General features: G+C 31.3%; 2 protein-coding genes and 1 long non-coding RNA gene across 9 annotated transcripts; 2 read left to right on the top strand and 1 right to left on the bottom strand.

The window, feature by feature from the left end:
* Window positions 1-27,646: 27,646 nt before the first annotated feature.
* On the top strand, window positions 27,647-33,503 carry LOC132804970 (uncharacterized). 2 transcript variants are annotated; one of them, XM_060819526.1, is made up of 4 exons: window positions 27,647-29,437; window positions 30,984-31,423; window positions 31,559-32,928; window positions 33,413-33,494. In XM_060819526.1, exons 1-4 carry the CDS (start codon window positions 27,962-27,964, stop codon window positions 33,415-33,417), a joined length of 3,291 nt encoding a protein of 1,096 aa, XP_060675509.1. In that variant the 5' UTR covers window positions 27,647-27,961; the 3' UTR covers window positions 33,418-33,494. The 2 variants fall into 2 exon arrangements, with proteins under 2 accessions (XP_060675509.1, XP_060675508.1); XM_060819525.1 differs by having other exon boundaries at window positions 27,648-29,437; window positions 31,559-33,503.
* Window positions 33,504-33,748: 245 nt separating this feature from the next.
* LOC132804971 (E3 ubiquitin-protein ligase MPSR1-like) lies at window positions 33,749-34,914 on the bottom strand. The gene has a single exon (XM_060819527.1). It carries the CDS (start codon window positions 34,646-34,648, stop codon window positions 33,899-33,901), a length of 750 nt encoding a protein of 249 aa, XP_060675510.1. The 5' UTR covers window positions 34,649-34,914; the 3' UTR covers window positions 33,749-33,898.
* A 15,153-nt stretch (window positions 34,915-50,067) lies between these two features.
* Window positions 50,068-58,655, top strand: LOC132804972 (uncharacterized). Of its 6 annotated transcripts, XR_009640359.1 has the most exons (6): window positions 50,068-50,393; window positions 50,924-51,018; window positions 54,524-55,642; window positions 55,826-55,908; window positions 56,087-57,946; window positions 58,442-58,655. It is a non-coding gene; the product is annotated as an uncharacterized LOC132804972 (long non-coding RNA). The 6 variants fall into 6 exon arrangements; XR_009640358.1 differs by having other exon boundaries at window positions 54,524-54,843; window positions 54,948-57,946; XR_009640356.1 differs by having other exon boundaries at window positions 50,069-50,393; window positions 55,826-57,946.
* The last annotated feature ends 13,434 nt before the right edge of the window (window positions 58,656-72,089 follow it).

Raw genomic sequence — 72,089 nt, 5'->3', positions numbered from 1 at the left:
ACATCAATTTTGATATACTTGGTCCTTTGATGATAGGCACTGTAGGTAATTAAACCATTAGTTCATGATACAAAAATTAAAGTCAAATAATTTCAATAGCACCATTGGCAATGGATCTATACCAAGATTTTGTGCTCCATCAAGCAACCACATTTTATTTTTTAGAGGACCAAGAACAAACAATAACCACTTGTAGACTGGCATTCATCCACATCAGAAGCCTAATCAGCATCAGTGTATCCTACCAATTAATCTAGAAAAGATGAACTTTTTTATATACCAAAAGTTCTTGTTCCTTTAAATAAATGTTGGATTTGTTTTACAAACTGTCCAGTGTATTTCGGTGGGCTGATGCATGAATTGGCTAAAACTATTGACAATAAAAGCAAGTTCATGGCTTGTGATAGTAATGTACTATAAGGCGCCAATTGTGCTATAATAAAGAAGAACAGTTTTGAATAAATTACCAGCTGATTGGCTAAGTTGGATACTAGTACTAGTTGAAGAAAGACTTATGCCGTAAGCAGCCATTTCTGTCTGATACAACAAATCCTCAATATACAATGATACGAACCTAGGACGACCTGCTCCTAAACCCGTATTATATTAGCCCGGATCTTTAATTAAGTTCAAGTTCTAATGGAATTGAACTCAACCCCTAACCAACCTGTGGTTAGAAACCTTGGTATAATGTAGACGCCTATTGATAAGTCAAGCTAAAACAACCAATTCTCTAATGGTGTTTTAGGTGTTCTCAAAGAACAAAGAGATAATTAATCTCACAAGTATTTTTTCAATCAAATCAAAGTTGTAAAGTTTTAAAGTTATATTATTAATGAAAAATAAGCCTTTAAATAGGCTTTGAAAGAAACAAAATAAACCCTAAAAACCCTAGGAAAAACCGGCCACTCAATGAAGAATTCTACCTTGGCTGAAACTTTCCTTTTCCTAATCTAATTTGGATTAATTAATTCCTTTATTTTGAATTAGGAATTAATTAATTTACAAAGAAAATAATAAAATAATAACTTTCCTAATCTTATTTGTCCAGAAAATAAATAAATAGAAACTAAAAATAATGGTAGTTTCCTAAAACAAAAAGTAGAATAAAATTAGGAAACTAAAATACTAGCTTTTTGACTACATTGACTTTGACCAATTCTTTGACCCAAGTGAGCTCCAAATCAGCTTCAATATGCTTTGTAGGATGCCAAATAAGCTTATTGTGAAGTTCCTCACGTTGCCCTTGCTTGGAAGTAAGAGAAAAGGCTAATACAGTAAAATACAGTAAAGCCCGCGAAGAATACAGCAAATCCGGCCTTTCCTTCTCCTTGTGCGCAAACCTCCTTGTTGGTCGGCTTTGAAGCTGCTTTGGCTGGTTTCTATGACTCATCCTCCATATAAATTAAACCCATAAAGATGGGGTTCCAATTCATACAACCCGGCCTCTTTATTGTTACCAAAAACGTCACCCGACCCCGTTTTGGCTTCTATTGCTTGTATGAGTAAAACAGGCCTTTGTTTTTTAGATATGGCCAACCCCTCTTGACTATGACTTATTCCTTGTATGAAGACAGCAAGATTGTCCTTGAACTTCTTGGCTTGGGCCCTAGTGATCGGCCCCACCTTCATTTGTAATGGGTCAGCACCCCAGCAGGTTGTTGGTCGAGCTGTCTCGGGTGGATTCGCATCATTCCCCTCCTCTTGAAAAGGATTTGTCCTCAAATCGAAATCATCACCTGCAGCAAAAGGAGATAAATCAGCAACATTAAAGGAAGCACTAACATTATACTCACCCGGTAGATCAAGCTTGTAAGCATTGTCGTTTATCCTCTCCAAAACTTGAAAAGGTCCATCACCCCTCGGCATGAGTTTTGATTTCCTTTGTTCGGGGAATCTTTCTTTCCTTAAATGCAGCCACACCCAATCTCTAGGTTCAAACACTATTACAACAAAATCTAGAAATACATGCTCATTATGGTAAATATTACACTTTTTAAAGTTAGCAAACAATATTTCCCAAATTTTCAAATTACCACTAAGTAAAGCTTTCAACAATGTAGATAAAGTTCTATGCAATAAAGATATCTTTAAATAAGTATCTTTAAAATTCATGGTCATCAATGATTTCTTATTCATAATTACTTTATTAACATCACCAAAGCTAAGATAAAAATTTATATTTTTTCTTTCTTGTCTTCCTTTTCCTTTCTCACTCATGGGCATCTCACCTTCCTCACTCTCGGCTTTTGCACCAAATTTCTCACTCTTGGTTTTAATAAAATTTTTCCACACAACCTGAGTATTAGAAGACTTACCTTGGACAGCAAGCTCACCTTTTCCCTCTTGATTGGATGGTAGTCCAATTGGAATTTTATTTGGGAAGACATCTCCAAATTCCTTCAAAAGAGAATTTATTGAACTTGGCAATTCAAGTTCTTCAAAGTTAGTTTGATCATTAAAATAATATTCTTTATAAACTACGACCAGCAAAGGTTTCTTACACTCAATAACCTTATTAGTATCCCCTAAACTCAAATAAAAAATCTGGTTTTTCCTCTCTTTTCTTTCTCTTCTTTTTCCTTCCTCGGTTTGGCTCTCATTGGCGGAAATTTCCAGTTTTTTTATGCTCTCGGGTTTGCTCTCTTTTCTCACCTCTCTCTCGGCTTTTTCTTGGTCTTTCCACTCAATATGAACCTTAGAACCCTTACCTTGGTCAGCAACCTCAATCTTACCTTCTTGAATGGATGGTGAAGCCGTTGGTGCCATGCTTGCTTTTTCCTTGAGCTTTTCGGCTTCTCTCCTTTGTTGCATTTGTAATTGGTCTTTGTAAACCTCTTTAGGAGATAATGGTTCCAGCTTGACCTTCTTCCCTTTAAACCTGAAAACAATACTATTTTCTCGACCAAAATGAGTAGCATCTTTATCAAATTGCCATGGTCTACCTAATAGTATATGTCCAGCAATCATGGGTACAATATCACATAAAACTACATCCTCATATCTACCTATATTAAATTTTACTTTGGCTTGTTTGTTTACTTTCATCTCACCACTATCATTAAGCCATTGTAATCTATAAGGTTCTGGATGTTTAATTGTTTTCAAACCTAATTTATCAACTACAAGATTACTTATCACATTAGTACAACTCCCACTATCTATAATCATGCTACAAATTTTACCTTGTATTTCGCAGCGAGTGTGGAAGATGTTTTCTCTTTGTATCTGCTCTTCATCTTTGTAGACAGCAAGTACTCTCCTTGAAACCAAGCTCAACTCGGCATTAGATGTATCTACAGGTTCGGCTTCATCTTCATTATATTCCTCCTCTTGCTCGGTTTCAGCGCCACTTTCTTCACTTGCGGATTCCAGCTCACCATCACCCTTTAATACCATGATTCTTCTATTTGGGCATTGGCTGGATATGTGTCCTCTTCCTTGGCACTTAAAACAAATTATTTCTCTAGATTTTTGAGGTTTAGGATCAGATTTTATCTCACCTCTAAGTGCTTGGACAGATTCGGTCTTGACCTCCCTTCTTGGCCGGTTGGTTGATTCTTCTCATAATTTCGGCCTCAACTTGTTTTCATAAGTGGAATTGTTTTTCCAGCCACTTGAACTTGTCCTTCCACTGCTAGAAACTCCTCCAAACCGTGTACTAACACCCCTCCTCTTGAATTGGTTCTCAAGTTTAATGGCTACATGCAACATCTCCTCCAATTCCAAGTATTGTTGTAATTCAAGTTGGTTGGCAATGTCACGGTTTAACCCTCCAAGAAATCTTGCCATTGTTGCCTCTCTATCCTCCCTCATGTTTAGCCTCATCATTAACATCTCCATCTCTTTGTAATAATCCTCCACGGACCTACTTCCTTGAGACAAAGATTGAAGCCTTTGATGCAGCAACCTTTGGTAATGGGATGGCACAAACCGCTTCCTCATGACTCCTTTCATTTGTCGCCATGTTGTAATTAAGTCTTCACCAACCCTCCTTCGGGTGCTTTGTTCATTTATCCACCATTGGAGTGCATAATGGCCAAACTCCATTGCTGCCATCTTCACCTTCTTACCTTCCGAATAGTTGTGGCAGTCAAAAATCATCTCCATTTTCTCTTCCCACTCCAAATAAGCTTCAGGATCACTTTTACCCATAAAAGGTGGGATATTAACCTTGATATTTCCCAAATCTTCATCTGTATCCTCCCTCCTATATCTCCCACGGCCAGCTCTATCTTGGACAGCAAAGGTTTCGTCCATACCTTCCTCAAAGTCACCGTCCAATGGCTCCTCATCAAATTCCTCTCTCGGCCTCTCGCGACCTCCTCGTCCTCGGCCTCGTCCTCCATGGAATTCTTGCCTATTTCTTGTATTCGGCCTTCCTTGTGAGGCTTCTAATCTTCCCACTCTTTGGTTTACATGCTCAAATTGAGCACTCATCCGCTGTATTGATTCCAAAATAGTTCTCAAGTCCACTTGATCTCCACTTTCGGTAGCTCGGTCATCGCCATGAAATGCTACGGACTCTTCCTCCTTGATCCTCAAGGGTGGATCCCCTCTTCTTATTCTAGAATCTGCCATGTTAGTAAAATACTGCAAAAATAAAATAAATCCTCACAATATTCACTCCCTCACGTGTTTCACTCAAACAAGGTCTCGACACTCGTGTTTGCACACTAGTTTCGGCTTTTACCCTCTTTTAAGCTTACACACTCTTGCCTTTTTCCACTCAATGAATTATCTCAAAGTTCTAATTAAAACACCCACAAAACAGCAATTAGATCACTAGTATGTTTTAATTAAACTTACCAACAAAGCAGTAGCAAAAAGTAGGCAATACCGAAAGAATCCAACAAATCCTAATTTTTTCGGCTTTCTAGACAAGAAAACACAAAATAATGGGAAAACGTTGGAATTTTTGAAAACTGCACCAGATGGTAGTAGATTATGAGTTCAAGAATAAAATTCCAGAAAAAGAAATTCAAATACGAACAAGAATCAAAGAGAACAAAATTATAGAAAAATGTTGGTTGTTGTTCTTGTAATTCAAGTTTTGTATCAATTCCTTTATCTAATTTTAATCCAAATAATTTAAGCACCCAAAATCCAAATATCCAGCAGCAAAAATAATTCTCCAGCAACTCAAATATTGAATAAATAATAAAAAACCAGCAGCTCCAACAAATTTCCAGCAAACAAATCAAACTCCAACAAACCGAAATATTTTTTTCTTCTTTTTTTTTTTTTTTTTTTTTTATATTCGGCTTTACCTCTTTTTTTTTTTTTTTTTTCACTCACAGAACATAAACAACTGCAGTAGCAAGAATAATTACCAAAATTGCAATTCCAACTCCAAAACAAACACCAAACCCGTGACCTCCAAATAAACACAAATGTGCAGTTTTTTTTTTTTTTTTTAAATGTTGCTGCAAACTCTTTTTTTTTTTTTTTTTTTTTTTGAATATATGAATGCAAATATATAAGACTAAAACAGCAAAGAAAAATCAACAAAAACCAAATTAACAAGAACAATGATAAAAGACAACCAACAAACTAGGAAACAAAAATACGATAAAACTAGGAAATCCTAATTCAACTAGGAATGAATTTTTTTTTTTTTTTTTAAGATGCTGAACGTGTATAGGATGGATGCAACCTTAACCTAATGCTAAAATTGCAGAATAACACAAAACAAATAAAGCAAAATAAAGATAGATCAAACCTGAACAAAATTTAGCTCTGATACCAAATGATACGAACCTAGGACGACCTACTCCTAAACCCGTATTATATTAGCCCGGATCTTTAATTAAGTTCAAGTTCTAATGGAATTGACCTCAACCCCTAACCAACCTGTGGTTAGAAACCTTGGTATAATGTAGACGCCACAATAGGGGATGGAAGACCTATTGATAAGTCAAGCTAAAACAACCAATTCTCTAATGGTGTTTTAGGTGTTCTCAAAGAACAAAGAGATAATTAATCTCACAAGTATTTTCTCAATCAAATCAAAGTTGTAAAGTTTTAAAGTTATATTATTAATGAAAAATAAGCCTTTAAATAGGCTTTGAAAGAAACAAAATAAACCCTAAAAACCCTAGGAAAAACCGGCCACTCAATGAAGAATTCTACCTTGGCTGAAACTTTCCTTTTCCTAATCTAATTTGGATTAATTAATTCCTTTATTTTGAATTAGGAATTAATTAATTTACAAAGAAAATAATAAAATAATAACTTTCCTAATCTTATTTGTCCAGAAAATAAATAAATAGAAACTAAAAATAATGGTAGTTTCCTAAAACAAAAAGTAGAATAAAATTAGGAAACTAAAATACTAGCTTTTTGACTACATTGACTTTGACCAATTCTTTGACCCAAGTGAGCTCCAAATCAGCTTCAATATGCTTTGTAGGATGCCAAATAAGCTTATTGTGAAGTTCCTCACGTTGCCCTTGCTTGGAAGTAAGAGAAAAGGCTAATACAGTAAAATACAGTAAAGCCCGCGAAGAATACAGCAAATCCGGCCTTTCCTTCTCCTTGTGCGCAAACCTCCTTGTTGGTCGGCTTTGAAGCTGCTTTGGCTGGTTTCTATGACTCATCCTCCATATAAATTAAACCCATAAAGATGGGGTTCCAATTCATACAACCCGGCCTCTTTATTGTTACCAAAAACGTCACCCGACCCCGTTTTGGCTTCTATTGCTTGTATGAGTAAAACAGGCCTTTGTTTTTTAGATATGGCCAACCCCTCTTGACTATGACTTATTCCTTGTATGAAGACAGCAAGATTGTCCTTGAACTTCTTGGCTTGGGCCCTAGTGATCGGCCCCACCTTCATTTGTAATGGGTCAGCACCCCAGCGGGTTGTTGGTCGAGCTGTCTCGGGTGGATTCGCATCACTTTGTTTGGGATAATTGAAGACCATCATGATTTCGAAGCACTTCAATTCCTAGAAAGTAAGTTAGCAAGCCCAAGTCTTTGAGTGAGAAATCTTTATCAAGTTTTGGCACGAACTGATTAACAAGAAAGGAATTCAAATTAGTTATAAGGATATCATCAACATAGATAAATACCCAAATAGAGCCAAGGCTACTGTCAAGTAGAAAAAGAGATGTATCCATATGCGAATTGTGAAAACCCTATTGAAGAAGTGTGGTTTTTAATTTTTCAAACCATGCATGTGGTACTTGTTTCAAGCCATAGAGTAATTTTTGGAGTTTACAAATATGATCTGGGTGATCTCATCTTCAAATATTTCCCTTTGTCTCATGTATACAATCTTAAGTAAAACACCATGAAGAAAAGTGTTATTAATGTCTATTTGTCTCATAGGCCATCCTTTGGATACTATAATAGATAGAACAACATATATTGTTGTAGGTTTTATTATGGGGTTGAAGGTCTTTTTGAAGTCTATCCCTGTAGTCTGATGATATCCTTATGCAACGAGACACTCTTTGTAGTGCTGTATGGACCCCTTTGGATTTTTTTTTATGCGAAACACCCATGTAATTCTGAGTATATTCATCTAAGGCTGGTAGGAGACAAGGAATCAGGTGTTATTTCTTTTAAGAGTACTAATTTCTTCTTGCATAGCCTTTGTCTAGTGAAGAGATGTGAATGCTTGCTTGGCGCTAATGGGTTCTTAGTTATGAAAAAGATCAGCAGTGGATACCATGGCCTACTTTTTCTCAGAGATACCTGGTTTCAACTGTGTTATCATTAGATGTGTGTTGGTAGATAGAATTGGTTGTATGGTAAACAACTGAATGCTCTCATGTCTAGATATAGGATCAGCTTGCTATTTTGGATAGGGAGTCGAAGTTTTAGGTATAAGAATTTAAGTAAGTGGAGCTGACTTTCTGGTAGAGGAAGGGAAACATCTATTATAGGTTTTTAGAAAAGTAGACGTGTCTGAAAGAAGTCTTTAAGAAGCATTATGATCATCAAATAAAAATAGTGAAGAGAGATCACTTACGTTAGGTGGAGCCGATTGATTCGGTTGTGAAGTTTGATCTATGCATGGATGGCTTAAAGGTGGTCTACTGGACTGAGAGTTGTGTTGCATCAAAACACTGAAAGGAGAAAATGTAGGGTTAGGTTTATCTTATATATTGGACCTATCATGTATTATCCAAAAACAAAAGTATGACTCATTAAAAATCACATTAGGTGCAATATAAACTTTTCATGTAGAAATGCTTTTACATTTATACCCTTTGTGATTTGGATTGTAACCTAAGAAAATACATTTTTTAGAATGGTAGGAAAACTTATCTTTGTGATAAGGCCAGATGAATGGATAGCATTCATAGCCAAAAAAAATTTAAAAATTAAAATCAAAATTTTTTTTTTGAAAAGTATCTGAGAGGGTGACTTAAAATTAAGTATCTTTGTTGACAGTCTATGTATGAGGTAAGTAGCTATAGCACATGCGTCCCATCATTATGAACGAGGTAATGAGCTATGAACCATTAAAGAAAGAACGGTTTTAGTAATATAGCAATGTTTCCTTTCAACTCTGCCATTTTAGTTATGTGTATGAGGGCAAGGATGTCAAAAATTTATTCCATAATTGGCCAACATTATTTGTAAAGGTTTAAACTTACCACCCCAGTTAGATTGAACATTTTTAATTATTGTTTGAAAAATATTTTCTACCATTATTTTAAACTGCAAAAACAAATTAATTGCATTGGGTAAATCTAGGAATATTTTAAAAAATCATCTTGAAATAAGACATAATATCGGTAACCTTCATTTGCCAATACAAGAGTCGAGCCCCACACATAAAAAAGGATAATATCAAAAGGTGCTATGCTTTTGGATTGTGATAAGGGTGCATGTAAGTGATGCATTTTTCCTACACCAAGAGTTACAAAAATCTTTATCGTTTGACATAGATAGAGTTCCAGACTAATTTTAAAATAGAAAAGAAAGGATGACCTAATCTAAAATGCCAAAGCTTATTTGGGGATAAACTTGAAGAATAACAACTGAATGAAGTAACATTATTTTGTCCTAAAAAATATGAATTATTGATTCTTAAATATGTGGACTTTTGCTGTTAAATGCTAGGAAGTGATTTTTGATACAGACCCTCCCTAAGCATTCTTTGCAAGAGGACCATCTTTATAACCTAATCCTTTACAAACACATAACAAAAGTTAAACTTTTACATTATTATCAGACGTTAAATGAGCAATGCTTAATAAATTTCTTTTAATTTATGGCACATGTAATATGTCTTTCAAAATTAATTTTGCAAGAGACTAAATAAGAGACGAGCTAGTGCTTTGTATGGGTAAATCTTATCCATTTCCAACCACTAATTTCTCTATTCCTCCATATTTTGACCTATTTTGAATATTTGTTGGATCAGCAGTAGTGTGGTTTGTTGCTCCACTATCTAATAGCCAATCGGGAATGGCTACAACATATGGAGATGTTTAATAAGCATTGTTATTATTATTTTGGGGAGGCTGAAAATTTTTGTCAAACTTATGCCAACATTCAATTACTATATGAATAGGTTTTTTACATAACTGACATAAAACTCAGGAGCTGTTGCTATTTCTGCCTCCATTGTTTGTGCCACCACCACAGCCTCTCCCATGGTCACCACGTCCTCACTGCACTTATCCTTGGCCTCCAGATTGATCAATCTAGTTGTTTCCACGATTCCCTTATCGATCAAAATAAACTATTGTTCTTTCCTTTTTGGTGATCTGGAATGTTTGCAAATGGAACAATTTTAGAGGTATTTTGTTGCTAGGTATGAATTTTTTGACTTAATAACAAAGCTGAATATCTTCAACATCAACAGGTTTGTAGGAAGAGTTAACACTAGTAATAATTGGGTCATATCCAATCGGTAAGCCTTGTAAAATATACATCACAAGATCTTCATCAGAAATGATATAACTTGCCATGGCTAGATTATCTGAGATTTCTTTCATTTTTGAGATATATGAATTCATAGTTAAAGATCCCTTCTTTGTAGATTGAATTTGAGGCTTCAATTGCATTAATTTTACTCTAGACAAAGAGTTTTTCAATAAAGTTCCAAAGTTGAAAGGAAGTTCTTAGTTTTCTAATTTGCATATGTACCTCTTTTAAGATAAAGGAAAGCATCCAACCTAGAGCTTGATCCAAAATTCTCCACGACAAGTAATCAGGGTTAATCTTTATTTTTGAACCGCTGCCTTCTTTTATAGCAATTTCCATCTGTGATTCCTAAAAGAAACCATTTATAAAACCTTCAAGATGGCTACCTATGATTGCTGGCTGCATTTGAGTTTTCCATAAAATATAATTATTAGTTTGGAGCTGAAAAGTAAAATTATAATTAGGTAAAGTGATTTCGCTCAAGGATGGGAATTTTGATAAATAAACAATAATCTGAGATATTTTGGAAATTTTCATGGGCTCTGATACCATGAAAGAATGAACATAGAGTATAGAGCTGAATAATGTGATCTATTTATTAAGTATATTTAAGGCAATTTATAGAGGCATTTTTGACTTTAGAAGATAAGCTACACTTAGTAAACTTTACATATCTGACATATATTAGCGAGATATACAAAACTATAGAAACATGTCAACAATATTACTTTATCACAACCTATCACAACTGTGTATAGCTACTTATCTCTATTAGAAATATACAGCTTGATGGTTCTCTCCCTTTTCCTTTTTCTCTTTCTTTTTCTTTACCTTTTCTTCCTTTTGTCTTGATTTTCTTGCATTCTCTTTGCAACCAAACAATTCTAACAATAATACTAGTGTTGCTGGCTAGACTTGGTGGTGTAAGATTTGAAGTTTTAAATTACCAAACACGATTAAATCATTTTTATGGAGGGTTTGTTCTCAAGTTTTACCTTGTGTAGCTTTCCTTCTTCAAAAGAAGATTTCAAATATAGGAGTGTGTGTTTTATATGGTTGTGCGGATGGGAGTATCTTACATGCTTTATAGAACTATACTAACACAAAGCATATTTGGAAGCAAGTTGAATTTATGGATGCTTTACATAGGGATTGTTTTTCATCTTTTGCTATGTTATGTTGTGAAGTTTTAGCACTTCTCAATAGGTGGTTTATGGAGCATCAGGCATATCTATGCTAGGTGTCATGGTCCCACTCCTTCAAGTAGGCAAAGTGCACTGTGCAGTGCTTACTAGCCCTTCGTCGGTAGTAAGCCAACTATTAGTGCCCCTTGTAAGCAAATAACCTACATGATATAATATTGTGCAAGCACTAAGCAAGCAGTAAAGCATATAACAACAATCGTTAGCAAAAAGGGCAAGCAAACAAGGCTAGAACACAATTGAATAAAATGTGTTTGTTTTATTGGGTCTAGTTAGAGAGAATAGTAGAGAGGTTTACAAGCACGCTATTAAAAGTTCTCACTAGCCCAATAATTTGCTAACTAGCCACCCCCTTTAAAGAGCTTATTTAGCCATTTTCATCTTGGCAGGGATATACATTGAAATATGTGAGAAATCATAATGACACTAATTCATAAAATGCAAACTATAAATCAAAGCAAGTGACCATGGGTTTGACTAATGACCCTGGATGAACTTAGCTTAGTGATTACAACCAAAATGCAAAGGTACGTGTGACTCTCACACCCTCCCCCATCTATTTTTTCGGCATCGGGTACTTTGAATTCTTCGATCATCTGCTTGTAGGATGTCAAGTTGGTGGTCTTTTCGTCTCCTAACCCCTTCCACTTGATGAGGTACTCATGCACTGGTTTTCGATGGACGTGTCTGATTCTTTCAGCTAAGATCTCTTTCACTTCCTTCGCTATCTTCGACAGCTTGATGTTGACGTTGGTTCTTGCTGGGTTGTTACATGTTGGATCTTCCTTGTCTGGATGGTATGGCTTAAGGTTGCTGACATGAAGTACTGGGTGCACCTTCATTCATTATGGGGTTACTACCTTATACGAGGCTTTCTAGACCTTAGCGATGATTGGCATTGATCCTTCGTACTTTCTCATCAATCTAGGATCCCTATTCGAAGCCAGCAAAATTGTTCTCATGTTAATTTCACCATCACCATATCTTTCACGTTGAACTCTAAAGGTCTCCACTCTTTGTCTGACCATTTCTTCATTTGATCGGCCACCTTCTGTAAGTAGACTTTGGCTATCTCCATGTGGCTATTCCATTTCTTGGTGAAGTTGAAAGCCCTTGGGTTCTTACCCTGGTATTCACTAACAGTATGTAGTAATAAGGGCTTTTGATTATAAACTATTTCGAACGAGCATTTGCTCATGGTGGACCCCTTTTATGCATTCAAGCATAATTGGGCTACATCAAGAAGTTGTGTCCATTTCTTCTGGTTGGCACTTACGAAGTGCTACAGGTATTCCTCCAACATGCCATTGAATCTTTCAGCCAACCATCTATTTATGGATGATAGCTAGATGTGATGTTAAGTTAGGACCCAAGATGCTTAAATAGCTTTGTCCAGAAAGACTCCGTGAATTTCGCATCTCTATTACTGACAATATATAGAGGCATGCCCCAGTACTTTACAATAAAGGATGAAGGTGACATATTTTGAGAATCTATCCACAACCATTAAAATACTTGTTAGATTCCCAATCTTTGGAAGGTTGGTGATGAAATCAAACGGCACGCTTTCCCATGGATGGGTTGGTACAAGGAGTGGTTCTAACAACCCTAAAGATTTCTGTCTCTCCATTTTATCTTGTTGGCACACAAGATAGGTTTGAGTGTACTACATAATATCGTCATGCATCTGCAGCCAATAGTATCCTTATTTGATCAACGCATAGTCCTTTGTCATCTTGGGTGTCCAGCCCATAGGGTATCATGGCACTCTTGCAACAGTATCTTCCTTAGATCCCTAGATCTTAGGATGAAAAATCTATCCCTTTTTGTCTACAGTATGCCATCTTCTTCCCAAAATTGGTGTGTTTTCCCTTCCTTGCACAATTTAAGGATATTATGCGTGCACGGATCTCCCCTTAAGTGCTGCTTTATAAGTTCTCGGATCAAAGTGACCATAGTACTCACCGCCACATTAATTAGCATCCTTAACGCTGTGAGTTCCATCTTATGACTCAAGGCATCAACAGCCTGGTTCTTGGTCCCCACTTTATGTTCGAAGTGAAGGTCAAACTCCATAACAAACTCATGCCAACGGGCCTGTTTCATGGTTAGTTTTGGTTGCATGAGGAAGTGACTGACCGCCGAGTTATCGGTCTTCATGATAAATCTTGAACCTAATAAGTAGTGTCTCCATGTCCTTAAGCAGTGAATCACAGCAAACATCTTTTTCTCTTGGACGATGTAATTCCTTTTAACCTTCGACAGTTTCCTACTTTCATAGGCGATGGGACAGTCGTCCTGAAGCAACACTCCACCCAAAGCAAAGTCTAATGCATTAACTTGTACCTCAAAGGGTTTTATGACATCCAAAAACACTAAAATTGGGTCATTCATCATAGGTTTTTTAAACTTTTTGAATGTCATTTGGCATTTATGGTTCCATTCCCATGGTACATCCTTTTTTAATAATTTTGTTAAGGGGTTTACCTTTTTGGAGTATTTTGTTAAGGGGTTTACCTGTAAAGGATCTAAGCTCTTTAACATCGATGAGAGTTTTCCATTCCTAGATGGCCTTCACCTTTTCAATGTCTAAGCGAATTTTCCCCTCCTTAACAATATGGCCTAAAATTTTGATTCGTCTTTTAGCAAAAGCACATTTCTCCCTTTTTACAAACAATTGGTTTTCTTAAAGTCTTTGGAGCACCAACCGGATGTGCTCAACATGTTCTTTGAGGGTAGAACTGAAGCTCACAATATTGTCTAGATACACTACCATGAATTTGCCAAGAAAGTCCCTGAACGCTTGGTTCATAAGGGTACAAAATGTTTCCATTGCATTGATTAGCCCAAATGGCATGACAAGAACTTAAAAGACTCATATTATGTGATACAGGTAGTCTTTTCTTCATCTCCTTCGGCGATTCTCACTTGGTAGTATCCCAATCTCAAGTCTAACTTAATGAAGAATTTGGAACCACTAAGTTGGTCGAACAAGTCCGAAATTCAAGGGATTGGATATTTGTTCTGCATGGTGACCTTGTTCAATGCTCTGTAGTCCACACACAGGTGTAGACTTCCATCTTTCTTCTTTTGAAACAATATTGGGGCGCTATATGGTGCTTTCAAGGGTTTAATGAACCCTGATTCCAAAAGTTCCATCAATTGCTTCTACAGTTTAGCTAGCTCTGGAGGAACCATTCTATATGTTGCCTTTGTTGGGGGTTTCACTCCTAGTATTAGTTCAATTTTGTGATCACATCACGTCGAGCATCACATCGTTGAAGGATTTCAAAGTTCTATCACGATGGGACGGGTTGGTTTATCATACTTGCCTTCTTTTGCCACTACTAATGCTACATAAGAAGGTTCTTTGTGTCTCAACCCTTTTTTAAACTAGAGTGCTGATAAGAACTTAGAGTCACTCAGTTGCTTCTTCTGTGTTGGGATCACTCCAGTTTATTCTTGCATCATCAACAAGCTATTGGTGATGGGAATGACGATCTCTTTCTTCTCCACTAAAAGGTCCATGCCTACAATGACATTAAAATCATCCATCGGGACCACAATTAAGTCCACATGGTCCTCCCAAGATCCCAACTTGAGAAGTATTTGTTTTGCCAAACCCACCGTGGGTAAGGCTTTAGAGTTCATAACCTTCATATGACCTGCATCCCTGTGCAGGCTTAAGCTAAATCTCCTAGCTTCATTTTTTAGGCAGAAGTTATGGGTGGTGCTCATGTCCACCATAATGCTCTTCGCAGCCTTCCCATTAGTCACTACATCCACGAACATGAAACCTCTCCCTTGGTCTTCTTGGCTTGAACAACCTGTCTATTGAGGGCATTCAAAAATCTTAGCGCCAATACTTGGGCACTGTCTTTTCTTTATTCTATCATCTCCTCTCGTGCTTCCACATGCTCTTGAGAGTGAATGGAAGCTTGTATTACATTGAGGGCAGTTTTGTGAGGACATTCGGCTACTCTATGTGGGCCGTTTCACAAGAAGCATGCCATCGATCTGGATTTGGTCCCGAATGCATTGAAAGTCTGGGGCAGAGGGTCTCTTATATTCGAAGGTTTCTTGTTGTCGCCTTCCCCAAGTTTTGTGAGATTGGTGGGATAAAGAACATACCACCACTGCTATTTGATGGAGTAGGTTGGTTCTCCTGTTGCTGGGGCTTTCAGATGAGTAATCCATTAGGCATTCTGTTGCCCCTAATACCCAGGTTAGATCCTACACCCTTTATCGTTGAAGCTCTGTCCTAGCCCATGGCTTCAAACATTCTAGGAAGCAAAAGAGCTTATCATTTTCTGACATATCATGGATATCTAGCATGAGTGCCGAGAATGCCTTCATATAATCTCTCACATCGCCAATTTGTTTCAGCTATCTCAGGTGTCACTGGGCAATGTAACCTACATTCTCATAAAGGAATTGGTTCTTGAGTTCCTTCTGCAATTGGTCCCATATGTTAATAACGCATCTGTTGTTCTTAATTTCCTCATATTTGGAGCGCCATCACAGTTTCTTGTCGTTGGTTAGGTACAATATGGCCATTTTCACCTTCATTTTCTCCGAATTGGGTCTCATTGCGTGAAAGTATTATTCCATGTCAAACAGAAAGTTTTCGAGCTCTTTCGTATCACACACACCTCCATATGCTTGGGGTTCGAGCACCTTGAGTCGTCTATGTTCCACTCCCATCGAGGTAGCAGGTTGGTTTCTACGGCCCGCATGGTGAGGATGAGCTTGGTATTTATCTATCCCATTTCCATTTTCAATGTTTTTATAGTGGCTTAGAAATCTTTGGTCAAGTCGTTCACTGTGGTCACCTCTTTTATGGCTCCATCTCGTTTACCCGTAATTAAGATTGAAGGGCCGACACGCCCCATGGATTTTGTTTCCTTTCGAGTGCACTACTCGACTTGCTAAATCATCAATCATCTCCACTTTTCAAAGACCTTTCACATGTGCATCCACGATCCTAGTAAGCTCCCCAAGCTCCTGGTTGATAGTATCAAATCACATTTCATTTGTTAGCTATGGCATTTGTGCAAATCAACTCGTAACTGTGTTTAGATACCAACTGTCACGGTCACATTCCTTCGAGTAGGCAAAGTAGGCCGTGCGGTGCTTACTAGCCCCTCAAGGGTAAGAAGCCAATTGTTAATGTCCCTCGCAAGAAAACAACCCACATGATATTGTGAAAGCACCAAGCAAGTAATAAAATATATAATAACAATCGTTAGTAAAAAGGGCAAATAAACAAGTCAACAATACATTTGAATAAAATGTGTTCATTTTATTGGGTCTCAATAGAGAGAACAGCAGAGAGGTTTACAAGCATGCTATTAAAAGTTCTCACCTATGCTAGAGCTATAGCCTAAGAATTCGCCGACTAGCCACCCTTCTCTAAAGAGCTTATTTAGCCATTTTCATCCTGGCAGAAATATATATTGAAATATGCGAGGAATCATAATGGCACTAATTCATATAATGTAAACTATAAATTCAAGCAAGTGACCATGGGCTTGACTAATGACTTTGGATGAACTTAGATTGGTGATTACAACCAAAATGCAAAGGTGTGCGTGACTCTCACACTAGGCAATTTTGAATAGAAGAAATAGTATTTTGCATGGAGGGGGGCCATGAGAGTACCAGCTTCTTCTTACAAGTGCTAAAGATCTGTAAGAGGATTTTTTGGCAACTTCTATGAATCAGGAGGCCCATTCGTCCTCTATATGTGTGTGTGAGTTTCAAATACTTAGGAGCAACAGTCTCTTGCATCTTACAAAATTAATGTTGACGGAGCTTTAGCAACAACTCATGGGGTTTGTGGTATTGGTGTGATAATACGAAACAGTGCTAGTCAAGTGATGGGAGACTTATCAATGCCTTTCTTCTACGTGCAAAGTGTCTTATCTGTGGAACTTCTAGTAGTTCGGGAGACTCTACTATTTTTTGTGGAAGCAGGCATTATGAATGGCGAGATTGTGGGGGATTCTTCAGAGGTTGCTCAATTTTTGCATGGCAATCATCCTTATATTGAGGCTGATTTTCATTTGGTTGAAAATGTCAAGTATTTGTTTCATTCATTGGGTTCTTTTATTTGTTCTTTGAATCCTAGAAATATAAACTGAGTGCATATAAATTAGCTCATTTTTCGTTGAACTTATTTGTATACGTGTCTTAGATGGAAGAAGGACCATAATAGCTTTCATCGATTTGAAGAGCCAAACTATGTAATATTTCTTCTTAATGGAAATGGATGTTTTCTTCTCAAAAATTAAAAAAAAAATAACGAAAAAAAAAATTAAACATAACTTTTAAAATATTTCTTCTTGCTTTTAGAGTTAAAAAATTATAGTGTCCAAGTGTTTAGAAGTTGAATTTTTTTTTTTTTTTTGGGGAATTTCCTTACCGAGTTTGCTTTACCATGAAATGCGTTCAAACAAAAAAAGAAAAAAAAACTTTAAATAATTCTACCCATTAAAACTAGAAACCAAAAATTTTTCTAACGTGAGATGCTATCTTTTACAACCCCTTTCAATTAAACAGCTTGAAACTTTTTTTTTTTTAATGCTTCTACAAAAACCCCTTTCAAGAATAATTTTCTCTCCATACTTATTATTATTATTATTTTATTTGGGTCATATAAATTAACATTTTCTTCAAATAATTATGCATGCCCACACATGCTTATAAAATTTACATTTTCTTCAAATAATTATGCATGCCCACACTTGCTTATAAGCTCAAAGAAATAATAATAATAATAAATATTTCAGATTAATATGTATATATGATCTATCTATGATGCAAACATCCACATGCTTTTATCCTCTGGACCTCAGTATTGACAATGATTTTGAAAAAAACAATCCTCAATACTATCACACAGAGACAAATATTGATAATAAAAAAACCATTGTTAATACTATCATACAAAGACAAATATTGATAATGGTTTTTTCAAAAACTGTTATCAGTACTAAAGTTCATACCATAACATGATGCGGACCATCCGCACCATACAATTTCCTTACATATATAAATCTTTTCTATGAGGTGGACGTGGATTAGTTTTTAACTTACAACATGCAATTAAAAATTAAAAATTTATAAAAACACAATATATATATATATATATTCCCTTTAAACTAGATGAGCATATTCAACCATCATTTTTCTAATGTGAGAATGTCTAACTATCACTAGAATAAGAGAAAAAGTTTTAAGAAAAAAAAATCGAAAACAAAAACTAACCTGTTACAAATGAACTAAATAAATAAATAAATAAGTAGATATTCATTAAATAAGTTTACAGTGAAAAAATTACATAATTATGTAAAATTTTAATAAACTATATACGTTCAAAACCATTTCAAAAACATTAAAAGTCCAATCATATTATGATTTTCAATTTTTTTTCCCAGAAAGGATATGCATTTGCGTTTAATAAATGTCTCCATATTATACCAAAGATAAAATGAAAAGTTAATACAAACTAAATATGGATAAATAAAAATTCTTATAAGCTAACAAGATAATGATATCATCTTGGCACATATGAAAACTTTATCATGCACCCTCGGTCCTCAATTTTTTTTTTAATTGATCTTGGGCTTTATTATCAAAATATCATTTTCATATTTCTAGGAATTAACTTTATTTTTGGTGTGCTAAAAACAAAATTTATTTGGGCTATTAATAAGTCAAACTTTAATAGCATTTTGATATTTTTCCAGTTTTTACAATTTCAGACTTTATTTTTAAAACTCACACCTTTAAGTTTATTTATTTATTTATTTATTTTAAACAAGTGTTCATATAAAAGCATAAGATGATTTTTTTTTAAATATATCTTAACAAAAAAAATATATACATATCTTAACAATAATTTTTTACTTGAAAGGCACAATTACCCTTAATGAATAACCTTCCTCAAATGTGTATTAATTACGTATTGTTTAACTTGACATATTTATCTTTTTTGGGGATAAAAGTTACCACATTTAGAAGGTTAAAATAGTAATTTGACTAAAATCCATTCTTGTCTCCAAATATTGGTTTTCAATTTTCATTTTCCAAGAATTAATTTTATTTAATTTGTGTCTTAGCCTTAAGAATTGGTATCAAAATAAATTCTGTATTCGAATGAGCATTGGATTTCTATTTTATTGATATGTTTTTTATGTGAAACTTTAGAAGCCTTGTGTTTTTTTTTTCTTTTTTTTTTTAATTGAATTTTGATACATGGGCATGATTGAATCATGGTTTTCAAATGTATTGTTTTCTATGCTCAATTTTTGGTCTGAGATCATGTGAATTTGAACAAATTGCAAGAACCCCAACCGATTCTAATCTAGGTTTGGGCGTTGATATTTGCTTAAGATTTGGGCAATTATTATTATTTTTTATTATTACCCATGATGAGATGATCATAACAGAGTTAGTCTGATCCTAAATGTTGGCATGAAAACCCATGACTTTCGCACAAAACCGACAAACCCATGGGAAAATTATCTTGTTTGTTTTTTTTCTTTTGGGTTAAAATTCGATTGAATTGTCTTGTGGGTTTTGTTATCCAAGTAGAGTGAAATCCTCTGCCACTGAAATCTTCAAAATTGATTGCTTGAATGGCGTGGAAAATTTGTCAAAATTGAGAATCACAATGACCTATTTTTGCAATTATGTGAAACTTGGAATTCGACAAAATTATGAATTAGGTTTTGTAAGAAAGTGATTTTTCATTGGAATGGAGTGGTTTTGTGCATCCAATTTGGTCTAAAATCCATGGTTTTCAAACCAAAAATCGTGAAAACTTGGCCAATTATGATCTTGTTTAGGTTTCAAATTTTGGATGAGACAACCCGAAATTAACTTGGGTATTTTGCTCCTGGCACTTAGACAAATGAAGTGTTAGTGGTTTGGTTGGTAACGGAGGTTAGATTTACTAGATTTGGTCAAGTGACAGAAGTGGATGGCATGACCCATTTCCCTGTAAATTGGGTCAACCCACGACCCTATTGGTTGAAGAATATATGCTAAACGACATGCATTTAGGATTCAGCTAACCTCAACATGTATTATTATTTTCCATTGCTTTTGGTTATTTATTTTTTTTTGGAAAATTTACTCCATTCTCTATTTTATTTGATTAAAATGCTCAAGGTTCAAAATAAATATTTTTTTTGTTAAATTGTCCATTAAAAAGTTTTGCTACATTTAACATAGTGGTGTGGATTAGCTAATTGCTTGCCATCGCAAGACCTGGTATGTCCAAACCATGAATTGACATGGCGTAGTGGTGTGGAATTATGTTTGCTCTCCTATCGTAAGGCTTATTTTCTTCATACTATGAAATTGCCAATGAAATTAAAGTTGACATAGTAAATGAAATTTTATGTATTCACCTATAGTGAGGTTTAATTTGTTCAATTTATGGATGTCAACTTGGTGTCGGCATAGTGGATCAGATGCTAAGTATTTGTTTATCATAAAATTTAGCTATCCTATTCCATAAAATTACCAATGTAACATTTTCTTTATCACTTATTACCAGGATCCATAGGGTGATCAGGCTAACTTGTCGGTGGTTTAATTACTTATTAGGATGCTTTGAATGACAATGGAAGTTGATTAAATACCATAATCATAGGTTTTAAGTTACCTTGTCTGTAACTTAGTTTAATGCATTTAATGGTGATGATTTGGTTGACTGTTCTTGTCCTTTATATGGATATTTTTTATGCTACGAAGACCCTAGCGATATGATATGACTAAAGGGTTAGTACTCTGCTTGTAAATATCATGGTATAGTTGGATTGAACTAATTATTAGAAGTATACAAAGGTCTTGATAATCATGTAGCTAGATTTAGCTTTAGAAATTAGTCCATTAGAGGTACTAAATGACCATAGTACTGTCGAGATTAAATGTTGAATAAGGACTTGAAGCATTTTTACAAGTTTTATATGATGATCATGAAGAATCACATGGATGATTATGAGTTTTTCAAGTATTCTAAATATGGATCTTGTGAATAAGATCATGAGTTAGTTTAGTTAGAAATTATCAATTTTGATAAATTGAGAAGCATTATTATTTTGATTTATTGAACTCTATTGTGTATGATGAAGTTAGCGGTAAGAAATAGCTTATTTTAAAACTTTCCTCTTATTATAGCAAGCTCATGGACCTTGATATGGATATTAGTGAGGTGTATCTAACTTACACCATCATGAAAAGTCTTCCATCTCTTTTAACAATATTAGGTCAAGCATCAACATACTACAAAGTTTACATGTGGTTTGGAGGAGTTAGGTTTTATGGTTCACGTTAAAGAGAAGGATGATATTAAGTTGAACAAATCTAAATTTTTGGCTATATGACAAGTCAAAGAGACAAATTCAAGAAGATATCTACAAAGAAAGGACAAGATATTAAGCCCAATAAGAAGAAGGATTTTATGCGTAGTCTCATTGGCATAAAAGGTGGTTTGTCATCAATAGGTGAAAAGAAATATATATATATATATATTTTCTAAGTGGTGCAACTTTGGCTATCGTTTGGTCAACTGATGGAAGCATAGCTTAACAAGAGATGACATGGAATTTTAAGCCAATTACGACTGGCCATTTTGAGACTTTATGTGATATTTTATGGTAACTTGGCCTATAAGTTGCTACTTGAATTGAATTCTTTTATCTTTCATTGTTACTCCTATAGTTGCATATGTATTTGGCAAAATTAGTAATAATTTTTATGTTATAGCAATTACGTCTTTTATTTTTTTATATCACCTACTTTAGGAGGCTATAGGTGTTTTATTATACACTTATGACTTCTCTTCTTATGGTCTTTGTTTTGGATATGTTGAAATTATTAGTGAGAAATCAGACTCTTTGTTGCCTTTAAGGAGTTCAAGGTGAAAATGAAGATTCAAAAGAATAAGAAACTGAATGTGAAGGTTGATAGAGATCGTGAATACTAAAGTAGATATGATGAGACTGGATGAAACCTAGTGCCATTTGCAATTTTTTATTATGTATAAGTGCGACATTGATGTGCATTACATAATGCTTGGTACTTTTCTCAATAAATGGCATAGTTAAGAGAACCACTTAATAGATAAAGTGCAACGTGTGTTGACAAATTTTAATTTGTCAGTTATTTTATAGATGGCAAGTTGTGCCTAGTTTATTATTATATATGAGGTTGTAAACCTAATGTTATGATTTATATTTTCTCAATCAAGATTTTGGGTCCTACAACCATTAAGGCTTATTTTGCTGGTTATTGTAAAAGATCTTAGGGTTCTAAATTTTTTGGTCAGTTTCATACCATCAAATTTGTTAGGTTAGACAAAGTAGCCTATTTTAAGGATGTTTGGGCACTGTGGTGATAATAAGAGTCCAAGAGGAGCTTGAATTTAGAGAGGAAAGTGTATTTATTCCTACTGTTGGTGTTCCTGCAAGAGATTTTATTGATTCAATAGTTGTAAAGCTAGTAGTTGGATAAGATTGAATCCATTAAAATAGAACGAGTTATTCTAGATAAATGATTTGCTGATATGCTTTTGAGAAGGTCATAAAAGGTTCAAAGTTTTAATGTATTTGAAGACGGTTTGTTTGTAGGAACATGAGAGTGATTAATTGGATCTAGTCACTGATGAAGCCATAAATAGTTTATTGTCTAACTTTTGGTTAGATACACAATAGAAGATGATATGACATCTATAACATCAAATTAGGTGTGAGTTTTAATTGAATTACTTGAAGTAACAAATTTCTTGGATGCAAATGGGTCTTTACAACCAAAAAAGTTTTCAACGATCTAGTGAGGTAAGTATAAAGCTAGACTAGTTGCCAAAGCATTTAGCCAAAAAGGAAACTAACTATAAATAAACATTTTTTCATGTTTTTACAAAGGATTTGTTTAGAAACATGATGATGATTATGTCTCATTATGACTTAGAGTTGCATCAGATGGCTGTAAGAACTACTTTTCTTGAAGATGAGATTTATATGAGGACATGTATGTGGTCCTACTTGTTGGCTTCTGAATAATGAGGAATGACCATTTGGTTTGCAAGCTTAAAAAGACCATTAATGATCTAAAATAGGCCTCAGGGCGATGGTATCTCAATTTTGATGAGATTGCCATCTAGTCTGATTTTAAGGAAGATGTTATTGATCAGTGCATTTTATGAGGGTCAATGAGAGTAGTTTACTTTATATGGTATTGAATGTTGTTAACATATTGTTGGCTTCCATTGTATTGAGACAAAACAAATATTGACTAAGACAAAAAACAAATATTGTATAGCCATTTTGATATAAAGGATCTTGGAAAAACTTCTCTAGATTGGATACAAAGATTTTTTGAGATAGGGTTAATTATGTATTGCACTTGTCTTAATGAAAGCCTATGTTAATAGGATTGTAAAAGTTGTAATATGCACAATATTTTCCTAGTATGGTATTGATGGTTCAAGGTGATAAACTTTCTAAGGATCTGTGTCCTAAGAATGAGAGAGTAATAAAAGAGATAAATGAGACTAGTCTCATTTTCTTTTACATTTGGCTATTTGATGTTTAATCAAGATTGCACATCATCAAACATAAGTTTTGTTGTGGGTGTGTTTGGGTAAATATTTGAGTAATTTTGATTATGTGTATTATGAAACAACTATGCATGTTTTGAAATCAAGCCCCATTACTTAGATGTAATGGGATTTTATGAGTTGATTATGATGACTGTATAGATTATTAACAGTTTAATAGCAGAAATGTTATTTATCATGATAGTAGAAATTGTTTTGTGAATTGGTGTTAGACAAACACTTAAAGCTTTGTTGACTATAGAGATAGGGTATTTGGCGTGTTTTGAGACTATGATACATGGTTTTGGTATGATACATGGTTTTGGATGCACTTTTGTTTTATGGCCAATAATATTGCTTTGTGGTAATTCCATAGGTGTATCATTTCGTTAAAGGTCTAATTTTGTTATGTAAATGCTTATTACAACATGATGACAAACCAATATTAAAGACTAGGCAATAGACTTGTTTGAGGAGCATGTGTCTCTATATGGGATTATGGAGCAGTTGAGACTGCTATGGCTTAATAGGAGTTTTGCAATCTATGATGATGTCCATGCTGTATGTTGTATATGATTGAGTTATGGCTTGTAAGCAATACATGTATATATGTGAATCATTATTTGTTTATGAGATGTTTATTATACATGTTGTTGCTCTTTGTGCTTGCAAATCTGTTTGAAACTTTTAGTTTTGTGTATATGTATATGTTGATCCGCAAGTGTGGTGCATTCCCACTACCTTGTTTAAGTATATTGTTGTATTCTGTCAGTATATAGTATGCTCGAATGAAATGATATCGTGTGTTGGAGAATTGCATGTGGTAAGATAAGTATCTATTACCTAAATTAAGTTTATGACATGTAAAGAGCTTAGTTGAAATGATACATAGTTTTAAGAGATTTACTAAAAGAATTTCTATTACCTAATCTGACACGTTGTTGTGTCATGTTCGGCATGTGATATGCTTAGATGAAATAATATTTTGTCTGGGAGATTTTGAAGTAAATGAGTCTGTTGTTATATATAATGATTATGTAGTCCAAATGGGAGACTGTTAGATATTGTGTGGACTAATTATAATCATGTAATCATTTACAGAGCTTGTTTGTGCCAGTAATATGATTGGCTTGTTTATTGATTTTTACAATAGAGACATTAGGTACATATTCTCTTTAATACTTCAATTGGCCCATGAAACTAAAAGACCTGTTATTTTTGAAAGTCCAGTTAGCTTATTTCGTATTTTTATTATTATTATATTACCACATTATTATTATTATTATCATTATTATTATTATTATTTCTTAATTATTTATATATATGTGTGTATATATATATATATATATATTAAGGAATAAGTCATCAGTTAATGTACGCACGATACATATGATAGAGATTAGGGCTTCAGATATATATGGTGTCTTTTTTTTTTTTTTTTTCTTTTTTTGTAAAAACCTACAGGAGAAAGCTTAGAGATGAGTGTGTCCATTAGGCATTTCTCTTGCATTTATTGTGTTCTATTTTGTAGGTTAAAGGAATCAGATAATTTGATAAATCAATGACTTCATTTTGGAGGTTAGTAAATTTGTTATAACTCTAATTGAAATATGTGTAGATCCATGGAACATGGTGCTATTGTATTGTAGTTTATTGTTCTATATGTTTTGATGCATGTTTAATTTGATTTAATTTGTGGATTGGCATTAACAAAATCTGCGATTGAAAAGAAGGAAGGGGGTAGATTGAAGAGAGAGAGAAAATAATATATGGAAAAAGGAGAGAGTCATGTCGAAGAGAGAGAGAGAGAGAGAGAAAGTTTCGGAATTGAGAAGTTTTAGTTACACTACCAAATGAACTATATACAGTCTTATTATAATTTATATTTTTACCTCATTTCAAATCACTGATAAAAATATTTACTAATTAGATATATTTGCGTTTATAAATATAAGATTTGAACATTTCAAATGTGTTCAAATGTATGTAATTGAATATCTTAAATATATTTATAAGTATGCAATCGAACATTTTTACATATAAATATTTCATATATATTTAGAAGTATGCGACTAAATATTTTCATAAACTAACATCTCAAATATGTTCATAAATATGCAACTAAACATTTCAAATGTATTTAAAAGTATTCAACTAAACATCTCTAGAGCCATTCATAATTTTGATATCAAACACTCCAACGAATACATATTTGCATAGTCCAAAAGTGTTCCGATCGGAAAGAGAACTTTCTAAAATTTTCATGATTATCAGTTTCGTCTTAAAAGTATCATGAAGAGTTGTCGTAGAATAATATTTTTTTGGCTTAGTTAAGATTGTATAAACTATGGGTATTTAAAGTTTTAAAAATATTATATAAAATTATTTTTAGTTTTTATATATTTAAATAGTAATATGTAAAAACTTATATTGTATAAAGTTTTTTTAGAATTTTAAAAAGAACTACTCTTCAAATTAAAAGTTTGGGAAGGGTAATTTTGCATTAAAAAAAAAAAAAACAAACAAACAGGCTTTGATACATTTTTAATGAAGATAAAGGTGAGAAATTTTAACTTTTTGAAATAAGATAAAAAAAAAAAAAGAAAAGAAAAGTCTTACATTAAGTGTTAAGATAAAGAAAAAAGAAAAACTAAAATGTATTATCACTTAAAATAAGTCCAATTAAGATATAAATAAAAAAACAAACAAGTCCTAAGTCCTCAATTTCAATCTAATGCGATTTAGTTGAACTCGATTTTTTGGATAACTAGTGAACTAATATGTGATTTGTATTAAATATTTTAAATTATAAGGGTATTATTAAAAAAAAATTATACAATATAAAAGGGTTTATTTGAAAGTACTTTTCTATAAATATTTATTTAACGTAGTACTTTTGTCACGAATTATTTTATAAAATAATAGTAAAATATTTAGTCATATATAATTAAAAAACACTTTTAAATCTATATTTGATATTTGTACATTTTAGTTAATGTATTAAATGCCTTTTATTTTTTTTAATCTGAAAAATACTTGTTTTGAGAAGCATCTAATGTGTTTATTTTATTTTATTATCTTACAAAAAAACATTTCCTAATATTTTACCAAACATATAACCAAATGCTTTTTCTCTTTTCATAGGATTTATTTTAACACAGAAAGCACTTCCAAATGCGCTACAAAATGTGAAACTTGGAAACTAAAAGATATTAAAAATTTAAAATACATTTAAAGCAATACATTCTCCTTTCTTTTTTAAACAAAATATGCCTCATGATATTATAATAGATATTAGACTGAAGGCTTGCCCTATACAAATTAACAATATATAATTATTAAAAACAATAACAAAATTTATCAAAATTCAAATATCAACTTACAAACTAATAAATATAATGATAAATCAACTACCTTTCCTTAAACAACCACCATCAATGGTTAAAGCAATACATTTTAATAGTTTATAGTTTTATGATTTCACATTTTTTTATTATTATTTATGAATTTACATTTTAATCTCTCTGTTTCCGAGAGAATTGCTTTTTTGTTTTTGTTTTTTGGGGTAAGTAAGAGAATTTCCCCTTTTTATTTTTTATTTTTGAATTCAGTTAAGCAAAAGTCAAATTGTACTAAATTGCATAAAATCAAAATTAAGCGCGTGAAGTGTTGAGTTTAAAAACCCAAAAATAGAAAATACCCAATTAATAAAATACCTCAATGTTTCTATTTATTTTTATTGACCCGCATAAAAAAATTACAATTTTTTTTAAAAAAAAATATTTGTGTAATTAATTTAAATAACTATTAGATAGGCAATGTTATAAAATTATAACAAAAAAATAAAAAAAATGAAAAATTGCGATAATCTAGCATAAATTAATTTATGAGGAAATTGTTTTAAGAAAAGTACTAATAAGGAGACAAATTGAATGTGGAGTTATTTTGTAATTTTTCCCCAAAAAACAAAAAAAAAAAAAAAAAAAACAAAAAGGAAAAAAGGAAGAGAAAAACAGAAAGAAAAAACCAAGTTCAAAGAGTCCGGTGCTGGAAATGCCAGAACACAGCCGGTTTCCAAAGTGCCAAATGCCGGAGTCCTCCATGAGTCCCTCACTTATAAACTTCAGCTAAGCTCTCCAAGAGAGCTATTATCACTTTCAGTTTTCAACCGGGTTTTTCTGTAATTTGCCTCTCTCAGCCATGCCCGATTTCTAGGATTTCATTTTTTTATTTTTCCTTTTAGGGTTTTAAAACACTTATCATGACCGATAAGCCCCGCCCACTACCGCCATTGAAGTCACTCAGCCTCCAAGATTGGGAGCTCCTCATCGACGATTTCCAACATGGCGGTGCACGCCTCCAGAGATGGACATCTACCTACACAATCCTACCTTCCCTCGTCGACCAAGCTCTCTCTTCCCTCCTCAAACGCGATTTCCCTCTCAAACTCTCCCTCATACTCTTCCTCGAAGAGTTCTCCGACACCCTCTTGAAGGGATTTTCGAACCCAGATTCCGATTCCCTAGAAAACCCACTCCACCGCCTCGTCGAGACCCTCCGTGTCCTGCTTCAGACACCCATTGATGGGGTCCAAGTCACCTTTGCTCTCAAAGAGCAAATGATGGTTTCCGTCACTTCCATTCTGATCTCGCTCGATGTGGGTCTGGGTCAGATTTATCATCTGCGACGGGTCGAGAGCTTGGTCGAATTGTTGTTGACGGTGATTAACCGGCCCAATTACGGGTCCGACCGGCAGGCTCGAGCCGTAGCTTGTGAGTGCCTTAGGGAGTTGGAGATGGCGTACCCTTGTTTGCTCTCTGAAATTGCTGGGTATTTGTGGAGCTTGTGCCAGAACGAGAGGACTCACGCTTCGCAGAGCTATATTCTGCTGTTCTCCTCTGTTATTCATAATATTGTTGCCCAGAAGCTCAACGTTTCGATTCTGAATACTTCGGTTCCTTTGGTTCCATTCAGCGTGCCGCAGATATTGTTGGATGATTTGGGTTTTGGTAAGGAGGGCTCTGCGGGGTTGAACTACAAGGAGTTGAAGAGAGCCATGGCGTTTTTGTTGGAATGGCCTCAGGTTTTGACTCCTTGCGCGATGGTGGAGTTTCTGTCGATGATAATGCCATTGGCATTGGCTTTGGACTTGCAGGCTTCCATGATGAAGGTGCAGTTCTTTGGGATGGTTTATTCCTATGAACCTATGCTATACCATGCTGTTTTGACTATGTATTCGCAATTTTTAGAAGCTTTTGATGGGCAAGAGGGCCAGATTGCCCGCCGACTCATGTTGGTTTGTAGAGAGACTCAGCATTTTTTGGTATTTAGATTGCTTGCGCTTCACTGGTTGTTGGGTTTCTATGAACTGCAACTGAAAAGGGATGCTGGGAAGATGAAGCCGATCGTGGAGATGGGTTTAAGCATCTATCCTAGTGTGTTTGACCCTCTTGCTCTTAAAGCATTAAAGCTTGACTTGCTGGCATTCTGCGCCATACGCATCTCCGAGAATGGTTCAGGTGGTGGGGATGCAGGTAATGGGAAGGAGATGGTGAAGCTGTTTAAGGATGGTCTAGTTTCTGTATCGGCGTTCAAATGGTTGCCTGCAGGGAGTTCAGAGACTGCGGTGGCATTCCGTACCTTTCATAAATTCTTGATTGGTGCATCATCTCATTCTGACTCTGATCCTTCCACCACTGGAAGTATCATGGACTCCAACATCTTCCGAACTGTACAGGTATAGCCAACTTCTAATGAACTGAAATGTCTCTTTAGAATGCATAGTATCTGCTTCACTATATAGTTGAGCTTATATTCAGAGGCTGGCAGTTGTAATTTATAATGTTATTGTTCTTGCTGATATATGTTCTTAAGGGGAAATTATCAGAGCTTTGCTTCCAATAGGATGAATGATTTGAGCTTTGGTTTCAATGAAGGACTGAATAATTAGTTAAACAATATTGTGTTCTAGAGAATATTTGGATAGTTTTGAGACCATATGACTAAATAAGTAGTGCCTTGTAATGAAAAAACATGAATTCTTTTTACCTCTTAGATTCTGCATCAGCCAGATTTGGTGATTTTAAAAAGTTCTATAGCTATGTTTGACAACAAAAAAAATAATAAATAATTATACTCTATGTTTACAATCAGAAATCCATCTATCATATGAAATTTTTTTTTTTTTTTTCTTATTAAGAATTTCATTCTTGAGCAAATTGGTTTGGAATGTGGATAAGATTCTTGCGAGCAGATTTTTTATCAACCTTAGATTGCAAGTAATCAGCTAAGTAATATCATGGTTGATGGATTTAGATTGGCCAACAAATGCGAAGCTAAAAGATATGTGAAATGAAAAAATTGATAGATAAATAAGATACGACTCTTCTATGGTAGCATTTTTTACTTTAAAGTTTCTTATTTTTACCTTGCTATTAATCTTTGTATGGTCCATATATTTACCACATCAATACATTTTCATTTATGAATACAATCTACTTTCTAATTTCTAATTTATAACTCACCACATTACTCATTAAAATAAAGAGTAGTTTTGCTAACAGTTCTAAAAATAAAGCTTATCTAACTTCTTTTTCTTCTTCTTCTTCCTTTATTTTTATTTTTATTTTTTAACTCAGTGTATATTGCTTGAAATGTCTCCTACTTGTGTCTGCCTTACTAACTGTTATGGTGTCAACAAATACACCACACAAATGAACCATGATTTGCTAATAGCATCTACTTTCTATTTTTTTAGCATGCAACATGTTATTATAATTCGTAACCGTAGTTAAATGCTCACTAGTTTTTGTAGTACGTCTGGAGCTATCTTGCTTTCTTCAACAGGTCAAATGAAATAAAAGATTATGTGTATAAACTATAGTTTTGTTTGGCAGATTTCCTGCTTCTGCAAAATGCCATTTCTTTTGGGGGAATGTTTGTTCTTGTTTTTCTCTAGGGAAAAAAAAAAAAAAAAAATCTGTGGTAAAAATGTGTGATAGGATTAGTGAAAATCTGGAGCTTAACTCTTAGCACAATAAAAGTAATTGAGTCATGTATTGATTTTGCAAGAATAAGGATGGATAATATTCTTATCATTTGAAGTATAAAAAGGAAAATAAATAAATGTTCTTATCATTTATAAAATAAAGAGTAGACAATGTTGACTGAACCGCACAAATTATTTTACACTTTTATGTAGCTACTGAGCAGTATGTAGAACATTCTTCTTATATTAAAGCTTTTGATTCTGCTTGAGTTTGTTTCCAACTTTTGGTTTTCAGGGAATGCTGGTGGACGTGATGCTGGAGTATCACAGATTAGTTCCTGTGATGGTTGCTTTCACAGATCGCTTGTTGGGTTGTCAAAAGCACTGTTGGCTGGGAGAGCGCTTACTTCAGACATTTGATGAGCATTTGCTTTTGAAAGTCAAAATTGGCTATAAATTGGTTTCTTACTTCCCAATACTTGAAAGAATTGCAGAAAATAATACAATTCCTCCACGAGGATTGCTTGAGCTTCTTGGCAAGTTCATGGTTTTCCTTGTTGAGAAGCATGGCCCTGATACAAGATTAAAATCTTGGTCTCACGGAAGTATAGTTCTTAGCATTTGTCGAACGTTGCTGATTCATCATAGTAGCTCTAGATTGTTCCTTAGGCTATCTCAACTTCTTGCATATACTTGCCTCTATTTTCCTGATTTGGAGATTCGAGACAATGCGAGGTACAAATATATCTAAGGCTTTCCATTCTGTGTAAATGGTTATTTTCATTCTGAGTGATGATATGCTTCATATAAAATATATAAAGTTTGTTTTGGATGTTGACTACTAGCTGATTTTGTTGACATCTTTTGCAGGATCTACCTTCGGATGCTGATGTGTCTGCCAGGAAAGAAGCTGAGGGACATGCTGAACTTTGGGGAACAAATCCTTGGCATTTCACCATCATCACATTCTAGTTCATTTTTCAATGTCCCATCTCCTCGGGCTTCTCACAATCTCAAGAAGTCTAAAAACATCTCATCCTATGTCCACCTTGAGCGTGTGAACCCCTTACTTGTCAAGCAATCTTGGTCCTTGTCTTTATCATCTTTTTGCATTGGAAATAACAATCCTGATTATCTCGAGGGTATCAGGGACAGTGAACCTGTAGTTGAGGAAAGGGAGATTGATAGCAGTAGTACAATTCAGATAATACCAGAAATTGAGAGAATCGATCAGCCACAGGGGCCATTACGTGTGATGGATTCAAAAATTTCCGAGATTCTAGAAACATTGAGAAGGCATTTTTCTTGCATTCCTGATTTTAGACACATGGCAGGGCTCAAGGTAAAAATATCCTGTAATTTGAGGTTTGAATCTGAGCCTTTCAATCGTATATGGGGTGACAGCACCCCTGGGGGTGATTTGGATGAAATAGATTCCCTTCCTGCTATATATGCAACAGTGCTCAAGTTTTCATCCTCTGCACCATATGGTTCTATTCCATCATATCACATACCTTTTATTCTTGGTGAACCTCCAAGAAATAAGGACATTGGTGAACCTCCAAGAAATAAGGACATTGGTGAACCTCCAAGACAGAAGGACATTGGTGAACCTCCAAGAAATAAGGACATTCCTGGTCAACTTGTTTCTTTAGACATTGTTCCTCTGGAAAATGGTTCTGAGGAAGATGAAAGATTTAGAGCTCCTGTAGTGATTGAATTGGAACCACGGGAACCTACCCCCGGTATGGTTGATGTTCTCATCGAAACAAATGCAGAAGATGGTCAGATTATTCATGGTCAACTTCGTAGTGTCACTGTAGGCATAGAAGACATGTTTCTTAAGGCCATTGTCCCACCTGATGTCAAGGAAGATGCAATGCCTGGTTATTACTCAGATTTGTTTAGTGCTCTGTGGGAGGCATGTGGCACTTCTGGCAATACAGGGAGGGAGACCTTCCCACTACAGGGAGGCAAAGGTGTTGCAGCCATCAGTGGAACCCAGTCAGTCAAGCTGCTTGAAATTCCTGCAACATCTTTGATTCGGGCTATTGAGCGATATCTGGCACCTTTTGTTGTAAGTGTGATTGGTGAACCACTTGTTACTATTGTGAAGGCTGCGGAAGTTATTAGGGACATCATTTGGAAGGATGTGGCCTCAGATTCATCCATAGATGCTACCAGCTTAGATAATGATTTTAACAGGGGCCCACTTCAGCTCACATACATGGATGATTTAGGTGAGAGGGATAGTCTTGCAAATATCGGTAAAAGAAACTTGGGTTGCTTTCTTGTTTTAATATTTCTTCCACCAAGATTCCATCTCCTCTTCCAAATGGAAGTATCTGATGTTTCAACTTTAGTTCGAATTCGTACTGATCACTGGCCGTGCTTAGCTTATATAGACGATTACTTGGAAGCTTTATTTTTGACATAGAAGGAATTTGTTTATTTATTTATTTATTTTTCCTTGAGAGTATATCTGCACAGAAGATGGATATCATCAACTCCTTTTGATGCTGTTGTAAGGTCATAGGCATTCTCTTCAATATTTTTTTCCCCTAGTGTTTCATAGAGAAGGGTATTCTTTTTGTTGCCCAAAATAAACTAGTGTAAATACATCTGCAGTTGAGTCCATTGTATTCTTTTTTGGTGTATCAGAGATTTAGAAATACAATTTTTGTATTATTTTTTTTGGTTGGGAATTTTACAAGATCTCTGTAGGTTGAACGGGCAAACCAGAATGATGGAATAATTTGTAAGATGTTCTCTTGAAGTCAATGCAAAGTTGCAAACTTAATTTGCTCTCTGGTAATCATATTGGATTTGGGACTAACGTCTTGTTATTATTTTCATTCTTAGAGCTCCTGTCCATCTATTTTATGAGTTGAGCACCTTTTATGTGTGACAAAATTTCTTAGCAGGTACAGCAATAATTGGACTGGCATGATGATCGTTGTTCGACTGGTGGTGCTACGTTTCTGAAAAAGAGAACACGATATTGCCTCTGGGTGCTTTGTTAGAGTAAATACATATAAATTTCTTACTTGAGAACAGAAATTTGACAAAATCATATTCTTGGATTCGATTCAAAGAATGTAGTTAATCTTATAAACAATTTACAATTACTATATGATAATCTATCAACATCTTGAACCTATACAGTAACAAACTAAAAACCAGATTACAAAAACAGAAATAAACAATCCTCTACAATGGACGTCTACACAGAGGACAGGAATTTTGATTCTCCAGCCACTTAACAATGCAGTTTTTGTGGTAAAGATGTTCACAACCAAAACGGAGCAACTCAGTTCCAGCACTGAAGTCTTCCAGGCAGATGCAGCAACCACCCAGCTCTACATTCTCTGCAACCACTCTTTCGTGGGTTGTCATCCTCAATCTGTCAGCGGCCCGAGTCTGAGTTATCCGTGTTCTCCGAGTTCTTGTACCCATTGAACCCGATGATGATGGTAATCTCCTGGTTGTCTGATCAATTATCAACTGATCGTCAATGAAGTGGAAGTTGTGATGATCATCATCACCATGGCCAATATTACCGTTGGAAATCAAATGATGATCAAAAACTAGTTCTGATGATCCAAGAACTAGATCCACTTCAGCATTCAAGTAAAACGGCCCGGTCCGCACCAAAGAGGCGGCCAAGACATGGGAAGCGAGACGATCAGTGACAGAGTGTGGGAGGGGAAAGCCATAAGCTTGAGAGAGAAAGTTGTGAATGTAGATGTGGCAGAAGGGAGGGTGTTGAAGGAGACGGTTGGGCAAGAATAGAGAGGTGTGTAGTTGGGAAGCGAGTGGGTACGAAGAAACTGGAACAACAAAGCCTTCACGGGTTCGGAGGTCTCGTATCAGAGCGTGGTTCAGAGAGACATTGAGGAGTCCTCCTGTGAGAGGCAATGACAGAGGACGGCTTAGGGACACCGCCAGATTAATCGACATTCACACACACACAAAATCAAAATCAAGCTATCACTTTTCAGAAAACCCAACCCAAAAATCAGGCTTTCTGAAAATCTAATTAACACAATAATCAGAACAATAACTGAAGGAGATGAAGAAGAAGATCGGAAAGAATTAAGTAGAGAAGAAAGAAGATGAAGCAGCAGAGAATATTTGAACCAAACCGACCGTTATATGACGCGGCTGCCCTTTTACACGCGGAATGGGACAACATTTTCCTGACATAATTACCCTTCAAAATAAAAATTTGCAACGGGCATATTTTTGTTTTTATTTTTTAAATAATGAGCCTCGTATTTTTAACCTTATTACTAATATGAAACTACAATATACAAAATCTGGTTATTGCTTTCAAAAAAAAAAAAAAAAGTATGAAAAAAAAAGTACAACATACAGAACCAAGTTATGATTTTTTAATTTAATTTCTTTTTATAAATTAGTTTTGGATCTTTCATTTAAATTATAGTAAAATTTCATTCTTTCTGCAAAAGAAAAAAAATATTAAAAAACTTTGTTATAATATTAGTTTGATGAAGTAAAGTGAGTGGTGACAAGAAATTACTTTTCACCCTATATTAATTGTCATAGCAATTCCCAAAATAAAAATTTTTAATAAAGAAAAGAAACCTGTTGTATATATATATACATATAGTGGTTCTACTACATATATATCTAGATCCTCAAAGTTACAGATTAAAAAATTATTAAAAGTATTGGGTATATGTGGTACATTGGATTAAATCAATAGCTCAGATGGTTTTAACAAAAAAAAAAAAAAAAAAAAAAAAGAAAAGAAAGAAGTCGAAGAGGATTAGCTCTAATGGTTGAGCATTTCTATTTGTACTCACAAAATTATGAGTTTGAGTCATGATAAATGTTATAATTTAGGTCAATTATTCAAAAAAAAAAATGAATTTATAAAATTCAAGAAAAAGACTGAAATATCAATGCCCAGTATTGCTCGCCAATGGAGAAGGACTGAAGCTATCAATACTCAATTCGGCCACCAAATCATTCAGACCAACATCGGAGGTGCCAAATCTACCATCAACACAAAGAAAATCAACACTTTTTTCCACAAAACCATTACCCTCCAGGTTTTTGCATCTTGTTTGCCCTCCTTTTCTTTGGATTTTGGCATTTTATATACAAGATTTGGATCTTTGTTGCATAATCTATTATGTACAAGTCATACATGTTTTAGAGAATCTAACATTGCATTTGGCCTAAGAAAACCACCGTTGAAAAGCTTTTCAACACAGGTGTAACTTTCTTTTTTGAAAACTAATTGCTTTTTTTTTTTTAATCTTTTTTTGTTATTTATGGATATTGTGAACGTGATTATTGTAAAATGGTTGGTCGTTTTGTATTTTCTTACATTATTATCTAATATATCATACATTTGAGCCTAGGTTTTGTCTTTTGTCATGTTATTAGGAGTGCAGTGCATATCGTGTAAAATGAGAGCAAATGAACTTATTTAATTCCTAGCAACTTTTCCTTTTCTTTTTTTTTTCCTCATTTTTTTTTTTGGTTTTTTCTTACTGTGTATTTTTGAAGACCTTGAATTATATGGTAGGAGGTTTGCTATATATTATTACACGTATGTCTCTAGTCCAGAGCTAGTCCTACTTGAGCATAGCTAAACGTTTTCCACATATGGTCTATTGATCTTGTATTGATGATAAAAGGACGCAATTGGCTTTTGCTGAAATATGATTGCCAAGTTTAGTGAAAGGAAAACATAGGGTAGTGAAAACAGGGGACAAAGAGAATTGTGATCATGGGTTATTTCTCTTGCAATGTTTTTCTAGATAAAATTAAATGTCCTTCATACTTGTAAATTGAAGTTTTTGTTAGCAAATTTGATTACTATAAGTTTCAAACTTAATGAAACCTTTGTTAGCAAAAGTATGGATATGTGAGGTTGATCTTGGGTTATTGATTTATGCATATTGATGAAATTGTTCGCTTAATTGTTTGTATTTTGCATTGAGCTCTGTAGTTCTGCATTTTCCCAATTTATTAGACTTAACAATACCTTTGATTGATTAATATTTTATTTTAGGGACATTGAGAGCTTCATTGGCTAATAAATTTAGTATTCAAGAACATAATGCCTTTTATTTTGAAAGGCCTAAGCCAAAAATTGATTTCCATTATTTGGATTAATAGTAAAGAATGATTTTTATTTTGAAATCTCTTTCTCCTTTTTGTACAATATGTATTATATATATGTATATATATATTATGTGGTATTTGATAATGATTTAATGTTGATTTTATTATGTTGGATGTCAACATGAATAGTCTAGAGTTAGAAACAATTAATAATCCTACAGGAGTTGAAGAAATATCACTACTGTCATGTTTGAATTCCGTTGATAATGTTTACATTCCCCAAGTGTCAGAAAACTACAAACTAAAAGTGGAACAAAAGTTTGATTCGGTAGATGAGGTTCATGAGTTTTTCATTAAATATTCAAAGGAGGCATGATTTATTGTTGAAGTAATTATAGTAGGAGATATAAAGATGCCAATGAAGTTGTAAGAAAATAATTTGTGTTATAAAGAAGGAATATCTTGTAAGAAAGCCAGTGAGAAAAAAAGAATTTGTGGTTGACGAGTTTAACCAGAGCCACATATAACTAGCCAAAAATCTTAAACAAAAGAAATAGTAAAATTGCAACATATATAACAATCTTAAATTCATTATGATGACTCCTCTTAGTATTTTTCTAAATTGCTTCAAGAGTACTATTTGATTTTTCAACTTGCCAAGATAAATGATAAATTTCACCAATCAATATATCCATTTTTTCAAGTTTAGCTTCTCTTTCTTTTGTCCAAATGAACTTACCATATTCTTTTTTCCTTGAAAATTAAACATATATAATTAAATTATTTTATAAGTGAAAGAAATAGAAAATTCAAAAAATTAACAATGATATATGATCTGTTCTTGAACTAAGCATTTTCAAAATTGACTATTTGGGTTCTTATCTGTTCTTAAGGTTTTTAAATACATATATTGCCCACAAAAGCACACCCACATCAATTGAACTTCACTAATACTTGTTAAAATTCTTACGCAATTAAAATTTCCCATTAGCCATGTGATAAAATAATGTAATGTGAAAATTTATAACCCTCGCTAACAACTTAACTAACACAACAGAGTATGTATGAAATAGAAAGCTTTATTTTCAATGTTAAAGTGGCGCAATTGAACTAAAATTTTTCTAAATTTCATCTTTGAAAATATAGTTAATAAACCTCAAAAAAAACATTTTATTGAAATGGAAAATGGAAATTTTAAGAACGAAAAACAACTGTTCAGTAGCAACATGACTATATCATTGCTAGCCTTATAAGCATGGGGGCATGTTTATATTTTTCTTTGTGCTGCTTGAGGTGTTCAGTCTATAAAGATGCTAAATTGATTCATTATGAACTTCTTGCAATTGCATGATGTCTCAGGGGATGTTGAAAACTTCCAAGATTCCGAGGATAAAGGTAATGATGAGAAAGATGTAAATGAATTGACCAAGGAGAATGGAAAAGAAGCTGATAAGTTGACATGCCTTATGGTAGAACATGCATAATGTGGTTTATGCACAAGATGAATTGAGCTTTTCAGCATAAATATTGTTTATACCTTGAAGAGAGCTTCTTTACATGATGCGTTGTGTAGAACAAGCCACGATCTTATTATCTTGCATAATATAAAACTCTTGTTTATATCAGTTTAGATGAGACTTTTTTCCTTTTCTTTCAATTAAAGCATCTTTTGATGCTGTTTTTATTGTGTAAATGTAATTCTTGTACGTAACATCCGTGGTAAACATTATTGTATATGTGGTGGGGGTGGGGCATCAATTATAAAGAATTTAAGATTTTTGTGCTAAGATGTTTCAATGAGATCATTCAATATCATGTGACCATACCAATATAGATGACCTTTTATACTTATTTATTTATTTATTTTTTTTTCGCTTTGGTAGGGTTTTCTAATATCCTCTAAGGAAAAAATCTATTTCAAATAAACGAAGTTCATGTTTCTTATGCCAACAACGAGGTAAAAAAAAAAAAAAAAAAAGAAAAAAGAAAACGCAGCCATATTTGTCATTTCAAAATCCATCCCTGTTTTGTGTATGGAATACGTAATATGGAAAAACAAAAGAACATTTTTTTAGCAAGTTTTACCCTCCAAGTAAAAAGTGGAAAAAATAAAAATAGAAAACCCAAAATATACACTTCTATCTAGACAGTTCTATACTAATAAGCAAGCAATTGCTCTTTCAATCTCAACAAAGCCAACATTTACATTGTTGAATATTGATATTCAACACAGCAATGCATCCAATTTACATTGAAGATAAACCTACAAGAATAGGGGGAAAAAACAATAGAGAAAAAACAAAAAGGGAAAAATCAGATATTTTACAGAAAATTTAGCCAAAATTATGTAAAATAACTAAATCACCAATCTAATCAACCATTACCAACTTCAAATCTTCTCTCAATTGTTTTTGAAACGCCCCCCAGCTTCTAAAACATTAAAATTGAAATTCTATTGCAAGTACATACGATATAATATAGCGAGTGAGAGCAAAACATAAACTAGTTAAAAAAAAAAAAAAAGGTTACACCTGTGTTGAAAAGCTACGGTGGTCTTCTCAAGCCAAATGCAATGTTAGATTCTCTAAAACACGTATGACTTGTGCAAAATAGATTATACAACAAATATCCAAATCTTATATACAAAATGTCAAAATCCAGAGAAAAAAAGGGCAAATAAGATGCAAAAACCTAGAGGATAACTTTTTTTGTAGAAAAAGTGATTTGGTGGTTGGATTGAGTATTGATAGCTTCAATCCGTTTTCTCCATCGGCAAGCGATACTCGTTATTAATAGCTTCAGTCATTTTCTTGAATTTCATAAATTCATTTTTTTGCATTTTTTATTTTTATCTGTTAAAACCATCTAGGCCATTGATTTAATCAAATGGACCACAATCTGTCCAACACTTTTAATATGTTTTTAATCTGTAACTTTGAGAATATAGAAGTCTGCATAGTAGAATCACTATATATAGATATACATATATATATATATATATATATCAATTTCCTAAGACCAATCTAAGTTTTATTAAATATTTATGTCTTTGAAATATCTTTCTTGTTTAAGAGAAAGTTAATTAATGGTATTGTACAAGAAAAAGCTACTCTTAGTATGGAAGCTAGAGGTGGCAATTCATGTTCACGTGTAGGGTCCGTGTCGATCCGTTTAATAATCGTGTCAAAAATACTCAACCCTAACCCGATCCATTTATTAATCGTTTCAGATATCTAAAACACTAATCCAACCTGTTTATAAACAGGTCAACCCGACATGAGCTGTTTAACACGATTACTTTAACAGATCGTGTTAATTTGTTAATCTATTAACCTGAATATTGATCTATTAACCTAAAAATTAAACTATTTATTGAAAATTAACCTATTAATAAAAAAATTTACTTTTAAAAATTTGTCTTTAAAAAATTAATAATAAAAAAATTACTTTTATAAAGTTTTTAAATTTGTAATATTTTTTACTTGTTAAATAATATATTATGGCTAAAATTATAATTTAAAATTAAATTTAAATGGGTCATAGCGTGTCAACTTCGAATTAAACGGGTCAACCCGAAAATGACACGATTAATAATTGTATTAAACAGGTTGACCCGATTATGACCCGAACCTATTTATGATAAATCCAAACCCATTTATTTCGTGTCATTTTCCAGTTGTGTCGCCGTATCATGACCTGGATTGCCACCTCTAATGGAAGCTCCTAATAATGTAGTTATTCATAAATTTGTTATAATACTAGTTTGACAAAGCTGCTAGCTTGCTTTTGCAAGTAAAATGGAGAGGGAAAAAAAAAAAGAAGAAAAAAGTTGGTAGCTAGCTATGGTTACAAAAAAATTGATACTCACCCTATAAAAATGGTAATAGCAACGTCACAAGCTCTCTCTCTCTCTCTCCCCCCCTTTTATGTAATGGCAAATTAAAATTTCTTCAAGATTAGTGTCTTTAAAATACCTTTTGCAAGTTTAGACAAAAAATGTATTAAAAGTAATGGCATTATACAAAGAATTGTTATTTTAGATATCTAACAAACTCTATCTACTATTAATTAATATTGACAAATATTTAAAATAAGCAAATTAGAAAAAGGAAAAGGAAAAAAATGATAAAAAAAACCAGCACATTATGTTATGGCATCTTAATGATTTGATTTCTTTTTGGACTTTGCTTTATCATCAAACTGAAACAACAAAACGAAGTTCAGTGAAGAAAAATGATAATGAAGAATTGGATGGTCACATGATTTGCTCGGAGAATTTACTTTTATTAAGGTTGGGTTTGTTAATTTATTATCATTGCTAATATGTTTATCATGAAAATTTACATATTTTTTCAGCTCAACTGACTTGTTAACTAAGATAGCTTCCATAGCGGGCATTCCCTAGTGGTTTCCTCCTTATGGTTGGAACGCATACCTCGATGTCAAGTCAATCCTCTAAAAGTGGTGCCAGCAATCAAAGGCGAGATAGAATCTTGCCCTTTAAGAACCATTTCATTGAGCATCCGAGAAAGCAGAATTCTAGAACCTAGCTCCCACTGCATTGAATGATTACTCCCAGGGGCAGGCTAGATCTCTCCATCAGAAATCAAGACTCCGATTCAAGGGAATAGAACTTCGTCCCTTCTTGAATGAGAGATCATAAGATTTTCAATACAGAAAGGTATACTCCTTGAAGGAGGAACAAACAAATAGATGAACAATAGAAGAACAAAGTGACTAATGATTGACATCCAACAAGACTTAGAGGAAGAAAGTGACTAACGATTGACATATAACAAGAGTTACAGTGTAAGGCGCACACTGTTAGTGACGCTACAAATGAGAAAGCATTATTACCCCTTAAGCAAGCAACAGCTTTCGCGCTAGGGGGTGGTCATCTACCTACTGTTGCTATGCTATCTTGTTTTTACGAACAAATGACCAAGCAAATAGAGGCGAAGCCAAAGTGTGCTTGCAGGCTATCCTGACTTGAAAAGTAATAAAACCTATTTGAAAAACTTTTATATATAACCATTATATCGATGATGCGGTATAACAAACAATTTATTATTGAACACATTAAAGGACTCATGTTGGGCTCAAAGCACTTAGACTTTTGCACCTTTTGTATCTTTATATAAATATTTGTTTACTACTCTTATCCCTAAATCTACAAAAATGTCCCCCCTCTCCCTCTTTGTTTATCCCTCCACTCCTTCAACATTTTTTTAAAAATTTTTTTTGACCATCTCCACTCTACTCCTTGAGCATTGAATACACAATTTTAAGTTCCATTTTTTGTTTTTCTTTATATTTTACATTTAATTTTTTGTTTTCCTCATTTCTTCTCACCTATATACATACATACATACATATATATTATTCATTTATCTTAACATCCAATCATAATTATTTATTTATCTATAACACTTTAACGATATACTTAAACGATATACTTATTTAATTAATAATTTGATATATTTTAACAGTATGTTTACTTAATTATAATGTTTGTCTACAAGCATAATATCTTAATATAATTAGTTAACCAACAAAAATATATTGCAATATAATTATTTATTTTTTGTCTTCGGTTAAGAGAAATTAAGCTGTAATTTTTTTTTTGTTTTAAATATCCATTGTTGTTTTGTTTCTTTTTTTTTTTTTCTAGTTGTTAATTAGTTTAGTTGTTTAAATTCTAATGAAATCATTTTTTCTTCAAGGATTGTATTTATTTTATTTTTATAAATTTGGATTCAATTTATCACACATTGAAAATCTAAATTTTCTCCCAAAAAATGTTTTTAACCTTTAATTTAGCAAACATTACGGTTACAATATAGGAAAAAATGTTGCATTTTTGTACATGCTTGTATCTTTACACTATCAATTAAAATATTACAAATTTTATCACTAAATTTTATATGCAATGGTATATCAATAACCAATCCCACGGAAAAGTAAACAAGTAAATTCTTCTCCTTTACATTCATTTTTAAAAAATTTAAGGAAAAAGAAAAAAAAAAGATAAAAGAAAAGATAACGCAAAATGCAATATCATAAGTTGCTTATAAATTTTAGCAATTTTTATCTTAGAAACTGAATTTAATCCAACTTGAAATTTATCTAGGATATAACTCATTGGATGGCCATGTTGTATTTTATTTTCTTGCAAACAACAATCAATTCATCCAATTTATGAGTCCCGAAAAAAGTCCAATCCTAAGGATTGAAAAGCCCTATTATTTTGTAGAATGTTAAGGACCAACTTTTTAAATTGGGGCAATCTGACATAACATGCATCTGTATTGTCTTAAAATATAAAAACAAGGGGAAAATTCATTTATGATTAATTACACTTCAAAAATAATAAAAAAATGATGTGAAGTTTGAAGCTAAGAGTGGAGCATATGCAAGGCATGTGCAAAATTTGTCAATATATAAAAGGATTAGGTGTTTACCCAATTTACTTTGAAGTTTGAATTTAAGAATGGAGTGGAGTGTAGTATGTGCATGACATGTTCTTTTTAACATTGATAAAATAAATGGTGTTAATATATTATCTTCAAGCTACACCATTTTTGAAGGTTAGGGGGTAAAGGCAAGGCTTTGAAAACTGGTATCGATAGAAATATCAAAAGTTCAAATTACAAAAATATTTATGAAAAATAAAAAAATTATCGAATATTGATAAAAATTCATAAAAATTATGAAATTTGATGAAATTTATTTTAAAAAATGAAAATTTTTATTGAAATTTCATAATTGGTTATTTAATCAATTAATTATTAAATTAACTATAAAAACTACAAAAATATTAAATGGATTTTATACTTCTGTTAGTGATGTATAGTAAGCGCTAATGATCTTAAATATATTATTATTGATAAAGAATACATATCTGATAAAAATATTTATTAATTAAGGTGTACAAAATAATTATTATAATTATATTATATGTCATAGAATGTTATTTCAATACCATATTGAATTTTTGGATGGTTAAAAATTGTTATTTTGAGATGTGAAATATGATAATTAATTATTAAAATTTTTATCTTCTTGATAATTTTGCATGTAATTGTTAATATGCCAACCATATGGATATTGTATTTAATGTGGCTATCATTGTTAATAATTATTATATAATATTGGTTGACAGTAATGCCTGCCTCGATTGGTGTCTCACTCTCTTGCTCAACCGATATTGTCCCTAGTTTTACCACCACATTCCGGATGGTAAGGTTTTTTTGTTTGGCTTCTCAATAAGTCACCCATCTTAGTATTGTTTCCATTGGAAGCCAAATACTCTAAAAAGGCTCCAGTTATTAAGAGAATGACTACTTTATATTTGAGCTATCACTACGCCACATTTACCCTGGTAGCATCTCCAATCCTCTGATTGTTCCCACTAGAAACCAGTCTCTCTGAAAAGGCTTTGATTTATTAAGAGAATGACTACTTTATATATGAATCATCACTATTCCACGCTTATACTTTACATATGAATCATCACTATTCCACAAATACCATGGTAGCATCATTCTAAAAAAGTACCGATTGTTAAAAGATTGTCGTTTGAACCATCATTATCCAGACGATATGGGATTGGATATCAATAGTCTTTGCAAATAAAGTAGCCTATCAGTGCTTCACAGCTGTCCATACTTACCCTGGTGGTATCACACAGGTTCATCAATGGTCGTCATGATCTATCCCAATGTATTGTATAATGATCTTGCTCCTTTTTGCCTCGCATCCTTCAAAGCTCATAGATCTTATAATACACCATGGGGCATAACATCTTCATTGGCATCTCTAGGATCGGGTACAAGTTTTGATATCATTTGTAATGCCTTCCCTTCACTAGCGTCCCACTCTCTTGGTTCACCAATATTGTCCTTATTGCATTCCAAATGATATGGAGTTTTTCTATTCAAACTTTTCAGGAGGTCATCCTTCCACTAAAGCACGCTTAACTTCAGAGTTTTTATAAATCATAAAGTTAACAGCTTTGAAGAGTCACTTTACTTTACATTTGAACTATTATTGTTCCAAACCCGAATGATGTGAGATTGGATATTAGGTCGCCTTTTCCAGCAAGGTAATTTACTAGTGCTTCGCACCCACCTAAACTTACTCTAGCTACATCACATTGGTTTACCTTTATTTGTTATAATCCATTCCGATGCATTGTTCATTGTTCTTGTCCTTTCTTGTTTCTCATCCTTCAAGGCTTACAAGTCATACATTAACTGCATGCAAAATTATTATCATTTGATAGTTAAGTTTGAGATGGCATCCACGAGTTATTACTTGATGATATTCCATAAATATTTCATCAATTCATTTAGCTATATTTTAGATAATATTTTCCCTGCACATCTTTATAATATAATATTTATCATTTATTTCATATTCATATTTTTACTTTTGTCTATATTATAATTTATAATATTTATAGAAATATTAAATTTATTATGCTAAAAAATAATGTATAGATGGGTAGTTAAACATCAATAATATTTATTAATTTTTTGATAAACAAATTAAAAAAAAATTAAATTTAATACAAATTTCCACAAATTTTGAAAATTTCCATGAAATGATGAAAAAAGTTTATGTGGATATTTGACAAAAATTTTGATGGAACTTTTATAGAAATGTAAGAAATTTCAATGTAAATTTTGAAAATTTTAATTTTCATTTGTGACCAAGATTTCCTATTTACCCTTTGGAAATAGGGAAATTTTGGTGAAATTTTCATGAAAATTTCAATTTTTAAACCTTGGGTGAAAATGACAAATATAAAGGTCGGGGTAAGTTGCAAAAATCGTAGAAGATCAGAAAACATTAGTGAAAAAATGCAATAAATAATATTCTGATTATTAATTTGGTTCTAGTCATTATGGTAATATTATCTTTAAAATTGCTAAGTGATTTGTAATGAAGCTAATGAATGATATCTCTTTCGTTATTTGTATCACACCATTCTTATCTGTATATTGGTGTATTAGCATGTATAATACAATAGTTATCTCTTATAATGGGTCTCTACCTAAATAGTGTATATATATATGGTTTTTACCTAATAATATGATGAGTTTTTTCCATATATTTCTTCAAAGTTTTACCAATGATGTTACTTTCTCCTCTAGTTCTCAATTGAATCCACTCATCATTGTCTAGGATGAACCTCATGGTCAAACTTTTATAGTCCTCAACTTTGCCTCCTAAACACCTTTGAAAATCAAGGAAACCATGTACTTTTCGCGGATAGCATAGTTCGACTCTTTGTCAATTGCCTATGACTAAAACGGATCTCTGAATGGTTCCTATCCCTATCTTCCTACAATTATTACTGATACAACTTTAAATTCTCCATTTTATATTCTAAGGCAAGATGAATTTCTCCTTAATGCTCTTCTTACAACTTTAACTCCTGATGTATCTCATCTAATTTCTAATGCTAAAACTTCATTTGAGGCCTATACTAAATTGGTCACTCATTTTCAATCCCATATCATAAGGCTACGTGAATGTTTGATCAAGCCCTAAGGTTAACGTTTGATCGTTGCATGTCTCCTTGATGTTAAAATTGCTGCCAATGAATTATCCCCTCTCAATATTCCAGTGAGTGATGATGATCTTACATTATATACGTGAAATGGTTTGGCTCCATGATTAAAAGATATATGCATTGCCTTTTATATAGGGAATCTTTTGTTTCTTTTGATGATTTGCATGAACAACACTTCGAATATGAGTCCTACCTTAAAAGACTCTACTCAAACGGACTCTATGATACATATCACTACTCACATGGTCCATAAGTCTTCACCAATGTCTTCATCCAAGAGATGTTCCCGTCCAACTTGTATCCCACTTATGTTGCCTCACACTGGTTTTCTACAATCATCAAACTTTGGCAAAACAAGTACCTATAAAGGCAAATGTCAACTATATGATCAACTAGGTCATTTGGCAAAATATTGCCCAGCACTCAAACAGTGGACATATACCCCCATATGGTTATCTCCTCCAGGTTTTTGGGTAAATCCCTCTCCTTATGCTTATAATGTTAATTAAACTAATCAAGAACTTTTAGGACCTTAACCAACAAAGCCTCTTTCTCCCCATCTGAACTAGCTCCTTGACTTCGAAGTTTCTTATCATGTCACCATTGATTTTCATAGGCACTCAATACCCCTTTCTGATTATCTGTTATAAATGTAATGGTCCTCCTCTTTGCCATACCAATATATTTATGTAGTAGCTCTACAAACTAAGACCAACTATTTAGGTTTTCAGCCTCACGAATGACAACTGCAATTGGAAACAAATTATTACTTGCATCTAAATAAATAGCAGTTAGTAAAACCCCTCCAAAGGGCCCTCTAAGATTGCACCCATCAAAACCAATAAATGGTTTGCAACCATTCGAATAACCTTACTTTGAGCTAAAAAACTAAGAAGAAAAAAAACCTCTCAAATCAAGGGTATCTAGACAGAACAGGCCTAATTGACTTAAATCAATGCTACTATTCCAGGATTCACAATCTTAAGAATACTAGCATACTTTTGTAACTTAGGATAACTATTTGCATGCTCACCACTAAGTGAAGCAAATGCAATTCTTTTAGCCATATACCATTTCTGTTTGTGACATTCAACTCCAAACATCACTTCCTCTTTAATTCTTTTATACTTTGCATCTGGATTTGACCTAAATCAATCTCCTAATTGATTGGCAATCCAGGTACTTGTAGCAACTGGATTCTCTATGACCCTCTCACATGTGTGTTCCTCAAAATAAGCTTTTATTTTGAAAGTTATCCCATCATAAGTGGAGATGCATCTAATGTTCTCACAACATGCAACAATCCTTATACTCCTATTCTTTGTCAACCTAAAACCCTTTTGTACAACATATGCATTCAAGACTTTTATAAACTCCTACACATTCTCAAAAACTTGAAAAATGCCAATTTGATTTCTCCTTTAGCTAAAGGTTTATATACATATCCATTCTTTCCTCTAGACAACCTTGTCGCTAGACTGTCATCCTTAGAGTCAAATCCAATCGACAAATCCTCACCATTTACCTCATAATTTAATAAATCTATCTCACTGCCACTTCCACTGCCATCACCACCATTGTCCATTGTCACATTTACATCTTACCCCGACAAAAATGTAAGAGTATCTTCAATGATCTAATAATTAGGTGTATCTATCTAAAAGAAAGCTTTGTTACATTAAACTAACAAACAATCATTTAAAAAAACCTTTTTTTAATGATACTATGCAAGAATTCTATCAAGCTAAGATAGCATTAGAAATAATAGAAGATGTCTAACAGATCTCCTACTTAGAGCATCCTCAACATTTCTATTTATTCAAATTTATGTGGCAAGGGATTTGGAAGGTGTTGAAACTTAAATGATATAGCATTTATCAATAGATAATGTCTATTTAAATTATTTCTCCAATGGATCATTTAGAATTTTAAATGAAATAAGTTGGCATGTTGAGAGAGAAAAGAGAAAAGAGAAGAGGTTGTGAATTGATGAGGATAGAGAAGAGAGAAAAGGCTAATTTATGACGTACATTGTCTAACAAACCATCTACTTATAGAAGGTCTGTTAGATAGCTTCTATTATTATTATTATTATTATTATTATTATTATTTATGTCACCCTAGTTTAACATATCTCTTGTAGGCACCATTGGAATTTTTTTTTTTTTTTTTCTAAAAGGTATCAATCTAATGTAAGAAAATTTCTTTTTCAAATAGACAGAATCAATGAACATTTCATTAGAGATGCTCTTATAAAAGGTCTGTTAAACATAATGGGTCATAATTCAGTCTCTTTCTCTCTCCTCTATCCTTATCAATTCATAGTCTCTTCTATTTTCTCTCTCTCTCATAATATATTAACTCATTTTATTTAAAATTCTAAACATGACCCAATAGAGAATAATTTTAAAATAGACATTGTTTATTGAGGCACTATATCACTCAAGTATCAATAACTTCCACATTCTTTCCCAAATAAACTTCAATTGATAAAACCGTTAGAAATGCTCTAATATGCATACATTTAAGCTGTTGGTTAAAAGAAACTTTTCTTCTAGGTAAATATTAATTTTTTTATAATTTACAAAAACATCAACTAAAAAAACTGGAAAGCTTAACTAAAAAGATGTATAAACTATCGATAAGAAAATACAACATTAATTATATGTTATTAATTATATGTTATTCTCCTGTTTGCTTATGTATTTTTACTATTATTGTTATTATTATTTTTGTAAAGAAAACTGTTCATTAAAAATATCAGATTTATTGAAAAACAGTTTTGAAAGGAAAAATTAATAAATAAATATAAAAGTGAAAAGTTAGTGATTAATATAGTAAATAAAGTAGATATTCCCAAAAAAAATATAGTGATTATACACTTAGTAAAATTAAATTCCCTTTAAATATCTTGTTCTTTTTTGTTTTTTCAAAAACGAATTTGAAAACTTAAAATTTTGTTAATATATATTTTTAATTAATTTTATTTAAACTATGCTATAGTTTTTAAGTTTTTCAAAAAAAAAAAAAAATCAAATAAAATTTTTTAACTAAGTGATAATTTGTCAAATCTATTTAATTAAATGTATTATCAAATATATTTAACTAAATATATTATAATATTTTTCAAATATATTTAACTAAATGTATTTATCAAATATATAACTTATTAAAAAAAAGCTTATGTAATTAAAATTATCATATATATTTTTTAGAAAAAAAAGAAAAATTACATAGTTTAAATAGAATTTAACTAAAATAAAGAAAAAAATAAATTTGAAAATTTTAAATTAATTATTGCAAAAGAAAGAAACAAAAGGAGTTTACAAATAATCTAACTTTTAATGAAGGTATAAAAATAAAATTAGATTTATAAATGATTTTTTTTTTTTTTTTAAATCTTAGGAATGTTTTTGTATGTGCTTCAAATCTCAAAGAATGTAAACGAAATATTTTTTAAATTCTAGTGTTTGAAAAGTTAAAAAATGTCAAAACTGAAATCAAATGAACATATAAGAAATAAAGTAGATATTCACAAATTTGAAAAAAAAAAAGAAAAAAAAAAAAAGAAGGGAAATACAGTGAATTTTATTGTTTGGAAAGTTAAAGGACAAAATTGAAAATCAAATGAACCTTCTTGCTCCAGGCAATGACGCTTCCGGTTTTAAAAAAACTGGCCAAACGGGCCTTACGTACTTCAAGGAAAAATAAATAAATAAAATAAAATAAAATAAATTAGTTTGAAGCAAGTCGAATTGTTTGGATGCGTGGAGATGATAATTCTGGCACAAATTAGATAATCTCAACCCTCCTCCTTCCCAGAATAAGAGCACGGTTAAGTCGTTACCAATCAGAGTGGCCCGTAGAATGCCCTACGATGTCATACCCTATTAATTTCGACACTTCTAAAACCTCCAAAAAGCTTGCATTGGTCGTGGATTGGATTCTAAGCGGGTCTGCATTGTGCTCCGCAAGATGGCCATGGAAGCTGATCAAGCTGCAGTTGGTGGTGGCATTTCAGTTGTGAGTTTTTCTTTTTTCTTTTTTTTTTTTGGTAGATTTTTCTGAAATGAAAGGGGGAAACTTCTTTTGGTTTGTAATGTTCAAATGATTTTGACAATGAAATGAGTTTCATTGCTTTCAGAGTTGGATCGTTTAAAAGAAATTGTAAACATGCATGGTATGAGTTTTTGAATTCTTACCATTTTTCTTGCACTTATGGAAGTTGGAACACTTTTTTCTTTGTCTTGTAAGGAGGAATAATTATTGCAAGTTTTCATGGACTGGGGCAGAGGTGCCCAATATAGTTTTTTGGATGTTCGATCACCAATTTGATGGGTTTCTATTATTATTATTATTATTATCATTATTATCTATGAGCAAAAAAATTATTATTATTATTTTCTGTTTAATTTCTTGATATATAGCTGGAGATTGTGGTATCTACCCCATGTGTATTTTAGATTGTTAAAAATATTACATTAATTCCATTTTCGGCAATTATAGACTTCTAATCATGAGAATTATTGTGCTTTCTTTTCTCTCATGCACAGCTTATACAACAGCTGGTAGATGATGACCATCCTGCAACAGTCTTTGGAGTAGTAATTACTCTGTAGCTTATGTGGATTTTCTGACATTTTAATTGGTTAGCATTATTAAAATTTTATCTTTTCTTTTTTTGGGGTTTTGGTTTTTATTTTTGTAGCCGCTAAAGCAAGGTGTTTGACCCAATAAGGCACCAAAGTTTAGACAAGTGAAACTGCTTATGTGTTTGTCTACAGTTTACTCTAGGAACACAAAATAACATGTTGATGAGGAAGAGCCATCTTGTTAAGTTCTTGAAATCATAAAAAAAAAAATGAAAAATAAATAAAAAATAAAAAATCTGCCATTGAGCCTAAATGTTCAGGATGAAGCACATCTTATTTTGACAGAACCTATGATATATAGCTGTTCACACTCCGCTTTTTTTTTTTTTTTTTTTTTTTAGCTCATTGAGAGTGATCCTCATAAAGTATTTAGGTGTCCAATTTGGGAACATGCTTTTTTGGGGAAAACTTCTACCCATCCTATCATATGGGGATTCAATTATCTCTCATTCTCATATACCATAATTCTTTCTGTGAACAATAATCAAAGATTATTAAGGGTTTATATCTATATGTGTATATATATATATATAGCTGATGATTGAAACATAAAAACAAAAACAAAAGTAAAGTTCCATTAACACCAAAACAAAAACCCTTCAACAGAAAAAACATAAACTAATTAAGAGTTCGCATTTAAAAAAAAAAAAAAAAAACACATAAATCTGATTAATGAAATACTAAATAGCTAGTTGTCATGAGTGGTAAAAAGAGTAGGAGGGTGTAGCAGCGTTTGAGGAGAGAATAAATGGTTTCGTTCAAATCATATGGCAACCTTTTGTATTTGCTCTCTAAGATCCCCTGCTCCCACTCCAACTGGCTCGCTTGTTTCCACAGATTCCCCAAGTTGTCTCTTTCCTCTTCCTCCACACACTTTACTTCTAATCCTTTTTCCTCGCAGTATTCGTGAAATAATTTGGTGAAAGCATTACCACTTTTATTTTCGCTTTCATTTTTGTTGATGATTTTCTGCTTCTTCTTCTTGTTATCGTCGTCATCAGCAGTATCATTGATTTTGTCGTTAACCATCACCTTCTTCCTTTTCTTCTCTCCGGATTCGGGGTCGGATACACATTTGTCCCACATCTGCTTGGATAGCTCGAACACCCTTTTGCTATGCGAATCATAATCAATTGACAAGTTTGGATCCGCCAGTTTGTTTTTTTTTTGTTTTGCATAAACTTTCTCTTTAAGCATTTGACCTTGTCGGTGAACTGTTTTCTTGATACATCAGGTACTAGAGAATCCTTGAAAACTGAATAATAATAGGTGATGTTGTTTTTTTTCCCCAAGGATGAAGATGATTTTTAAATAATTATAATGGGTGGTGATGTTTTTTTTCCCCAAGGATGACGTTGATGTCTGAAGATGATTTCATCTTTGGGGAAAAAAAACAACATCATCCATTATTATTCAATTTTCAAGGATTCTCTAGTGGTTGATGTATCAAGAGAACAACTCACTGACAAGGTCAAATGCTTAAAGAGAAAGTTTATGTGAAACAAAAAACACAAACTGGCAGATCCAAACTTGTCAATTGATTATGATTCGCATAGCAAGAGGGTGTTCGAGCTATCCAAGCAGGTGTGGGATGAATGTATATCCGACTCCGAATCTGGAGAGAAGAAGAGAAAGAAGGTGATGATTAACGACAAAATCGATGATACTGCTGATGACAACGATAACAAGAAGAAGAAGAAGAGGGGAAAATTATCAACGAAAATGAAAGCAAAAGTAAAAGTGGTAATGCTTTCACCAAATTATTTTACGAATACTGCGAGGAAAAAGGATTAGAAGTGAAGTGGTTGGAGGAAGAGGAGAGAGACAGCTTGGGGAATCTGTGGAAACAGGCGAGCCAGTTGGAGTGGGAGCAGGGGATCTTAGACAGCAAATACAAAAGGTTGCGATATGACTTGGACAAAACCATTTATTCTCTCTTGAAACGCTGCTACACCAAATCTCCTGCTCTTTTTACCACTCATGACAACTAGCGATTTAGTCTTTCATTAATCAGATTTATGTGTTTTTTTTTTTTTTTAAATTCAAACTCTTAATTAGTTTATGTTTTTTCTGTTGAAGGATTTTTGTTTTGGTGTTAATGGAATTAACTTTTGTTTTTGTTTTTATGTTTCAATCGTCAGCTATATATATATATATATATACACACACATATAGATATAAACCCTTAATAATCTTTGATTATTGTTCGAAGAAAGAATTATGGTATATGAGAATGAGAGGTAATTGAATCCCCAATAAAGCACCAATGTTCTGATTCAGCATGTTAATGAGAGGTAATTGAATCCCCAATAAAGCACCAATGTTCTGATTCAGCATGTTAGCATATAAAATTACATTCATGCTTCAATAACTTTCTAAATTCAACTCTAGATTGAAAACTGGTTACTCAAAGGTATTACCAGAGAAATGATTATATAAAAAGCATTTAGAATGTTAAGGTGAAGTGAGAAAATAAAATTTTAAAGTCTCTAATTAATGCTTCGGCTTTAAAACAAAAAGTTTAAAGAATGAAAGACACACACAAGAGATTAGCAGTCAAGAGTAAAGTTATTCTGCATATCAATTTCTCATCATTGTTGTTCAAGTCCAGAGATAGCCTAGGAATAATCTCCATCTTATTTGGTGACAGAGGTTTATCCTGTTTCAGCATTAGATGGCATAAAGCATATTTCAGCCCTCAAAAAAAAAAAAAAAAAAAAAAAATTCTGTTAAAATTTTGTTAGAATATTAATTTGATGAAATAAAGTGGATGGTGACAAAAAATTGATTGTCATATAGCGATTCTCAAAATAAAAATTTTAAATAAGAAAATAAATCTGATTAGTTGTTATTTTTTTGTTTCCTTAATTTCCAAGACCAATCTAATAGGGGACACTCTACTCAATTTTTTTATAGTCTCCTCCCTTAATAAATTCGTTTTGGTTTTAATGGGAAAAAAAAAAAAAATCAGCTTCATGTGTTTTATTTATTTTAAAAAAATAAAGTTACTACGACCACTTTTATTTTATTTTATCTATTATTTTGGTTTAGATCTTGTGAAAATTTCAGGACATAACAATAGAATAACTATACTTGGTTGGTGGTATACAAGCTAAGATATTATTTATTGTTTTTGAGTTATGTGGAGGTTATTGTTCTGAAAATATTATGCATATAATTTTTAGTAAAATGAAAATATGAGATGGTATGAAAATATATTAAAAGTAAAACTATGAATAACTGTTAAGAAATATTTAATCTTCACAAAAGTTTTACCCGTAGTTTACTTATTATTATTATTATTTTAACTTGTAGTTTATTGATATGCAAATTTTCTCCATTTGTGGCAAGCATCATCTTAAAAAGTTGTTGTATGTAACTTTTGCATTAACATGGATTGATGTATTTCATTTACATCAGTATAGTCAGAAAAATTGGGGGAAAAAAAGAATTTTTTTTTTTAACAAGTATTTGAACTCTTAATTTAATGTGCTTCTGCAGGAATGATTCAGTGATAAAAGTAATTGTAAAATAGTCATCTAAGTTCAAATCCTTCGTTCCAATATTTAAAATTAAAAAAAAAAACAAAAAAACAAAAAAACCCCTCAATTCAAGGTGAAATTTGTAATTAAAATGTAAGTTTTATAGCATTTCTAAAATAAAGAAGTTTGAAGCAAGTAAAATGGAGTGGCGCGTACAATAGATTGTAGTTTGGCGGGCCTTCTTGCTTAAAACCGGAAGCCTGAACCAACAGCACGTGTCGTCTCACGTGCTTGGTCCATCGCCACCTCCGCAGTCATTGCTTGCCTTTGTATCAATAGGTATGTACTACTCTTTGATTTCTTCTCCCTTGGGATCAATTTCGAAACTTCGAAAAACCTCCATAGAAGCTTGCATTTATCCTGCATTGTATTCTTATTTTCAGACAGACCCAGTTGGGCAATTTCAGTATTATTTGGTGGGGTTGAATTTCTTCTCCAAGTTAACTCGGGAATCTAAGGGGTTTTACATTGTGGCTTACTCTCTATTTCGTTTTTGTGCAGCACAGAGATGGCCATGGAAGCTGCTCAAGCCGCAATTAGTTAGTAGTAGCATCTCGCTTTGAGTTATTTAACATATTAATTTATTTATTTGGATTTTTTTTTTTTTTTTCTGAAATGAAATTGAGAAACTTCTTTCAGTCTTAAATTATAGACTAGAGGCAGAACTTTGTTGAAATGATTTTGACAATGAAATGAGTTTTGGATTGTATTATCAGACTTTGAATTCTCACCATTTTTCTTGCACTTGTGGAAGTTGGAAATTTTTTTATTTTTAGGGCCTTGTGAGGAGAAACTATTCCTACAAGTTTGCATCGATTGGGGTTTATTTTTATTTTTGCGGCCCCTGAGGCAAGATGTTTAGCCCAAGAAAGAACCAAACTTTATCCATGTAAAACTGCCATATGAACGCAAAATAACGTGTGATCATGAGAAAGAGCCATCTTGTTCAGTTATTGAAGTCATAAAAGATAACATGTTCATGAGGAAGAGCTTAATGTTCAGGACGAAGTACATCTATTTCTGACAGGACCTTTGATATATGTAGTTCATTAGGAGTGGTCATGGTGAATACATTCAGGTATCCAATTTGGTTACCAATATATGCATCCTATGAGAAGCTCAAAATCCAAGTGTTTCTCTCTTTTTTTATTTTATTTTTTTCTTTTTAACAACTATAAAAGGTGGAATGAATTTGTTTCAATTATATTTTCCTTTACACTGTTTTGCGTGTCTATTTCTGAAGCTGCTAAATACTCCGCAGGTTGGAACAGTATTAAATATTGAAGATGCCAAAAAGGCAACAATTGCAGCGGCCAAATTTCTCATGAGTAAGCAATGGTGAAGGTAAGAGTTTTAGACTTGTGAAATCCCATATCTTTGTCTGATTTTTGATATGATACATAAAAAATTGTGAAATAGTATTATTCTCTCTCTCTCTCTCTCTCTCTCTCGCTATATATGTAAATATATATCAATCTATTTATCTTATTTTATGTTTTTCCATTTCCTTATCAATAATCAGGACATTCTGGATGCTTCCCAGAGGGGTGAAGTTTTATATATGCCTGGGCTAATGACCCAATAGAGTTATGAACATATAGAAAATGTTTGTCTATTGAGGTTTCTTTTCATTTTTCCTTGAACTTGATTTGTTGTAGTATTTGTATTCTAATTCTTTACTTTATAACTACAGCGGCAAATCTAAAGATGTTAAATCTCTGTCAATTGCATTTTTCTTAACATTCTTTTGAGATTATAATTCTTAAATCATTTTTCCTTCAAAGATAATTTAAGAATCTATATGTGGCTTCCAGATATTTTCTACACATGATGTTGGTGCCAAAATTGTTGAGGTGAGTCTTACTGTTCATGTTTCTTCTACAAAAATTGATTATCGTCAACATGGATGTGAACTGCACTTCCTTCTTGCATAATAAATGGATTTATAAATTTGTCTGCTTGTCCCTCATAATTCCAATTAGAATTTTTGTTAAGCACATTATGTATCTTACATATTGATATGGAAAATGTTCTGATTCAGCATGTTAGCATATAAAATTACATTCACGCTTCAATAACTTTCTAAATTCAACTCTAGTTTGAAAACTGGTTACTCAAAGGTATTACCAGAGAAATGATAATATAAAAAGCATTTAGAATGTTAAGGTGAAGTGAGAAAATAAAATTTTAAAGTCTCTAATTAATGCTTCGGCTTTAAAACAAAAAATTTAAAGAATGAAAGACACACACAAGAGATTTAGCAGTCAAGAGTAAAGTTATTCTGCATATCAATTTCTCATCATTGTTGTTCAAGTCCAGAGATAGCCTAGGAATAATCTCCATCATATTTGGTGACAGAGGTTTATCCTGTTTCAGCATTAGATGGTGTAAAGTATATTTCAGCCCTCAAGAAGCCTTGTCCTCGCATCTTGATTTTCCCTTCTTTTTTTTCTTTTTCCAAAGCTCCAGCCTTTCATCTTATGACATTACATAGACGTCCTTGTATGTATCATCTTACTTGCTGTCTCAGTGTCCAAGCATTTCTTGCACGGTGTATCCCAACATTCTTACTTCTCAATTTTATTTAAAGTTCATGTGCTAGACCTACATGATATGAATGCGTTGTTTATAGTTTAGAATTTAAACTATATAATCCTACGTTGACAGATTCAATGCAACATTTTCCCAAAAGCAAGATACTGATTCATTGATGTTTGACACTAACGCACATATTATTTTCGTTTGTTACAGATTCAGTTGGTGAATATATAGTTCAGGGAGCATCATCCCCCCCCTTTTTTTTTTTTTTATCGGATCCCATATTTAGTCAAAATAATTTCAATGAAATATATCACTTGCATATATTGCGGCTTTGGAGGGGAATGAAGCTGTGTAACGGTTAGCTTCATTGCGGTTTGGGGACATCTCATAACTTAATTGTGTTCTTCTATTCTTCGCATTTTACACGTCCTGTTTTAATATCCCTCTATTCAGTACTCTCTTCTCTCATTTATTTCTCATATTCTCTTTATTTATGTTCTTCTCGCCAGTTCATATAGACTAAACTAGATTCACATGTTTCTCTCTTCTCTCATTTATTTCTCATATTCTCTTTATTTATGTTCTTCTCGCCAGTTCATATAGACTAAACTAGATTCACATGTTTCTCTCTTCTCTCATTTATTTCTCATATTCTCTTCTATTTCCCATTATTGGCCTGTTTGATTGTTATGCGGCACGAGGAAGGGCATGTCAAATTACCCCAGGGGTTAGTCAATAGTTTTCATCCGGATCATCATACCAGGGGAAGATCACGCATAAGTTGGGGATAGTGCTATTGGGTTTCCTCAAAGACATGTACTAGCAGATTAATTAAATCAGGGTATGAATCTAATCCTTTATCAATTGATCATCACATTACCATCTAAATCTGATCTTTGCTCGCAGTTGAGTTTGACTTACAATTTTGTTGATACTGGTTTTGGTACAGACCAGGGGGGCTTAGTCGACAATAAAAAATTCCTAATCTGACAAGCTGAAAACTGAGCTTCGATTGCTTTCCATATTATGCTAAGATATTAGATTATAGTGAGAAAAATATAAAGCATAGGCAGGTTTAACTTCTTTTACTATGTTTAAGTGATAAATTTGAGTTCTCAATATATTGGGGTTTACAAAGCATAGGCAGATTTCACTTCTTTTACTATGTTAAGTAATAAATTTGAGTTCGGTAATAAATTTGAGTTCGGTAATATATTGGGGTTGGTTTAGTTGCAATTTCAGTTATCAATAATTATACTGTTCATGAATTTTTGCAACAATCTCCTCTCATTCAAATATCCAAAATTTCTAAGCTATTTTATTCTTCTCTTTGCAGGGTCATTAGGGGGGAAAAAATGACATATCAGTAGTGTACAAAACTCAGAATCTGAAAATTTCCTCCCAGATGCAGATTGACCGTAGTTGTTTGATTTTTCAGTTTTCTTTCTTTTTTGATCCCTATCAGTGTTTGAACTATGTAAATATAGATTATAAATGCATATAAATTTTCTTTCTTGAGAATAGAAATTTGACAAAATCATCTTCTTGCATTCGATTCAAAGAAAGTAATGAATCTTATAACCAACATACAATTATTATATAATAATCTATCAACATCTTGAGCATATACAGTAAAAAACTAAAACCAAATTACAAAAACAGAGTTAAACATATCCTTTACAATGGACGCCTGCACAGAGGACAGGAATTTTGATTCTCCAGCCACTTAACAATGCAGTTTTGGTGGTAAAGATGTTTACAACCAAAACGGATTAACTCAGTTCCAGCAGTGAACTTCTCCAAGCAGATACAGCAACCACCCAGCTCTCCATTGTCACCATTCTCTGCAACCACTCTTTCATGGGTAGTCATCCTCAACCTATCAACAGTCTGAGTCTGAGTTCTTGAACCTGTTGAATCCGATGACGATGGCAATCTGCTGGGCGCCTGATCAATTATCAACTGATCATCAATGAACTGAAAGTTGCGATGATCATCACCATGTGGCATATTACCGTTGGAAACCAAATCAGGATCAACGACCAGTTCTGATGATCTAACAACTAGATCCACTTGAGCATCCAAGGAAAACAGCCGTGTCTGCAGCAAAGCCGCGGCTAAGACATTAGAAGCGAGACGATCAGTGGAGGAGTGTGGGAGGCGAAACCCAGAAACTTGAGAGAGAAAGTTATTGATGTGGTTGCGGAAGATGGGACGTTGTCGAAGGAGATGGTTGGGCAAGAAGAGAGACGTGTGGAGTTGGGGAGCAAGAGGGTAGGAAGAAACTTGAACAACAAGGCCTCCGGGGGTGGTTCGAAGCTCTCGTCTCAAAGTCTGGTTCAGAGAGACGTTGAGGAATATTCCACTCGAAGGCAGCTCAGTCGACCAAGGCAGAGAGCGGCTTTGGGACACTTCCACACTAATCGCCATTCATATAATTTTGATTAAATCCAATGCAGAAAACCAACTTTTTGCAAAATCCAACAGAAAAAACTGAAGAAAGAACAAATTGAAGAAGAACTGGAGGAAATGAAGAAGAAAGGAAAGAATAAGTATTGCAGAAGAAGAAAAGGCGGAAAATATTTGAAGCATGATATGTATAAGGAACCATGAAAAATAACGCGGCTGTAAAAAAGGAAACCATTGTTTTGACAAAATTACCCTTCAAGAAAAAAGGAAACCATTGTTTTGACAAAATTACCCTTAAAAAAAAAGGAAACCATTCTTAAAATCACAACCAACAAAATTTTATTTAATAAGCCTCATACTTTTAACCTCATAACATAATGAGGTTATGATTTTCCCCCGGCGGGGGGGGGGGGGGGGGGGGGGGGGAGAAGGTACAATGTGTAAACTGTTATTCTTTTTTTTTTTTTTTTTTAATAAATTTGTTTTCATAAGATTGGTTTTGGATCTTCATTAAATTATAGTAAATTTTTGTTATTTCTGCCAAAAAAAAAACAATATTGAGTAAAACTTTATTATTATATTAGAGTGATAGAGTGAGGTGGACAGTGACCAGAAACTGATTGTCAACCAATATTAAATTGTCACAGCAATTCTCAAATTAAATTTTTTTAATAAAGGAAAGAAATTATATATATATATATATATATACATTTATTTATTTAATTTCGTTAGACCAGTCTTGGTTTCATTAGTTTTTTTTTTCATTACATACTTGTGTCTTTAAAATGTCAGTCTAGTTTAAGACAAAAATATGTTAGTTAATGGTATTATACAAGAAATAGCTACCCATATATATATATATATATATATGGCTTCCAAAAATTTTAAAAAAAAGAAAAAAACTACTTTATTTGTTAAGTTAATTAGCTTTTAGTTTTAATTAAATTATATATTATTTTTCTTTATCTCGTTATATGTAATTTGCTTATCTGAAATATTTGTTAGTGATCATTAGAATTTATTAGGTATGTAAGTTAACAAAAAAAATAATATATATATATATATATTGAATACAAATTCAAATTATGTTATCTTTTATTTTTATTTTTATTTTTATTTTTCCTTCAAATTTATAGTTGTTTAAGATATTTAACAAACTAATAATTGACAAAATAAAAATTATATACAATCAGGTATTGAAAAAACAAAAAACCAAATATGTTATTAATCGTTTGGCTTTTATTTATTTTTTTCTTTTGGATTTTTTTTTTATTTTTTTATTTTTTTGTGGTTTTGAATTGGGCTTTTTGCTTATCAATGAACTATGGAAGCTCCTAATAATAAAAAGTTATTAATTAATCAAACTAGATTATAACTTTGTCACAATCAATTCTCCGCAAAAAATCAAAAACATAAAAACAAAAAGCAAAATAAAGTTGGTAGCTATCTAGTTATTAAAAATTGATTCTCACCTGATATTAATGGTGATAGCAATGCTCACAAGAAAATTTTGAATAAAGGCATTAAATCTGATTTTTTTTTTTTAACTTAATAAAACGTTTGTGTAAAGATCAAGTAAGATTTATTCAAGATTTATGTCCGACATAATTATCCTTCAAAATAAAAAAGCAAAATGGACAATTTTTTTTTCTTCAATTAAAAACTTCATATTTTTAACCTTACCAGTAACATATTCTTTAAAACTATAATATAAAAAATCAGGTTATGGCTTTCAAAAAAAAAAAAAAAAAGAATTGGATTATAAAAAAAAAAAAAAGAAATAAAATATATAGAATCAGGTTATGATTTTTAATTTGATTGTTATTTCTGCAAAAATATATATATATATATATATATATTAAACTTTCTTATAATATTAGTTTGATAAAGTAAGATGGGCAATGACAAGAAATTGATTATCACCCAATATTAATTGTCATAACGCAATTCTCAAAATAAAAATTTGAAATAAAGAAATGAAATCATATTAATTTTTTTTATCAATTTCCTAAGACCAATCTTATTAGATTTATTAAATATTTGTGCCTTTAAAATATCTTTTTAGTTTAAGGCAAAAATTTGTTAATTAAAAGAAACAAACTACTTTGTAAGTATGGCTTTCCCCGAAAAAAAAAAAAATTAAGTACTTGATTTCTTCTTTTTTTTAATCAAATTAAAAAGTATTTTATTTCTTTTAGGCTTTTTTTTAAAAAACTTTTTTGATGAATTGAGCGTGTTGCTTAAAAAGTTAACTATAATGTATTAAAGTTAAGGGAACCAAAAAATTGAACACAAATTCAAATTGTCTTGATTTTGTTTTTATTTTATTTTATTTTATTTTTCATTTGTTTAAGATGTCTAACAAACTTAAACTACTATTAATAAAAGCTTTGCACAAAAAACTTATATATAATTAGGTATAAAAAAATAAAATAAAAATTAAACATGTTACCAAATGGAACTAAAGACACGTTTGGTTTATGAAATAAATGATAGAATATAATCAGCATTTCTAAAATCTTGATATCTCTTTATTTGATTGGATTTTTAAAATTTGCCACATCTATTTCTATAAAATTCGAATTCTTTAAAATAAAAAATTGTCTAATTCTTTAAAATAAAAATAAAAATTATTCCTTCTAGAAAGTTATATTCCCTAAAATAAAGGAATACAAAATACGCTATTTTATATATATTTTTTTTCATACTTTAATACTTTTTTTTGCCTTTTTTTTGTGCTTTTTTTTTTCATTTTGCTCCAAAATTTTATTCCCTATAATATTATACCTAGAACACAATTTGCTTCAAAACTGTCACTTTAATATTTCTTTCTCAAAGGTGAAGCAGTTTTTCTTAGCAAATCTTCAAAAGTAATATTTTCTTCTAATCTCTTTTATTTATATTTTTCTTCTTTTTTCTATTGCGAGTGTTAATAACATGTGAATACTTGTGACCTGCATAGTTTATCGTCCCTTCACAACCTCTTTGTTATCAATGAATCAAAAATTAAGGTATCTAACGTATAGGAAAATTAAAAAGAAGAAGAAGAAGAAGAAGAAAATGAGAAGATCAATTATCTACTATAAAAAACTTTCAGCAATATGGTGTGTTCTGGTGGGTTTTTAGTCCTGTCACCACTACATAAATCTTATCTATCCTAATGCATGTATATCTAGTTCTTTGATTTGGAATCGCAAAGTTTTCATTTATGAAATTTTCTTATTGCTAATATTGAGTAAATATTCCTTTTTTTTAATTTTATTTTAAGAAGGGCATAGGAGATATATTAGATATCTAGGATACCGAAAATTGTTTGAACATTATAAAATTATTACCATAAATTTAATTTGATATTTAATATTCTTGCAATTAATTAAATGCCCAATTGAGTTTGACTGTGAGAAAATTGATAAGGAAAAAAAAATTCGGTTTCAATATTGATGGCGTGGTTGGAAATATTGCATATAGTCTCTATTTTTTATCAATTGTTATGTTTTATGGTTAAACATTGTATTGAAAAAAATCTTTGTGAATAACATATGTTAATGATTTTTATTCAAGAAGAAGAGATATTAATAGATTAATATATTAAAGTGATATAACTTGCACTAATCAACTTAGGATGAATAGACGTGCATTTATGAAATTGTGTGGTATGGTTTAAACAATAGGAGGCTTAAAAGCCACAAAACCCATGTTAGTAGATGAACAAGCTGCAATGCTTTTACATATTTTATCACATCATGTAAAGGACTGAGTCATGAAACACCAATTTAGACGTTCAAGAGAAACAATTAGCAGACATTCCAATGTTGTTTTGAATGCTGTAATACGACTACAAGCGGAGTTATTTAAGATTCCAAAGCCAGTTTTTGAAAATTCAGTAGATGAAAGGTGGAAATTGTTTAAGGTAATTTTTCATATTTTATTACATACAATATATATATATATATATAGGAAGTTATAACTAGAGAGACTATATATAAATTTTATTTTATTCAATTTTAGAATTGCTTAAGGGCATTAGACGGAACATATATTCGATTAAGGATGCTTTTAAAAGATCAACCGAGATAACGTAACAGAAAAGGAGAGATAGCTACAAATATGTTAGGAGTTTCCTCACAGGACATGCAATTCATATATGTATTGTCTGGTTGGGAAGGTTCTGCAATAGATGGTAGAGTTCTTTGAGATGCAAGAGGTAGAGGAAATGGATTAAAAGTTCCATGTGGTAAGGATAGTAAATTCTCTAATAAAGTTTGAATTTACTACTTTAAACGATTGAAAGGATAGACACCAAACGACTTCCCTAGAAAAGTATTTTAACATGAAACATTTATTTGCTGGGAATGTTATATAAATATATTCTGGGTTATTTAAAATGAGATGGGCAATTCTTAGGAGCCTTCATTCTATCTGATTAAAATACAAATCTGGATTATTATGGCTTGCTGTCTTTTGCATAATTTTATTAGAAGAGAAATGCCTATAGATTCAATGGAGCAAGAATTTGATCGACAAGAAAACACTTCAACTAAAATCCATGGTGAACCAATAACAGAAATTGAAACTTCAGATGCTTGGAGTGCATGGAAAACAAACTTGGCTATTGAAATGTTTAGTTTGTAGAATTATTTGTTTATGTAATGTCTAATTATTTAGTGATTTAATTTTGTTGAACTATTTCTTTATGTTTTTCAATGAATGTAATGATTGGATTAGTGTCTGATTTTTCTTTTGTTTAATTTTCCATTGTATTATTTATTTTCATATTGATATTTTATTTTTCATTAGTTAAATATAATGCATAATATATTAATTTTTTATGTAACATTTATGGCATCCCTATAAAATGTAAAGGTACTATGTTATCCACTGACAATTTAGTTTCAAATGAATTATATATGAGCTTTAATTTTGTGACTATAATTTAAAGATCTAATGGCATTAAGTTAATTTCATCACATTTTGTTGCCTCTAATAATCTACTTCTAGCTCTAGGTACTTTTTATAATTTTAAACTCTTGGAATCATTTATTGGTAAAAATACATAATATTTATTGACTAGTATACATTTAGCCAATGTGATATAAGTAGTAGAATTTTATTGGCGGGTCTAGTGCTACAAAAGCCAACTCTTCCACATCTAACTGCTTCTCCTTTTAGTCTGTAAGGTAATTTTTCATTTGATATTAATTTCCAACACGCAATTTAAAGGTGTGTGATTTTTCTTTAGTTTGATTTGACATTGTATAATTTATTTTTATATTGATATTTTATTTTTTATTCATCAAATTTAATGCATAACACATTAATTGTTATATTTTCTGTATTATATTTCTAATTTTTAGGCAACATGAAACCACAAATGTTCAAGATTCTTCCAAAAGAAAGTAGACACATGCTAAAGATGTCAAATTTGTTGAAGCATTAGTTAAATTGCATAATGAATCAAAAAGACTTCCATTTAGGCATGGATATGTGAAAGTGTTGTAGGGAAAACTGTCAGCTAAATTACCAAATGCTAGATTAAAGACCAAACCACATATTGAATCAAATTAAGAATATTAAAAAATGATTTTCAAACTGTTCATACAAGTGGGTTTAGATGGGATGTTATGAGGAAGTGTGTCACTACAGAAGATGAGTTTTAAGAGGCATATATACAGGCAAATATTTATATTAAACAAAACATACAAAATTAGTATTAACTAATTTTGTATTTTTTTTGTTTTCATAGAGCTATAAAAAGGCAGCTCCATTAGAAACAAATCTTTTTCACTTTATGAAGATCTAAGTACTTTGTATGGAAAAGACCATGCCAATGGAAAAGATGCAGAATCGCCAATTGATGTTGCTGAAAATTTAAATACAAAAGGAAAAGAAAGAGATGATCTGGAGAAAAATGCAAAAGATGGATATACTAATCTTGAAGAAGACCTGCAAACACTCTAAACAGGCAAAGGTGAGGGACTTTCAACTACAAAAAGGAAAAAAATAGATAAAGACAAAGAAAATATGATGGAAGCAATGAAAGAAGTTTTGGGCATGCTTCGCTCTCAACTTAAGGATGTATCAAATAGACTTAGCAAAGCAGTTACAAGAATAATAGCATCTGAAAATTGATCAAAAGTTAATGAAGAGTTGCTGAAATTATCAGGTCTTAACATGAAAGATCGTCATAAAGCAACAAAATTGATCGCTTGGCAAGATGAGCTAGTTGATGTTTTCTTTAGCATTATTGATGATGAAAAAGATGAATGGGTTAAAGCATTTATTAATGGCGAACTTTAATTAAGCAACAAAATCCTTAGATATTTTGGTTTAAACTCTTTCAATCCTCTTTCTTTTGAATTGGTATTTATTTGAAATTTAGTTAAGATACTTGTGGAATTATTTATTAGGTTATTTTGATTTTTCCTTTTTATGTTGCCTAGGTTATTGTTAAGATGATTAGCAAGATTAGCAATAATAAGAATTTTCTAATTAAGTATTTATTTCATGTTTTTATTTTTATTTTAATGTTGTTGAAATTGTTTTGGAGGGTTTTTTAACATATAAATTTTTAAATAAATATTATGTAAAAATACTTATTATTCAATTTTGCACCTATGAGAACATTTATCATTCCATTATTTATCATGTGGAACCAAACAATGGAATTCCTATTCAATGTTATAATGTATTATTTCTATTAAACTAAAGAGTAGGAATAGATAATCTATTCCACATTTTTTATTTCTAATAATTATTAATCCTCAATTTTTAGAAATAGTCATTATTTTAACCGAGCATAACCTAAGTATTTGATTTCTTTTGGACTTGGTTTTTATTTTTTATTTTTTATTTAATTTAATTAATTAATTTATTATTATTATTATTTTGTGGACAGATTGAGCTTTTTGCTTATCAATGGACTATTGAAGCTCATAATAATACAAAGTTATTAATTGAACTAGAATGTAACTTTGATAGAATATTGATTTGATGAAGTTGGTAGCACATTTCTCAGCAAAAAATTAAAACACAAAAACAAAAAATAAAAAACAAAATACAAAATAAAGTTGGTAGCTAGCTAGCTTTTAAAAATTGATTATCACCAAATATTAATAGTGGTAGCAACGATCATGGGAAAATTTTGAATAAAGGCATGAAATTTGATCAAATTTTTTTTTTCCTTAATAAAATGTTTATCTGAGGTTTAAAATTGCCGTATCGATAGAAATATCGAAGGTTCAAAATATGAAAATATCGACGGAAATATCGAAAGTTATGAAATATCAATAAAAACTTATAAAAAATAATACAAATTGATAGAAATTTTTATTAAAACTTTAGAATTGGCTTTTTGATTAATTAATTATCAAATTAACTATTAAAATTGCAAAAATATTATATGGATATTATATTTATCTTAATCAATCAATTTATAATAAGTGTTAATCGTTAAAAATACACTATTAATAATAAAAAATGCAAAAAATATATATTTAATAAAATTATTTATTAATTAAGATATACAGAGCAATTATTATAATTATTACAATTGCATTATATTTTATAAATGTTATTTCAACACTATAAAGAACTCTTAAATGATTAACAATTGTTTGTATCTTCCTCATTCTTATTTTAGAATGTGAAATGTAAGAAGTAATTATTAAAAGATGTACCTTCATGATAATTTTAAATGTAATTGTTAATATATCATCGATATGAATATTTGAGAGTTGAGTTTACATATATCAAACACCATTGAAACCAAATTTTGAACATTGGTTTGTAGAAAATATATTTCCTATATATCTTTTAATTTTTGTCTACATTATAATTTTTATCTACTTTATAATATTTATACAAATATTATATTTATTATTGGAAAAATAATAATAATAGGTAGGTAAACTTATATGTTGTGATATTAATTTTCTTTAAGAATATGATAGGTAGACTTATCTACTGTAATATTGGATATTGTTTGTTAAATGTAGTTTTATTTTTTTATTTATCTAATTATTGAAAAATAATTAAAAGTTACAAAGAAACTATCAATAATATTAATATGACAAAAAAATTTATTAAACAACAATAACATTTATAAAATTTTTTGATAAAACAATTAACAAAAAAAATTATAGATATTTTCAAAATTTCTATGAAAATTTCATAAAAATTATGAAAATTTTCATAAAAATTATGGATTTCTAACTAAATTGTAAAGGATTTGAGGTGAATATTATGATAGAAATTTTTACAAAAAATGGAAGAATATCGAAAATTTTAATGGATGTTATGAAAATTATACATATTTTCACTTTGAAGCTAAATTTTCTTTCGATAAAATTAAAAAATAGAAATTTCATGAAAATTTCACGGAAAATTTTGATATTTTAAACTATGTCTAATATTAATTGTTAAATAGCAATTGTCAAAATAAAAATTTTAAATAACTGAAAGAAATCTGATTATTTTTTTTCTTAATTTCTAAGACCAATCTTATAAGATTTATTAAATATTTGTGTGTTTAAAATATCTTTCTAGTTTAAGACAATAATGTGCTAATTAAAAAAGAATAACTATTTTTGTAAGTATAGCTTCCAAAATATATATATATATATATATATACTTTATAAAGTATTTAATTTTATTTTATTTTTTTGTTAATTGCTAACTAGTACCCTGAAATTTTAAGGATATACAAATTGAATTCTTAAGTGTAGAATTACTTCAATTAAACCATGAAGCTTAAAATTTATAGTAAATCAATCAATTCACTAACGGTGTTAATTTTACCATCAGCTGACGTCAACATGATATCATACTGATGTCATAAATTGTTTTTCAACCAAAAAATTTAAAATATTTTGTTTTTGAAAATAATTCCCATTTTTTTCATTTTATATTTATGAATTTTTATTTAAAAATATTATATCCAATCCTATTTTATTTAAACTAGAAGTCCAAAGAAATTAAATATTTTTGGATCTAAAAGTAGATCAAAAATAAAAATTTAAAATAAAATGGGAATTTTGGTCTAACAAAAATATTTTTATCACACAAAAAATTAAATAATAATTTTTATGCCCAAATCATAAAAATAAATAAATAAATTAGTCCAAAATAAAAAAATGAAAATCGGACCAAAAATAAAAATCAACTTTAATTTTTATGATTTTTTGTCTTGATTCTAAGAATAAAAGGACAATAGATCAACTTATACTTACTTGCGAAGTACTTAATTCTATAAAGAATGAACAATCATAAGAAACATTAGAAATAGAATAAAAACATTTTTACTTAAAAAGATAAAAATCTAAAAATAATAAAAATAAATTATTAGACCAAATAAAAATAAAATCAGTAATAATAAATTTATTTTTATTTTTATATTAGACCAAAACAAGAAAAACAATAAAGTTATATTTATTTTTATTTGTTCTCCTATTTTATTTTTTTTATTTATTATTTTTTTTGTGGCTTGGTCGTGAAAAATTTATTGTAAACTTTTGGCCTGAAATTATTTTATTTAATTTTGGGTCCAATAAAAAATTTTTTCGTAGAAGAAATCTTCAATTTTAGTTTTATTTTTATTTTTCTTTAATTGTAAGTCTAATTTTTATTTTTATAATTTTGGTCTAATTTTTTTATAGTTTAGGTGTAAAAAAATATTATTAATTTTTGGTCTAGTAAAATTATTTTTTTAATTTTTGATCTAATAAAAATTTTTATTAGACCAAACATTTCAATTTTTTTTAATTTTTATTTTTTTCTAATTTTAGGTCTAAGAATACTCATTTTTTTGAAACCTTAATTTGAATAAAAATGGAATGGATAGAATTTTTAAAATAAAAAACCATAAATATAAAATGAAAAAAAAAATCATGTTTTAAAAACTTTGTTCATTTTTTTGCTAATAAATGAATTATGATGTCAACAAGCTGAAGTCATTTAATGGTCAATTAAAACCATTAGTCAATTGGATTAATTTCTAACAAGTTTGAAATTTCAATATTTAATTTAAGCAATTTCAAATTTTAAGGTTTGATTCGCATAATCCTAAAACTTTAGGATACTAATCAGTAATTAATCCTTTCATTTTTTATCAAGTTAAAAAAGTAACTTTTTTTTTGGGGGGGGGGGGAAGGAATTAGGCTTGTTGCTTATCATTGGACTATTGAAGCTCTTCATAATACAAAGTTATTTATTAAACTATATTATATTAAGGAATAAAATCAATCCTAAGTGCATTTTGAAAGAACTTTTTAAAATAAAGAACATATACTTTATGATAAAGATCATTTTTAAACGTAAAAGTAGAACTTTAACATCTACCAATAATGCTTTCTATGTTATGCTATTTATTTTTATTTTGTCCATAAACAATTATTTCTATGTTTTATTTGCTTCTTTTTTACTTAAATTTCTCACAATTATTAATAATTAGAAGTGTCAATAGACGAGAACAACATAAATTAATAATCAAAATATGATGGTGGCTTGTGAATTTATTCAATATTAAATTAAATATTATATATTTAATATGTATAGAGCGTATGTGGTTCTTTACATTTACAAAGTTAAACTTATCTTTTATTTTAAAAAATCAAAATAAAGAGTGGATTGAAGCATACTTTTAAGAGTGTGGGTTTTTAAAATAAAGAGCATAAATGGATAAAGTGTCCCTTGGTCTAACAATGTTCTTTATTTGAAAAGTATAATCTTTAAAATAAAGAGTATTTTAGAGAATTTAATAAAAAATAAAGTAAGATTTTTTTTTTTTTTATCTTTTCTTCTATCCAACTCAAACCACATTCTTTATTATTACTTTTTTATTTTTCATTTCACAATAATTAATCTTTATCATTCCAACAAAGTGTTTTTTGCATATACAAAAAAAAAATTGAAATTAAATAAAATTATTAATTGTACATTGAAAATTGTAGGTGCAATAAATAAATATATTAAAAGCCTTATAAAAGGAATGGGTTTGGCTCTTTATACTTGTAAAGTTAGGGTGACAATTCATGTCCCCGTCTTTTATTCATATCAACCCATTTATTAATCATGTCAAAATTGTTGAATTCGAATACGACCCATTTATTAATCGTATCAGAAATCTTTAACTTGAATATGACCCATTTAATAAACAAGTAACACGACCTATATAACCTATTTATTAAATCGGTCAATTTGAGTTAACATGATCCATTTATACAAAATCAACCCATTTATATGAAATTAACTTATTTGTATGAAATTAATCCGTTTACACAAATTGATCCATTTATACAAAATCGACCCATTCATACGAAATTGACTTGTTTACACAAAAATCATCCAATTAAATAAATTAACTTATTTAAATTAATTATTTCATATAAAATGAAAATAACTTAGTCATTAACTAATCCTAAATTAAAATATATATGTAAAAACATATAATTATAGTTACAAATTTACACTAATATAACATATGATATGATAATATAACAATCTCATATAATAGTCAAATATAGATATATATGCATATATCTACAATAAACCTAATACTATCTCTAAAAACAATATAAAAAAAAACTTTATTAATAATCATATTTTTAATTTTCTACATTTCTAATACTCTTAGACATATTAATTTTATTTTTTTGATGTCCATAAATCCATATATGTATTAAACATATTATATTTAAGCAAATAAATATTATTTTGATAATTTTTATGCTTATTTTTAATTAATCAAAGAAAATTACTAATTCAACTTTACATAAATTTGTAATTTAATAATAAAAAAGTATTAGTTAAAATTTTTCCGGGTCAATATAAAATTGAAATATTTAGTTAAACGGATTAATTTTGGTCAATTTTGGGTTAAGCAAGTCGTTTAATAATCGTGTTAAATAGTTATATCCAAATTTGATCCGTATACATTTATAATAAACACAAACCCGCTAACTTCGTATCATTTCCAAGTCATGTTACCATATCATGACCTAAATTGTCATTTGATTGTAGAGCCAAGTCTCGTTTTGTAATTTAAATTTTTAAATTAAAGAGCTTTAGCTAGTTTCTCATTAGGATATTCTAATGAATTTTTCATTAGGACCTCATTATCAGCCATTAAATCTCTTTAAAAATTGAGATTTAAATATGCATTTAAGGTTTATATAAATCCTAATAGGGTTCACTTTACACTTCTAGAATTTTAGTTTTTCAATGGACTTATATAAAGTTTAAATACATCTTTAAATTTTAACCCCTAAGAAGATTTAAAAGCTGATAAGTAAAATTTTAATTAAAAATCCATCAGATCGTTCTGATAAGAGATTGATTGTAAAGAGCTTATTAGAATTATTAAAAATAGGTGTAGCTCTTTAAAATAGAGAAACATAAACTGTTAAAAAACTTATTAGAGATAATCTATGTAGTATGTTTAGCATTAGATTACATAAAGTTCAGTGAATATCCTAAGTATAAAGTTCATTGAATATCCTAAGTATGGATAGTTGCTAGTGCTTTTATAAGCATTTCAAAAAGCATAAGATTTTGGTGATCTTTTAGCCTAATTTGATAAG

This window comes from Ziziphus jujuba, chromosome 8, assembly GCF_031755915.1.
Source record: "Ziziphus jujuba cultivar Dongzao chromosome 8, ASM3175591v1".
NCBI lineage: Eukaryota > Viridiplantae > Streptophyta > Magnoliopsida > Rosales > Rhamnaceae > Ziziphus > Ziziphus jujuba.
The sequence above is the reverse complement of the archived record's forward strand: the minus strand, read 5'-3'. Positions and strand labels throughout refer to the sequence as shown.

What these genes read in the sequence shown, in the direction of transcription:
- LOC132804970 (XM_060819525.1), top strand. Translation starts at nt 27,962, where the DNA reads ATGACCGATAAGCCCCGCCCACTACCGCCATTGAAGTCACTCAGCCTC. An exon ending in ACATCTTCCGAACTGTACAG is followed by an intron (nt 29,438 to 30,983) that starts GTATAGCCAACT and finishes TTTGGTTTTCAG; the next exon opens with GGAATGCTGGTGGACGTGAT. An exon ending in GAGATTCGAGACAATGCGAG is followed by an intron (nt 31,424 to 31,558) that starts GTACAAATATAT and finishes CATCTTTTGCAG; the next exon opens with GATCTACCTTCGGATGCTGA.
- LOC132804971 (XM_060819527.1), bottom strand. Translation starts at nt 34,648, where the DNA reads ATGTCGATTAATCTGGCGGTGTCCCTAAGCCGTCCTCTGTCATTGCCT.